General features: G+C 46.7%; 6 protein-coding genes across 6 annotated transcripts; 2 read left to right on the top strand and 4 right to left on the bottom strand.

Moving 5' to 3' along the window:
• The first annotated feature begins 28854 nt into the window (after positions 1-28854).
• LOC132383741 (uncharacterized) lies at positions 28855-66832 on the top strand. Its single transcript, XM_059954940.1, has 5 exons — positions 28855-29141; positions 29578-29625; positions 29841-30173; positions 60864-60875; positions 66517-66832. The coding sequence occupies exons 1-5, from the start codon at positions 28855-28857 to the stop codon at positions 66830-66832; spliced, it is 996 nt and encodes a 331-aa protein (XP_059810923.1).
• On the bottom strand, positions 31199-31971 carry LOC132383755 (histone H1-like). The gene has a single exon (XM_059954958.1). The coding sequence runs from the start codon at positions 31951-31953 to the stop codon at positions 31336-31338; it is 618 nt and encodes a 205-aa protein (XP_059810941.1). The 5' UTR covers positions 31954-31971; the 3' UTR covers positions 31199-31335.
• On the bottom strand, positions 48480-49424 carry LOC132383783 (late histone H2A.L3-like). Its single transcript, XM_059954988.1, has one exon. The coding sequence runs from the start codon at positions 49391-49393 to the stop codon at positions 49010-49012; it is 384 nt and encodes a 127-aa protein (XP_059810971.1). The 5' UTR covers positions 49394-49424; the 3' UTR covers positions 48480-49009.
• On the bottom strand, positions 50388-50762 carry LOC132383791 (histone H2B-like). Its single transcript, XM_059954998.1, has one exon. The coding sequence runs from the start codon at positions 50760-50762 to the stop codon at positions 50388-50390; it is 375 nt and encodes a 124-aa protein (XP_059810981.1).
• Positions 66833-67517: 685 nt separating the features above from the next.
• Positions 67518-67978, top strand: LOC132383759 (histone H3). The gene has a single exon (XM_059954962.1). The coding sequence runs from the start codon at positions 67518-67520 to the stop codon at positions 67926-67928; it is 411 nt and encodes a 136-aa protein (XP_059810945.1). The 3' UTR covers positions 67929-67978.
• A 1025-nt stretch (positions 67979-69003) lies between these two features.
• LOC132383635 (histone H1-like) lies at positions 69004-69621 on the bottom strand. Its single transcript, XM_059954831.1, has one exon. The coding sequence runs from the start codon at positions 69619-69621 to the stop codon at positions 69004-69006; it is 618 nt and encodes a 205-aa protein (XP_059810814.1).
• Between the last annotated feature and the right edge of the window lie 1558 nt (positions 69622-71179).

The raw sequence follows: 71179 nt of genomic DNA, 5'->3' as shown, positions 1-71179 counted from the left end.
TCCATTAAGCCCATTAACATTAAAAATTAAAGAATTCAGTAAATTAGTCATTATTTTTAATTATGTTACTCCATTATGTTACTCTCCATTGGAGAGTGGCTAATGTTGTCCCACTTTTCAAGAAGGGAGGGAAGGAGAAAACGGAGAACTATCGCCCTGTTAGCCTAACGTCAGTCGTGGGGAAGATGCTTGAGTCCATTATTAAGGACGAAATAGTGGCACATCTAGATGGCAGAAATAGGATTAGGCCGAGCCAGCATGGATTTACCAAGGGCAAATCATGCTTGACTAATCTGTTGGAGTTTTTTGAGGGTGTAACAAGGATGTTAGACGAGGGTAAGCCAGTAGATGTTGTGTACCTAGATTTTCAGAAGGCATTCGATAAGGTGCCACATAGGAGATTGGTGAGTAAAATCAGAGCTCATGGCATTGGGGGCAGGGTTTCAACATGGATAGAAAACTGGTTGGCAGATAGAAAGCAAAGGGTAGCAGTGAATGGGTGTTTCTCAGACTGGCTGGAGGTGACTAGTGGGGTACCACAGGGCTCTGTATTGGGACCACAGCTCTTTACGATTTATGTCAATGATTTAGATGAGGGCATTGAAAACTATATCAGCAAGTTTGCTGACGATACTAAACTGGGTGGCAGTGTGACATGCGAAGAGGACGTTAGGAGAATACAGGGAGACTTGGATAGGCTGAGTGAGTGGGCAGATACTTGGCAGATGTCATTCAATGTGAATAAATGTGAAGTTATCCACTTTGGAAGCAGGAACAAGAGGGCAGAGTATTGTCTGAACGGTGCAGAGTTAGGTAAGGGAGAAATGCAAAGAGACCTAGGAGTCCTAGTTCACCAGTCAATGAAGGTGAATGAGCAAGTGCAACAGGCAGTGAAGAGGGCAAATGGAATGTTGGCCTTTGTTACAAGGGGAATTGAATACAAGAGCAAGGATGTTCTTTTGCATTTGTACAGGGCCCTGGTGAGACCACACCTGGAATATTGTGTACAGTTTTGGTCTCCAGGTTTAAGGAAGGACATTCTGGCAATTGAGGAAGTGCAGCGTAGATTCACTAGGTTGATTCCTGGGATGGCAGGGCTGTCTTATGCAGAGAGATTGGAGAGATTGGGCTTGTACATGCTGGAATTGAGGAGATTGAGAGGGGATCTGATTGAAATGTTTAAGATAATTAAAGGATTTGATAGGATTGAGGCAGGAAATATGTTCCAGATGTTGGGAGAGTCCAGTACCAGAGGGCATGGATTGAGAATAAGAAGTCAGTTATTTAAAACAGAGTTGAGAAAGAGCTTCTTCTCCCAGAGAGTTGTGGAGGTGTGGAATGCACTGCCTCGGAAGACGGTGGAGGCCAATTCTCTGGATGCTTTCAAGAAGGAGCTGGATAGATATCTGATGGATAGGGGAATCAAGGGATATGGGGACAAGGCAGGGACTGGGTATTGATAGTGATTGATCAGCCATGATCTCAGAATGGCGGTGCAGACTGGAGGGGCCGAATGGTCTACTTCTGCACCTATTGTCAATTGTCAATTGTCCAATCTATAATAATACCTAATCTTTCAACTTTCATGGTATCTTGGGAAATCTTTTAAAGATTCTCCATGTTGCTATGTGTGTCCCCACCGATCATCCAGGCGGAAAGATAGAAGAAAAATAGAGTATTGTGGCGACCCATTTCCTAGCGTATCCGAACCGATTCACAATTAGATAGCCTACGGGGGTTTGCGAGCACAGAGCTTTGGAGCCTCTGCGCCATGGGAGGCCGGTTGACAGAGGCTTAAAAGTGAGGCTGAAGTTTTCGAATAAAGTTTCTTTCCTTCGACTGCAGTTACCGACTCCGTGTCGTAATTTTAGCGCTGCGTGTAGCACACCGCTACAATTGGTGACCCCGACGGTCCAAACGATTTTTGGACCAGAAATGACCGACGCCGCCTCTGTTCATGCGGTTTCGTTGAAACTGCCGGGTTTCTGGACACAGCGCCCGGACCTATGGTTCCAGCAAGCCGAAGCCCAATTCCACGTTCGCCAGATCACCTCAGAAGACACCCGCTACTACTACGTGGTGAGCTCCCTCGACCAGGACACAGCGGGCCAGGTCGCGGAGTTCGTACAGTCGCCCCCGGCAGACGGCAAGTACACGGAATTCAAAGCCCTGCTCCTCAGGACTTTCGGACTCTCACGGCGTGAGCGGGCTGCCCGTTTACTGCACCTGGATGGCTTGGGCGACAGACCGCCATCGGCTTTAATGAATGAGATGTTGTCTCTGGCCGACGGTCACACATGCCTCATGTTTGAGCAGGCATTCCTGGAGCAGCTGCCCGAGGACATACGCCTGCTGCTGTCCGACGCGGATTTCAGTGACCCCCGGGAGGTGGCAGCCCGGGCGGACTTGCTGTGGAACGCCAAAAAGGTGAGCGGGGCGTCCATCGCACAGATCTCCCAGCCACGCTCCCGGCAGCAAACCAGTCCAGGCCCAGCCGCAGAGCCCGCCAACCCCCGGCCCAAGGAACACTGGTGCTTTTACCACCAGCGGTGGGGCGCAGAAGCCCGCCGTTGTTGCCCGCCCTGCAAGTTCCCGGGAAACGCCAGGGCCAGCCGCCGCTGATGGCTACGGCGGCTGGCCATCGGGATAGCCTCCTGTATGTGTGGGATAGAAGGTCGGGACGCCGGTTTTTGGTCGATACTGGTGCTGAGATCAGCGTTTTACCTCCGACGAGTTACGACACCCGCAGCAGGGCACCGGGTCCCCCCCTGAGGGCCGTGAATGGCAGCACAGTAAGGACCTATGGCACCTGTCAGGTGCAGCTACAGTTCGGTTCCAGCCAGTTCACGTGGGACTTTACACTGGCCGCCGTAGCCCAACCGCTTCTGGGTGCGGATTTTTTGCGGGCTCACAGCCTACTGGTCGACCTGCCCAGGAAGAGACTGGTACACGCCGAGACCTTTCAGACGTTCTCCCTGGGTGCAGCCCAGTTGCCAGCCCCTCACCTCGGCTCCATCACGCTGTCCGACTACGACTTCACCAGGGTCCTGGCGGAGTTCCCATCGGTTCTGGCACCGCAGTTCACAGCGGCTATGCCCAGGCACGGCGTACAGCACCACATCCCGACCCAGGGACCACCCCTCCACGCCCGCGCTCGGCGGCTTCCCCCGGACAAGCTCCGACTGGCGAAGGAGGAGTTCCAGAGGATGGAGGAATTGGGGATCATCCGGCGGTCCGACAGCCCATGGGCCTCCCCCCTGCACATGGTGCCCAAAGCGACAGGGGACTGGAGACCGTGCGGCGACTACCGCAGGCTGAACGAGGCTACCACACCGGACCGCTACCCTGTGCCGCACATTCAGGACTTTGCAGCAAACCTGCACGGCGCACGGATCTTCTCCAAGGTAGATCTCGTCCGGGGATACCATCAAATCCCGATGCATCCTGACGACGTCCCCAAAACGGCTCTCATCACCCCTTTCGGCCTTTTCGAGTTCCTCCGCATGCCGTTCGGCCTAAAGAACGCCGCACAGATGTTCCAGCGGTTAATGAACGCGGTGGGACGGGACCTGGACTTAGCGTTCATCTATTTGGATGACATCCTCATAGCCAGCGGCAGTCGTCAGGAGCATCTGTCCCTCCTCCGTCAACTCTGCGCCCGACTGAGTGAGTACGGTCTTACAATCAACCCCGCCAAATGCCAGTTCGGACTCGATACCATTGACTTCCTGGGCCACAGGATTACTAAAGACGGGGCAACCCCTCTGCCCGCTAAGGTAGATGCGGTCCGCCACTTCCCCCGACCTACCGCGATCAAAGGCCTTCAGGAATTCGTAGGTATGGTCAATTTCTACCGCCGCTTCCTCCCTTCAGCTGCCCGGATCATGCGCCCCCTGTCGGGTCGGGTCCGAGCAAGGACATTACCTGGGACGAGGAGTCCGCCGCCGCTTTCGTTCATGCGGATCATGCGCCCCCTGTTCGCCCTGATGTCGGGTCCGAGCAAGGACATTACCTGGGACGTTCAAACGAAGGAAGCTTTGGCGGACGCCGCAATGATAGTACATCCCAGAATGGACACCCCTACCGCCCTCACAGTGGACGCATCAAACACGGCAGTCGGTGGGGTGCTGGAGCAGCTCATCGCAGGTCGCTGGCAACCCCTGGCGTTTTTCAGCAAACACCTGCGACCACCCGAGCTTAAGTACAGTGCTTTCGACCGGGAACTGTTGGCGCTCTACCTGGCGATCCGGCATTTCAGGTACTTCCTAGAAGGTCGGCCCTTCACCGCGTTCACGGACCACAAACCGCTTACCTTTGCGTTTACGAAAGCGTCCGACCCCTGGTCGTCCCGCCAGCAACGCCACCTGTCCTACATCTCTGAATACACGACGGATGTCCGGCACGTCTCGGGTAAGGACAATGTCGTGGCGGATGCGCTCTCTCGCCCTACCGTTCATGCCCTTTCCCAAGGGGTAGACTTTGAGGCACTGGCAGAGGCGCAGCAGGTGGATGAGGAGATTCCGAGTTACAGAACCGCAGTCTCCGGTTTGCAGCTCCAGGACCTCCCCGTGGGCCCAGGTGAGAGGACCCTACTCTGTGACGTCGCCACCGGCCAGCCCCGTCCAGTCGTCCCGACAGCATGGCAGCGCCGCGTTTTCGTCTCCATTCATAACTTGGCGCATCCCTCAACTGTCCGGATGGTTTCCAGCAGGTTCGTTTGGCACGGACTCCGCAAACAGGTCAGTGAATGGGCCAAAACGTGCATGCACTGCCAGACGGCCAAGGTGCAGCGGCACACCAAAGCCCCACCGCAGCAGTTCCATCTCGCCCACCGGCGTTTCGACCACATTCATGTGGATATCGTGGGCCCCCTGCCAGTGTCGCGCGGAGCGCGTTACCTCCTGACTATCGTGGACCGGTTCACAAGATGGCCAGAGGCGGTCCCGCTCACCGACACCAACTCCGAATCTTGCACCCGAGCCCTGATCGCCACCTGGATATCTCGCTTTGGTGTACCAGCCCACATTACCTCCGACAGAGGCGCCCAGTTCACCTCCAGCCTGTGGTCAGCTATGGCCAGCCTTTTGGGGACTCAGCTGCACCACACAACTTCCTACCACCCACAGTCGAATGGGCTAGTGGAGCGTTTCCACCGTCACCTGAAGTCGGCCCTCATGGCCCGCCTGCGAGGAGCCAACTGGGCGGATGAGCTTCCCTGGGTCCTACTCGGCATCCGCACAGCGCCCAAGGACGACCTGCATGCCTCGTCGGCCGAGTTGGTATACGACGCACCCCTGGTCGTCCCCGGGGAGTTCCTACCAGCCCCAAGGGGGCAAGAGGAAGAACCCGCAGCAGTCCTGGGCAGACTACGCGAGAAGCTCGGTAACCTGGCCCCCATACCCACTTCACAGCATGGGCGGCACCCGACCTGCGTATCCAAAGACCTACTGAACTGTAAGTTTGTGTTTGTACGAAGGGGTGGGCATCGGCCACCGCTGCAGCGGACATACGAGGGGCCGTTTATGGTGCTCCGGAACAACGGGTCCACGTTCGTGCTGGACGTTGGGGGGAAAGAGGAGGTTTTCACAGGGGACCGCCTCAAACCGGCCCATGTGGACCTGGCGCAACAGGCCGAGTTTCCGGCGCCTCGGCGCAGAGGCCGAACTCCCAAGCAGGTTCTGGCCCGGACTGTGGACATTGGGGGGTGTATCGCCGGTTCTGGGGGGGGGGGGGTTATGTGGCGACCCATTTCCTAGCGTATCCGAACCGACTCACAATTAGATAGCCTACGGGGGTTTGCGAGCACAGAGCTTTGGAGCCTCTGCGCCATGGGGGGCCGGTTGACAGAGGCTTAAAAGTGAGGCTGAAGTTTTCGAATAAAGTTTTTTTCCTTCGACTGCAGTTACCGACTCCGTGTCGTAATTTTAGCGCTGCGTGTAGCACACCGCTACAGTATCAAGAAAAATACCCCCCGACTAATGTTGTAAAAAAAAACACAACATTACCCCCCTCTGTTGCATGGGTCGTGGCAACGCTATGATTACACACGTGAATCCCGTAGTAATCGATCCAAAGCTCCCCAGCCCCCCCCCCCCCGCAACATAAGAATATATATATATATATATAAGAAGAAAAAGAATACTATTCTCAATTAGTATTTCTGAAATTTTGCTTTTCTCCCCTGTATCATCCTTAAATGTCCATCACTTCCATTCACTGTCTCTATCTTCATCTTTAATCCATTACGTTTGGAAATCTCTATGTGTAATTAGCGAATAGATGGAAGTTTTTGTGAGAACTCCTCCCCTTCTCGATAATCGGTAAAAAAATCTTTTTTTTCCCTCCTCCAAAAAAATTATCAGCGTTGCTGGGTGACGCATTATAAATTTATAACCCTTTTCCCATAAAACTTTTTTGGATGGGTTAAATTCCTTCTTTCTCTTCAGAAGATTATAACTTATATCAGGATAAAACAGAACTGCCTTCCCTGCTAACATCTTTTTGGCTCATTGGGCAGCCGCCTTCAGGATCTTTTCTTTATCTTGGTATCTTAAGCATTTTATCAAAATTGATCATGGATTTTGATCAGCTTGAGGGCTTTCAATCTCAATTAGAGTTTCTCCTTCCATTTGCAATTTTTCAGGGATTCATTTTTGAAAAAAAAATTATTGGATCTTCTCCTATAACTTCTTTAAGTTCAACAATTTTAATATTGTTTCGTCTACTAAAATGTTCAAGCTTATCAATTTTTTCCACAAATTGTTTTCTTTCTGATGTCCAGGCAGTAGTATCATCTTCCATTTTTTTCATTCTTTCAACCATGTCTTCCGTTGTAGTTTCCAAATCTATAATTCTCTTTTCCATTTTTTCCTTTTTGTCATTTTATCAAACATAATCTCCATATTTATCACTTTTTTTGATTACTTTTAATGTGTTTAATTTTTCTAATTTACGCATTATTTGCATCATTATTTCCAGAGAAACTTTCACCTCCATCTTCGTCTGATTTTTCCAGAGAATCTGCCTCTGCCTTAGATTCACTTTCACTTTTGGTTTCATTCGTAACTGGGATTTGTAGTTCTGGTTGCTCTCGTTTGCGCATGCTCCTTCCTTCACGTTTGCGCTGTTCTCGTTGGTCTTTTTCTTTAGGATTGATCGATGTTGCCGCAGTTTCCTGTTCTGTATTGCTGGAGGTGAAATGCACCTGAGCCCACGGTTCTTTGGCAGAAGTGGGCCATGATTCTGTTCCAACTTGCGTTGTCTTCACGGTAGTAGTTTTCTTCATCTTCTGTTTGTGAGGCGTAACTTGAAACAATCCGGAGTAGTTTATAAGTAACTTTTAGAAAGTATTGACTAACTTTTCTTCACTTAAACATTAATTTATTGATTTTTTACGGGAGAGCTGGGTTCCAGCGTCTCGATCCTACGTTATCACGTGACGTCCCCGCTGATCCTATCATTAAATGTCTTTTCTCCCTGGCCTCGGGCAGAACAACCTGACTTTTTCAGTCTGGTCCTGCATCTAAATCGTTATCCAAACATTGGATTCTGTCACTTTGATGCGATCTCGGGCCTGGTACCCACCTCCTTGATTTGGCCTGTACCTGACTTTGCCATTTCAGCCCGAGTTTAAATCAACCGTACTTTCGGTCTTCCTCACCTTGGTTCTGCCAAATCAAATTGCGTCCAAGTTGATAGGAAAGTTACAGGCTATTTGTTTACCAGAATAAGAGATTCACTGGTGTCACTTTAAACCAGAACCAATGGAGATAACTCTATTTAACTTCACTTAACTCACCACTGAACTGTTTCCCACAATCTATCACTTCACTTCCAAGTATTCTGCATCTCATGTTCTCTATTTATTTAATTATGACTATATTGTAGCGGTGTGCTACACGCAGCGCTGAAATAACGCCACGTAGTCTGTGAGCTACAGTTGCAAAAGAGGTTTATTCAAACTTGGCGGCCTCGCTTAAAAGCCTTCCTGTTCCTGCCCTCCCCGGGTGGGAATACTGTAGGGGGTGCGTATTCATAGTCTTGTCCCGCGTGCGGGCTTTCCCTCTTGCTGGTGAAGCAGGCTTGGCGCACTTTTTGGGACCGGCCTCAATGCCCGCGCTCGCCACTTTGTGAGCCAGTTCGAGTGCGCTGGGAAGTGGGTCGCCACATAACCCCCCCCCCCACAGAACCAGCGATACACCCCCCAATGTCCTCAGTCTGGGTCGGACTCTGTTTGGATGGTCTGCCTCTGCGCCGCAGTGCCTGAATCTCGACCGGCTGCGCCAAGTCCACATGGGCCGGTCTGAGTCGGTCCACTGTGAAAACCTCCTCTTTCCAGCACAAATGTGGACCTGTTGTTTCTGAACACCATCAACGTCCCCTCGTAAGGCCGCTGTAGTGGTGCCCAACGTCCGCCCCGTCGTACAAGAACAAACTTACAGTTTTGCATATCTTTGGGTATGCAGGTCGGGTTCTGTCCATGCTATGAAGTGGATATGGGGGCCAGCTTACCAAGCCTCTCGTGTAGTCTGCCCAGGACTGCTGTGGGTTCTTCCTCTTGCCCCCTTACGGCTAGTATGAACTCTCCTGGGACGACCAGGGGTCCGCCGTGCAACAACTCGGCCGACGAGGTATGCAGATCTTCTTTGGGCGCCGTGCGGATTCCGAGCAGGACCCAGGGAAGCTCGTCCACCCAGTTAGGCCCTTTGAGGCGGGCCATGAGAGCTGACTTCAGGTGATGGTGGAAACGCTCCACTAGTCCGTTCGACTGTGGGTGGTAGGCAGTTGTGTTTTGCAGCTGTGTCCCCAAAAGGCTGGTCGTAGCTGACCACAGGCTGGAGGTGAACTGGGCGCCTCTGTTGGAGGTAATGTGGACTGGTACACTAAACCGAGATACCCAGGTTGCAATCTGTGCTCGGGCGCAAGATTCGGAGGTGGTGTCGGTGAGTGGGACTGCCTCTGGTCATCTTGTGAACCGGTCCACGATAGTCAGGAGCTGCCACGCTCCTTGCGACACTGGCAGGGGCCCACGATAACCACATGAATGTGGTCGAAACGCCGGCGGGTGGGGTGGAACTGCTGCGGAAGGGCTTTGGTGTGCCGCTGCACCTTGGCTGTTTGTCACTGCATGCACGTTTTGGCCCAAACACTGACCTGCTTGCAGAGTCCGTGCCAAACGAACCTGTTGGCTACCATCCGGACGGTTGACCTAATGGAGGGGTGCACTATGTTGTGGATGGAGATGAAAACGCGCTCCAGAAATATCAGATAGAATTAAACAAGAATGGGAAAAAGAACTTCGATATAATATTTCAACAGATAAATGGGAAAAAATTTTACAAATGGTTAATTCCTCTTCTATATGTACTAAACATGCTTTAATACAATTTAAAATTGTACATAGAGCTTATATGTCTAAAGATAAGCTTGCTTGATTTTACTCTTATATTAACCCTCAATGTGACAGGTGTCATCTAGATGTGGCTTCATTGACCCACATGTTTTGGTCGTGTCCCACTTTACATAACTATTGGAAGGACATATTTGTTACCATTTCTTTAATTTGGAATATTGATTTACAACCTCATTTTATTACTGCAATTTTTGGTATACCAAACCGAGGATGATATTCAGTTTTCCCCCTCAATCAAACGAATGATTGCTTTTGTAACATTAATGGCCAGAAGGTCTATATTACAAAACTGGAAAGAAGTAAATCCTCCTACCACGTCTCAGTGGCTTTCTTAAACTATTTCATATCTAAGTTTGGAAAAAATTAGAAGCACTATTTTTGACTCATCAGTCAAATTTGAGGAAACTTGGGGACCGTTTATTCGGCATTTTCATATGAATTAATCTGACCTTTTCTAGACCTTCTTTCTGATTATTCTTGTTCAGGTATGGAGTTCCGGAGTTTTTTTTTGACACTATCACATACTTATAAACTGTTACTATTGCCCATGTTAGTTTAGTTTAGTGTTTTTTTTTATCAACATACATTTTCTTTCACTTATTTTCAATTTTTTTTTCTTTTTTGACGATTATTTTTGTTTTCTTTTCATATATAGTTATATAGACTCGATTGATTAAGGTACTTGTTTCTATTGATGTTTTAATAGGATATTATTATCTTATTATCAATGTAATTTCAAGTCTATTGTATTCATAACCTATTCATTATTATGTTATGTTTTATATATAAATATGAAACAATAAAAAGATTGAAAAAGAAAAGAAAGAAAACGCGCCGCCGCCAGGCTGCCGGGACGACGGGGCGGGGTTGGCCGCTGGTGACATCACAGAGTAGGGTCCTCTCACCTGGGCCTACGGGGAAGTCCTGGAACTGCAAACCAGAGACTGCGGTTCTGTAACTAGGGATCTCCTCGTCTGCCTGCTGCGCCTCCGCTAGCGCTTCATAGTCTACCCGCCGGGACAGGGCTTGGATGTTAGGGCGTCCGCAACAACATTGTTCTTTCCCGAGACATGCTGGACACCCGTCGTGTATTCAGAGATGTAGGACAGATGTTGCTGCTGGCGGGACGACCAGGGGTCGGACACCTTCATGAACGTAAAGGTAAGCGGCTTGTGGTCCTTGAACGCGGTAAAGGGCCTACCTTCTAAGAAGTACCTGAAATGCCAGATTGCCAGGTATAACGCCAACTGTTCCCGGTCGAAAGCACTGTATTTCAGCTCGGGTGGTCGTATGTGTTTGCTGAAAAACACCAGGGGTTGCCAGCGACCCTCGATGAGTTGTTCCAGCACTCCATCGACTGCCGTGTTAGGTGCGTCCACTGTGAGGGCGGTAGGGACGTCCATTCTGGGGTGCACTAGCATCACGGTGTTTGCCAAGGTTTCTTTGGTTTTAATGAAAGTGGCGGCGGACTCCTCATCCCAGGTCATGTCCTTGCCCTTACCGGACATCAGGGTGAACAGGGGGCGCATGATTCGGGCTGCTGAAGGGCGGAAACAGTGGTAGAAATTTACCATACCCACGAATTCCTGAAGGCCTTTGATTGTGTTGAGTCAGGGGAAATGATGGACCGCGTCTACCTTGGCGGGCAGAGGGGTTGCCCCTTCTTTAGTAATCCTGTGGCCCAGGAAGTTGATGATGTCGAGCCCGAACTGGCATTTGGCCAGATTTATTGTCAGGCGGTATTCACTCAGTCGGGCAGTAGGCTATCCTGATGGCTAGCTGCTATAGCCATCAGCGGCAGCAGGCCCTGGTGTTTCTTGGGAACTTGCAGGGCGGGCTTCAGCGCCCCACCACTGGTGGTAGAAGCACCATTGTTCGTTGGTCTCCTCACCCCTGCCTCTGGGGTTAGTGGGCTCTGCGGCCGGGCCTGGTCTGATCTGCTGCTGGGAGCATGGCCTGGTGATCTGTGCGTTGGACACCCCACTCTCTTTGGCTTTCCACAGCATGTCTGTGCAGGTCGCCACCTTCCAGGGGTCACTGAAATCTGCGTCTGACAGCTGTAGGTGTATGTCCTCGGGCAGCTGCTCCAGGAACGCCTGCTCAAGCAAGAGGCTGGGCTTGTGACCTCCGGCCAGGGACAGCATCTCATTCATCAAAGCTGATGGTGGCCTGTCCCCCAAACCATCCAGGTGCAGTAAGTGGGCAGCTCGCTCGCGCCGTGAGAGTCCAAAAGTCCTTTTGAGCAGGGCTTTGAATTCTGTGTATTTGCCGTCCTCCAGGGGCGACTGTATGAACTCCTCAACCTGGGCGGCTGTCTCCTGGTCGAGGGAGCTCACCAAGTAGTAGTAACAAGTGGCATCCGAGATTATGTGCCGAATGTGGAATTGGGCTTCTGCTTGCTGAAACCATAAGTGAGGTCGCAGCGTCCACAAGCTTGGCAGTTTTAACGAAAATGCATGAAGAGATGTGACGTCGTTCATCTCCGGTCCACATATAGTTTGGGCCGTCAGGGTCACCAATTGTAGCGGTGTTCTACACGCAGCGCTAAAATAACGACAAGTAGTCGGTGAACTACGGTTGCAAAAGAGGTTTATTCAAGCCGCACGGCCTCGCTTTAAAGCCTTCCTGTTCCCGCGCTCAGTCCCATCCCGTGCGCGGGCTTTTCCCCTTGTTGGTGAAGCAGGCTTGGTGCCCTCTTTGGGACCAGCCTCAATGCCGGTCCTCGCCACTTTGTGAGCCGGTTCGAGAGCGCTGGGAAGTGGGCCGCCACAGTATTATTATTTTCTCTCTTGTATTTACACAATTTATTGTCATTTGCCCATTGGTGATTTGGCCACCCTGTTGGGTGTAGTCTTTCTGTTGTGGTTCTTGGATTTACTGAGTAAGGCCATATGACATAGCAGCAGAATGAGGCTATTTGGCCCATCGAGTCCGCTCTGCCATTCAATCATGGCTGACCCTTTTCTCTCTGTGCAGCCCCACTCCCTGGCCTTCTCCTTGCAAACTTTGATGCCGTGTCCAGTCATGAGCCTATCAAGCTCTGCCTTAAATACACCCAAGGATGTGGCCTCCACAGCAGCCTGTGGTTATAAATTGCACTAATTCACCACCTCTGGCTAAAGAATTTCTCTGCATTTCTGTTTCAAATGGACAGCCCTCTATCCTGAGATTGTGTCGTCTTGTCCTAGACTCCCCCACCATAGGAAGCATCCTTTCCACATCTACTCAGTCTAGGCCTTTCAGCATTTGAAATGAGATTCCCCCCCCCCATCCTTCAAAATTCCAGCGAGTACAGACCCAGAGCTATCAAATGTTCCTCAAATGATAAACATTTCATTCCCAGAATCACCCTTGTGAACTTCTTCTGAACCCTTTCCAGTGCCAGAACATCTTTTCTTGGATGAGGAGCCCATAACGCTTCACAATCCTCAAGGTGAGGCCTCACCAATGCCTTATAAAGTCTCAGCATCACATCCCTGGTCTTGTATTCTAACCACTTGATGTGAATGCTAACATTGCTTTGGCATTCCTCACCTCCGACTCTACCTGCAAGTTATTTTTTGGCTGGTTTGCACGAAGACTCCAGGTCCCTTTGCATCTCAGATGTTTGGATTTTCTCCCTATTTGGAAAATAGTCTGTACATGTATTTTTACTACCAAAGTGCACGACCATGTATTTTCCAACATTGTATTTCCTTTGCCATTGTCTTGCCAATTCTCCTAATCAGTCAAAGTACTTCTAGAGCCTACCTGTTTCCTGAACAGTACCTGCCCTTCTTGTCATCTGCAAACTTGCAAGAAATCCATCTATTCCATCATTTAAATCATAGATATACAACATAAACAGAAGTGGTCCCAACACCGACCCCTGCGGAACACCACTACTCACGGGCAGCCAACAGGAAAGGATCCTTTTATTCCCACGTTGACTTGCTGCCTTCTACCAATCAGCCAATGTTCTAACCACGTCAGTAACTTTCCTGTAATACCATGGGCTATTAACTTGGTAAGCAGCCTCATGTGTGGCACCTTGTCAAAGGCCTTTTGAAAGTCCAAATATATGACATTCATTGCATCCCCTTTATTTATCCTGCGTGTAATCTCTTCAATGAATTCCAACAGGTTGATCAGGCAAGACTTCCCCTTAAGGAAACCATGCTGACTTTGCCCTTTCTTGTCCTGTCTTTCCAATGCTCCATAACCTCATCTTTAACAATTAACTCCAGCATCTTCCCAACCACTGAAGTCAGACTAACTGGTCTATAATTTCCTTTCTGCCGCCTTCCTCCTTTCTTAAAGAATGGAGTGGCATTTGCAATTTTCCAGTCCCCTAGCACCATGCCAGAGTTCAATACGTCGTGAAAGATCATTACTAATGGCACCGCAATCTCTACCGCTACCTCTGTCAGAATCCTAGGGTCCAGTTCATCTAGTCCAGGTGACTGATATACCCTCAGGTCTTTCAGCTTTTTGAGCATCTTTCCCTTATAATAATAACTGCACTCCCTTCTCTCCCCTCACACCCTTCAACATCTGGCACACGGCTAGTAACTTCCACTGATGCCAAATCCTCATTTAGTTCATCTGCCAGCTCCTTCCCCACCCCATTATTATTCCTCTGGCCTGAATTTCTAGCAATCCAGTTTCCAGTCTCATCTCTCCTTTATGTTTTACATACTTGAAAAATCTTCAATGATCCACTTTCATAATATTTGCTAGTTTGCTTGCATATTTAATCTTTATCCTCTTTAGGTTGCTCTCTGTAAGGTGTTAGAAGCTTCCCAATCCTCTGTATTCTGACTAGTTTTTTTTCTTTGTTTTATGCCCTCCCTTTTGGTTTTACATTAGCTTTGACTTCCTTGTCAGCCACAGTTGTACTGTTTTGCCATTTGAGTATTTATTTGTTTCTGGAATACGCTTATCCTGGACCTCCCTCATTTTTCTCAGAAACTCTCACCATTGCTGCTCAGCTGCCATCTCTGCCAGCATCTCCTTCCAATTTACTTTAGCCAACTCCTCTCTCATATCACTGTTACTACCTTTACTCCACTGAAACACTGCTATGTCAGACTGTGCTCTCTCTCTGTCCAATTTCAAGTTGGACTCAATGATACTGTGATCACTTCCTCCTAAGGGTTCTTTTACCTTAAGTTCCCTAATTGCCTGCTGTTCATTAAATAACACACAATCCAGTATAGCTGATTCCCTCGTAGGCTCAACGACAAATTGTTCTAAAAAGCCATCTCTTAGGCATTCAACAAACTCACTCTCTTGAGATCTATTTCCAACCTGATTCTCCCAATTGACCTGGTTGTTGAAATCTCCCAAGAAATCTCCAATAACATTGCCTTTTGACATGCCTTTTCTATTCCCTGTTGTAATCTGTGGTCCACATCCAAACAACTGTTGACGGCCTGTTTATAACTGCATCAACGCCCTTTTACACTTGCAGTTTTTTTTAACTCTCCTCACAATGATTCAACATCTTCTGATCCTATGGCACATCTTCCTACTGATTTGATACCATTCTTTACCAGCAGAGCCATGCCATCCCCATTGCCTACCTTCCCGTCCCTCCGATATGTCTAACTTGGGCATTTAGCTCTCAACTATAAATATTTTTCAGCCGTGATTCAATGATGATCACATTATACATGACAATCCGTAATAGGGCAATAAGATTATCCACCTTTTTTTTATATGCTGTGCATTGAGGTACAACACCAAGTATTGGATTTGCTACCCTTATTGATTCTGCATCCCTCTGCTGGCTGCAGTTATGTCCTATCATCTGCTCACTCTTCCTGACTGTGACTGCATGCTATCTTTTCTTTCTTTACAAACTGTACTATCTAAGTACTTTCACGCCAGTTCTCACGCCCCTGCCAAATCAGTTTATACCCTCCCCAACAGCTCTAACAAACCAGCAGTACACACACAAGAAAATAAATCCCGGGGTTACATATGATGACAGAAATGTATTTTGATATTACATTTACTTTCAGCTTTGAACTTTGTAGTAGAGAGCCGGTGTTGTACTGGTCTGTGTCCTCACTGGCCGGTGCTGTGCTCTGGCAGCTCAGTGTGCTTGGAATACACTGTCAGTGTTTTTACAGAAGTGTGTCCTCATTACACAATTGATCTTGTCCAACCAGGAGCTAGGAAAATTGACTGGAGACCAGAATGATTTTTTCAGACTGTTATTGGTCACAGGATCATTCTGGGATGGTCTGGACTATCTGACCCATCAAGTTTATACCAACTCCTGCTACAACATTTCCACAGTCCAATTCCCCTCTCTGTCCCCACAGCTCTGCTGGTTATTTCCCCTGAAGGACCTGTCTAATTCCTCTGTGAACACTGGTTGTTCCCGCCACCACTCTGGTGAGTCCCATATTTCCCAAAGCAAAGTCAAAAATATCTCCCTCCCTGGTGGACCATCTACATACTGTTTCAGGAAACCTTGCTGAACACACTTAACAAATAATGCCCCATCCAAGTCTCAGGTGGTAAGGGAGTCCCAGTCACTGGGGAGATTATTCACTCAGCAAAGCTACTCTGTTGTTTTTACATCAGCCCATAACCAGCCGACATATCTGTTCCTCTCTCTTACTGGCTGTTTGGAGCCCTACAGTACAATCCCATCACAGTGATTGCACTCTTCTTATTCCTGAGTTCTACCCGCATTGTCTCACTGGATGACCTTGAATTTGTGACATTCTGCCTGATCAGCAGTACAGCTCCCCAGCCTCATTCACCTCCCTCTGGACTGTCTGAATCTGAATCCTGGAATGTTTCGCTACCAGTCCTGCCCTTCTCTGTAATGGCTGAATCACTGTGCCATGTACTAATCCAGGCTCTAAGTACGTCTGCATTAACTGTTCCACACCCGGCACTGACACAAACACACTTCAGCCCCTCGGTGCCACTGTGCTCATTAACTATGCAGTGGTGTACTGGGCAAATGGCATCAACACGGGTTGAAGTCATTCTGACCCTCAGCTCTGTAATGACTCAACCTATAGCCGGGGAAGTGACGGCACCCCTCATGTTAGACTGTTTGCGGTAACTTTTTATTCTTTCTCTTATCTCTAATAGAAACGTAAAAAATAGGTGCAGGAGTAGGCCATTCGGCCCTTCAAGCCTGCACCGCCATTCAATATGATCATGGCTGATCATCCAACTCAGAACCCTGTACCTGCTTTCTCTCCATACCCCCGATCCCTTTAGCAACAAGGGCCATATCTAACTTCCTCTTAAGTATAGCCAATGAACTGGCCTCACTTGTTTCCTGTGGCAGAGAATTCCACAGATTCACCACTCTCTGTGTGAAGAAGTTTCCCCTCATCTCGGTCCTAAAAGGCTTCCCCTTTATCCTTAAACTGTGACCCCTCATTCTGGACTTCCCCAACATCAGAATCAATTTTCCTGCATCTAGCCTGTCCAATCCCTTTAGAATTTTATACGTTTCAATAAGTTCCCTCCTCAATCTTCTGAATTCCAGTGAGTATAAGCCTAGTCGATCCAGTCTTTCTTCATATGAAAGACCTGCCATCCCAGGAATCAATCTGGTGAACTTTCTCTTGCCTCTATGGCAAGAATGTCTTTCCTCAGATTAGGAGACTAAAACTGCACACAATATTCTAGGTGCAGTCTCACCAATGCCTTGTACAACTGCAGTAGAACCTCCCTGCTCCTGTACTCAAATCCTTTAGCTATGAATGCCAACATACCATTTGCCTTTTTCACCACCTGCTGTACCTGCATGCCCACCTTCAATGGCTGATGTATAATGACACCCAGATCTTGTTGCATCTCCCCTTTTCCTAATCAGCCACCGTTCAGATAATAATCTGTTTTCATGTTCTTACAACCAAAGTGGATAACCTCACATTTATCCACATTAAATTGCATCTGCCATGAATTTGCCCACTCAACTAACCTATCCAAGTCACCCTGCATCCTCTGAGCATCCTCCTCACAGCTAACACCGCCGTCCAGCTTTCCTCCCACTGTCCAAAGTCAAATCGGTTAGTTGGTTAATTGTTTGTTGCAAATTGCCACACGAATAGACTAGGGTTAAATTGGAGGCTGCTAAGTGGTGGTGCTCGAAGGCCTGTTCCATGCTTTATCTCTAAATAAAATATTCGTATAAACACTAAAACCTATTTTGTAAATTTTGTCCATCGCAGGTAAAGACCTTCCTCCCACTGAGCATATCTACACAAAATGCTATTGCAGGAAAGCAGCATTCATCAGGAACCCCCACCACCCAGGACAAGCTCTCCTCTCTTTGCTGCCATCAAGGAGTTGGTCAGAGAGCCTCAGGGACCACACCACCGCGTTCAGGAAAAGTTATCATCAGCCCCCTGAGCCAAAAGGGATAACTTCACTTGCCCCATCACTGAGTTCTTCCCACAATCTATGGACTCACCTTCAAGGACTCCATCCCATGCTCTCAATATTTATTGTTTGTTTGTTTATTTTTCTTTCTTTCTGTATTTACAGAGCTTGATGTCTTTTGCACATCAGTTGTTTTTCTGTCCTGTTGGGTGCAGTCTTTTAATGATTCTATTGTTTTTAGTTTTTACTGTGAATGTCCTTAGGGTTGTATATGGTGACATATGCATTGATAATAAACTTATCCTGAACTTTGAAAATACACCAACTTTGAGCATCATTGATTATTAACAAAATATCATAAAATCCCTTTGAGGAAGTAATTTTAAGAAGCTTTGATATTCTGATATTTTATAACCATATAACCATATAACAATCACAGCACGGAAACAGGCCATCTAGGCCCTCCTAGTCTGTGCCGAACCCTTAATCTCACCTAGTCCCACCTACCCGCACTCAGCCCATAACCCTCCACTCCTTTCCTGTCCATATACCTATCCAATTTTACCTTAAATGACACAACTGAACTGGCCTCTATTACCTCTACAGGACGCTCATTCCACACAGCTATCACTCTTTGAGTAAAGAAATACCCCCTCGTGTTTCCCTTAAACCTCTGCCCCCTAACTCTCAAATCATGTCCTCTAGTTTGAATCTCCCCTACTCTCAATGGAAAATGCCTGTTCACGTCAACTCTATCTATCCCTCTCAAAATTTTATATACCTCGATCAAATCCCCCCTCAACCTTCTACGCTCCAATGAATAGAGACCTAACTTGTTCAACCTTTCTCTGTAACTTAATTGCTGAAACCCAGGTAACATCCTAGTAAATCGTCTCTGCACTCTCTCTAATTTATTGATATCTTTCCTATAATTCAGTGACCAGAACTGCACACAATATTCCAAATTTGGCCTTACCAATGCCTTGTACAACTTTAGCATTACATCCCAACTTCTGTACTCAATGCTTTGATTTATAAAGGCCAGCATTCCAAAACCCTCTTCACCACCCTATCTATATGAGACTCCACTTTCAGGGAACTATGCACCGTTATTCCTAGATCTCTCTGTTCCTCTGCATTCCTCAATGCCCTACCATTTACTCTGTATGTTCTATTTGGATTATTCCTGCCAAAATGTAGAACCTCACACTTCTCAGCATTAAACTCCATCTGCCAACGTTCAGCCCATTCTTCTAACCGGCATAAATCTCCCTGCAAGCTTTGAAAATCCACCTCATTATCCACAACACCTCCTACCTTAGTATCATCGGCATACTTACTAATCCAATTTACCACCCCATCATCCAGATCATTTATGTATATTACAAACAACATTGGGCCCAAAACAGATCCCTGAGGCACCCCGCTAGTCACCGGCCTCCATCCCGATAAACAATTATCCACCACTACTCTCTGGCATCTCCCATCTAGCCACTGTTGAATCCATTTTATTACTCCAGCATTAATACCTAATGACTGAACCTTCTTAACTAACCTTCCATGTGGAACTTTGTCAAAGGCTTTGCTGAAGTCCATATAGACTACATCCACTGCCTTACCCTCGTCAACATTCCTCGTAACTTCTTCAAAAAATTCAATAAGGTTTGTCAAACATGACCTTCCACGCACAAATCCATGCTGGCTACTTCTAATCATATCCTGTCTATCCAGATAATTATAAATACTATCTCTAAGAATACTTTCCATTAATTTACCCACCACTGATGTCAAACTGACAGGTCTATAATTGCTAAGCTTCCTTCCAGAACCCTTTTTAAACAATGGAACCACATGAGCAATACGCCAATCCTCCGGCACAATCCCCGTTTCTAATGACATATTAAAGATCTCCGTCAGAGCTCCTGCTATTTCTACACAAACTTCCCTCAAGGTCCTGGGGAATATCCTGTCACGACCCGGAGATTTATCCACTTTTAAATTTCTTAAAAGCGCCAGTATCTCCACCTCTTTAATTGTCATAGGTTCCATAAATTCCTTACTTGTTTCCCACACCTTAGACAATTCAATATCCTTCTCCTTAGTGAATACCGAAGAGAAGAAATCATTCAAAATCTCTCCCATCTCCTTCGGTTCCACACATAGCTGACCACTCTGATTCTCTAACGGGCCAATTTTATCCCTCACTGTCCTCTTGCTTTTAATATAACTGTAGAAACCTTTCGGATTTACTTTCACCTTATTTGCCAAACCAACCTCGTATCTTCTTTTAGCTTTTCTAATCTCTTTCTTAAGATTCCTTTTACATTCTTTATATTCCTCGAGCAATTCCTTTACTCCATGCTGCCTATATCTATTGTAGACATCCCTCTTTTTCTGAACCAAATTTCTAATATCCCTTGAAAACCATGGTGCTCACAAACCTTTAACCTTTCACCCTAACAGGAACATAAAGATTCTGTACCCTCATAATTTCACCCTTAAATGACCTCCATTTCTCTATTACATCCTTCCCATAAAACAACATGACCCAATCCACTCTCTCTAAATCCCTTCGCATCCCCTCAAAGTTAGCCTTTCTCCAATCAAAAATCTCAACTCTAGGTCCAGTCCTGTCCTTCTCCATAATTATATTGAAGCTAATGCTATTGTGATCACTGGACCCGAAGTGCTCCCCAACACATACATCTGTCAGCTGACCTATCGCATTCCCTAACAGGAGATCCAACACTGCCCCATCTCTAGTCGGTCCTTCTTTTATCTGGAAATTATATACAAGATGTAATACAGCACACAGAAACTTGCTATTCAGCCCAGTCAGGCTGGAATTTATGAGTCACAAACCTTCTCAACTTTTCTCCGTTTAATTATCATTTCTAGCTATCTCTCTTTCAAATACTTAAGAGTTTCAAAGGACTTCAAAGACTTGCATACATTATTGTGATTGCCACATCACAAAAAATAAGTAATGCTAGTTCAGAGATCTAGATATATAGATAGTTTTAAAGTCTTTATTTAGGATATTTCCTGATCCTTCCCCACTCAAAAGTAGGCATAACAAGCCTATCGTCAGTACTTTTTGATTTAAAAAACTCATGATCCTTTCCCGATTGCTCCATTAAAGACCAAAAATTGTGTTAAGTTTCTTTCAGATCCATTTTAAAAAATTAAATGTAAATTTGAGGCCTACCTGATATTTATTTATCTGTGCACTTGTAGTGCTACTGAGACACTGTAATTTATCTATATGGACTTACTTTCTGTGTTGATCCACATCCGTCAACTCCACTACTGACCTTTCACTCTTCCCATCTCCTGTCCTGAAAGAGAACCCAATGATCCATGTAACTAAAATCCTCCGTCCTGCACCAGCTTGTGAGCCACACATATAACTGTACCACCTTTTTCTTTCTTTCCCGCTAGCAGGTGACACTGGGATTACCACCCTCCTCACCACAGAGTTTCTACTTACGTAATTTTTTCCCCAACTCCCTCAGTCTCTTTGCAGGACTTTGTCTCTTTTGTTAGAACCAATATGGACACGACCTGTGTCTGCTCACCCTGTCCTTTCAGAATGGCCTGTACTTGTTCAGTTACATCCTTGGCCCTCGTACCAGGGAGGTAATGCACCATCCTGCAGTCTCTCTCCTTGCCACAGGTACACCTGTCTGTGACCCCGGCTAAAGACTCCCCCCGTCACTGAGGCTCACCAAGAACACAGAACAGTACAGCACAGGAACAGGCCCTTCTTCCCATGATGTCTGTGCTGAACACGATGTCAAATGAAACTAAATCTCTTCTGCCTGTGTATAATTCATGTGCTTCAATTCTCTGAATATTCATGGCTTATCTAAAACCCTGTTAAATGTCATTATCATATCTACTTCCACCACCCCCTATGGCAACCCGTACTCGGCCCTCACCACTCGCTGTATGGAATCAGAAATCTTACCTGCCCTGAAATAGACTTTTAAATTCTCACCCTGGCATTTTAAAGCTGTGCCTTCTCATACTTGATATTTCTAACCTGAGGAAGTGATTTTGACTGTCTAGCTTGTTGGCACTTCTCATAGTTTTATAAACTTCTGTCAGGTCTCCCCTCAGCCTCCTTCACTGCAGGGAAAACAGTCCCAGTCAGTCTGATCTTTCCTTGTAACTCAAGCCCCCAGTCCAGCTAACATTCCTGTGAATCGTTTCTGCACCTTTCCAGCTTAATCACATCCTTCCTCTCATGGTGACCAGAACTGCACAGGGTACTCCTGGTGTGGTGTAATTATTGATTTGTACAACTGTGATGTGATGTCCCAACTCCTCTCAGAGCCTTTGCCAATGAAGGTAAGCATGTCGTGCACCTTCTTCACCACCTTGTCTACCTGTGTTGGCACATTCAGGGAACTATTTACCTGTGCCTCAGGTTTATCTTTTCATCAACACTCCTCAGGACCCTGCCATTCACTGGGTATGTCCTGACCTGCTTTAACTTCCCAAAATCCATCAATGTGCATTTGTCTGACAGTATAGCAACACTGCTCTGTTTCTCTGTACTATTGCCCCAGCAATAAATGTCAATGAACCATTCACCTCTGAACTTTGGTCATATATGGTTTTATGAACCCCTCACTGCACCCGTCTCTATTTTGTTGTGCAGGCAACACCTCAACACTCCAGTAGTTATGTCATCCCAGCCTGAAACAGACCTGTTATTCTGTCTCAGTATGATAAACAGTCTTCAGTCAATATTAACACACTTCCTTCCCAGTACTGAGCTCTGGTCTTGTGCACCAGCCTTTCATGTGAGACATTGGCAAATGGCTCCTGAAAATCCAAAATCACCACTTCTCCAACTTCCCCTGAAAAGTTTCAAATCTCTGGTATGTTTGTCAAACATGACTTAACATTCAGTAACCCAGGTTACAGAGACAAAAACCAGGTTCCAGATGGAAAGGGTGGTGAAGAGGCTTTTGGAACACTGGCCTTCAGTCAGGGCACCAAATATAGAAGCTGGGATGAAATGGTGCAGTTGTACAACACGTTGGTTTGGCCGCATTTCATAAATAGTGTTTAGTTTTAGTGATCATGCAGTATGACAGACACCATGGAGCTGGAAAGAGTGCAGAGGTGATTTACGGGCATGTTGCTGGATCTCGAAGGACTGATTTGTGGAAAGCGTTTTGGATAATTTTCCTTGGAAAATTGGAGAATGAGTGGCTATATTGCCGAGGTGTATTAAATAATAAGCGGCCTGGGTTGAGTCAAAGATAACAATATTTTTGTCAGGGTAGGGGAATCAAGAACTGAAGGGCATTGGTTTGAGATGAGATTTAATAGGAACCTGAAGGGCAACTTTTCCACACGCAGGCTGGTCAGTGTATGGAGTGAGCTGCCGGGGGGTGGTTGTGTCAGGTATATTTAAGAAAAGTACTTGGACAGGTAGATGGGAAGGAAAGGTTTTGAAGGATATGGGTTAAGGAGGAGGATAGCCTTGTTCATAATGTGGTGGTGAGGGGGTTACTGACCACAAGCTCAGATGGGAACTTTGGTCAGCGTGGACCATTTGAGCTGAAGGGCTCGTTTCTGTGCTGTGTGAATCTGACTGTAAACCCTGTTGACTAAGTTCAATCACATTAAACTTTTCTAAATGATGTTATTTCTTCACAGATTATAGACTCCAGTAGCTGAAGTGAAGTTAACTGGACTACAGTCACCTGCTTTTTATCTTCCACCCTTCTTCAACAATGGTTTTCAACTCCACTGGGACCTTTCCGTAACAGACTTCAGTGTCTCTACTTTCTCTCCAGACTTCAGTGCCGGTCGTTGGGACCTGGAAATGTTTGCTTTTAGTCCCATTAGTTTCACCCTTGTGATGATGATTGTTACACATTATGGGACAATGTTGAAATGTCACTGCTAGATATCTCTGGAATGTTTGCTGTGTCCCCACTGTGAACACTAATTAAAATTACTGAGTTAACCTATCTGCTTTTTCCTTGTTAGTTTTAGCTTTTGTCTTATCACTGGATCCTGGAAAAATCCCGATCCTCTTTTCTACTGCCAACCCTTGCCTCTTTTTATGCTCTTTGATTTAATGTTTCCCTTGAACTCCATTGACCACAGAATGTTCTTTGCTCTCTGTGAGTTGATGGGCAAGTCATGACAGTGCGTGAGGAAAGGTGAAGGGGGTAAAAGGCACCAGAATGGGGGAAAAGTCAGAAAAAAATAGTAGTTCAGTGAATGTGTGCAAACAGAGGGCAGTGATTTCTGAAATTTGGAGAAATCAATATCAGAATATGAGATGTTGCTCGTCCAACCTGTAGTTGGCCTCATCGTAGCAGCAGAGGAGGCCATGGACAGACTTGTTAGTGATGGCCCTCTGCCGCGTCAGGGTCGACCATGGATATTGTACCCTCGATGTGAAAGTCAATATCCAAGCCAGGGTAGTACGATACGTAAAGCAAGCTGTTGCCCATGCAGGGGCTCCTGCTCTCCATGCAGCTGATGAATCCAGATCAACAGCAGAGACCGGTAGGGTCAGGCACCAGTTGTATCACAGGATTGCCAGTCTGCATTGAACATCGGACTGACAGGGAATCCAGCTCTGGATTGTTCCTTGGGGTTTACTCCCGAAGCCTTCCCCATGAATGGGTCTAGGCACAAGCTGGTAGATGTTTCAGATCTGAATTTTCCTTCCACTAGATGAGCTGCCAGCCGTGGGTGAAAGCCCCATCTGCCCATAGCAGTTAGTTATATTATGCAAGTAAACCCATTTAGACCCTCCCCTGTCACTAAGAAAGAGTTTGTCGTGCTTCGTAGTTAAGCCATATGTAAAAGCCAGGTTGACAGAGGCAATTTGAAGCAGCAATTAATAGGAAGTGATAGCTTGTCCCCATTCCCGCCCCACCACTGGTTAAGACACCTGTAAGGCACCAATATGTCAGTACGTGAATGGCAAATGGAACTAAAATGCATTGCCACTGGCAGATTGTTGTTGTTGCAGCTCTCAGAGCAAAGGTACTCGATGTTGTGGTACATCAATCTGCTTCCGATTAAATCTCTCATGACAATCACAGCTCCATTCTCATCTCTCATTGATTTTTCCCCTTCTGTGCTTTATCCCATCGGGAGGAACACTTGAGGATCTTGAGACCACTCCTCCCCGTGTCTTCTTTCCCTCCCCTTTCACCATCATTGTCCCTACATGTAAGGTACCTATGAAAAGTATTCATGCTGCTTTAAAGTTTTCATGTTTTAATGTTTTACAACTTTGAATGACAGTGGATTGAATTTGGCATTTGTTTGACTGATCAAGAGAAAAAACTTTTGTGTCAAAGTGAAAACAGATCTCCACAAAGTGCTTTAAATTAATTACAGATATAAAGCACAAAATAATTGACTGTATAAATATTCACCCCCAAATCATCACTGGTACAGCCAAGTAGTTAAATGGAGGTCTCTGTGTGAGTCAAGGTGTTTCAATTAATTGTAGTAAATATACACGACTGTTGGTAGTCAGTATTCTGGGAGAAACTACACCATAAAAACAAATTAACTCTCTGAGCAGCTCTGCAAAAAGGTAATTGAAAAACACAATTCAGGCGATGGACACAAAAACATTTTTAAGTCACTGAATATCCCTTGGAGTACAGTTAAGTCACTCATCCTGAAATGGAAAGAATATGGCAGAGCTGTAATTCTGCCAGGATTAGGCCATCCTCAAAAACTGTGCAAGAAGGGGACGAGTGAGGGAGGCCACCAAGAGACCTATGATAACTCTCGAGAAATCACAATCTTCAGTGGCTGAGATGGGAGAGACTGTGTATACAAGAAATGTTGCCCAGATGCTTCACCTGTCAGAGCTCTTTGGGAGAGTGGCAAAGAGAAAGCCATTGTTGAAAAAAGCTCTCATGAAATCTCACCTGGAGTTTGCCAGAAGACTCCGAAGTCAACTGGAAGAAGGTTCTATAGTCTGATGAAACAAAATTGACCTTTTTGGCCATCAGATTAAACACTAAGCTTGGCGCAAGACAAACACCGCACAGCATCAAAAACACACCATCCCAGCATGGTGAGGCTGCATCTTGCTGTGGGGATGTTTCACTGCAGCAGGCTCAGAAAAGTAGAGGGTAAAATGAATGCAGCCAAATACAGTGAAATCTTTGAGGAAAACCTAATTCAGTCTGCAAGTGAACTGTGACTTAGGAGAAGATTCATTTTCCAGCAGGAGAATGACTGCAAGTATAAAACCAAAACTGCACAGGAATGACTTTAAACCAAAGTTAATGTCCTGGAGTGGCCAAGTCAGAGTCCAGACCTCAATCCAATTGAGAATTTAACTGTACTTGAAAAGATCTGTTCACTCATGAACCGCATGCAATCTGACAGAGCTTCAGCAGTTTTGTTAAAAAGAATGGGAACAATTTTCAGTGTCCAGATGTGCAAAGCGGATAGAGACCTGTCCACATAGAGTCAACGGTAATTACTGACAAAGGTGCGTCAACTTGACTTGAAGGAGGTGAATACCAATGCAATTAAATTATTTTGTGTTTTATATTTGCAATTAATTAGATCACTTTGTAAAGATCTGTTTTTCACTTTGAGACCAGAGAGTCCATTCTGCTGATCAGTGTGGGAAAATAAAGCCAAATTAAATCCACTGTGAATCAACGTTGCAGAACAATAAACATGAAAACCTCCAAAGGAGACTGAATACTTTTGATGGCACTGTATCCACCCCTTCACCAGCACGTTATGAACAAATCCACCCTGCTCCTTTCCATTTTGCCGATTCCGTGTGGAACATTAAACATGTAGGAATGTCAGATTCCCAGTCCAAGTCTCTGTAACCATGTCCCTGCAATAGCTGGTAGATCAAACATATTTGTCAGTACACAATATGGAACAGATGGCAACCTGCCCTTCAGTCCACAATATCTGCACCAATCATAACAGTGTTGAAACTTTATAAAGTACTGGTGAGGTCTCACTGGAGTATTGTGAGCATTTGTGGGCCCTTTATCTTAGGAAGGATGAGCTGAAACTGGATGTGTTTCAAAGGAGATTCTCAATATTGCCTCCAGGATGAAACAGCTTGGCATATGAAAAGTGTTTGATTGCTCTGGGCCTGTACTCATTGGAATTTAGGTCAATGAGGGCTGACCTAATTGAAACCTATCGAATGGTGAAAGGCCTTGATAAAGTGGATGTGCGGAGGATGGGAGTGTCTGAGACCAGAGGACGCAGCCTCAGAATAGAGCTTTGTAGAATGTGGAGATGAGGAATTTGTTTCACCAGAGAGTGGTGAATCTGTGGAATTTGGTGCCTCGAGCAGCTGTGGAGCCAAGACTTTATGTATATTTAAGGCAGAGGTTGGTAGATTCTTGATTGGTCAGATCATGAAGGTTTACAGGGAGAAGGCAGGAGATTGGGGCTTTGAGGGAAAATTGATTAGTCATGATGAAATGATGGAACAGATTTGATGGGCCTAATTCTTATCCTATATCTTAGAGTCTGTATCACCTCCTCAGAAACCTCAATCAGCTTTAACAAGTGTGATTTGCCTGCACAAAGCCATGCTGATTGTCCCTAAGCAGGCCGTGCCTTTCCAAATGAGCATAAACCCTGTACCTCAATATCCTCCCCAGTAGCTTCTCCACCACTGAAATGAGGCTGCCTTGCCTATAGATCCCTAGATTCTTGTTATTTCCTTTCTTGATCAAAGCTGCAACATTTGCTACACTCCAGTACTGAGGGACCTCATATGTTGCAAATCAGGACGCAGACAGACTGACATACTTTATTAATCCCGAAGGAAACTGGGTTTCGTTACAGTCGCACCAACAAAGAATAGTGTAGAAATATAGCAATATAAAACCATAAATAATAAAATAATAATAAGTAAATTATGCCGTGGAAATAAGTCCAGGACCAGCCTATTGGCTCAGGGTGTCTGACACTCCGAGGGACGAGTTGTAAAGTTTGATGGCCACAGGCAGGAATGGCTTCCTATGACGCTCAGTGTTGCATCTCGGTGGAACGATTCTCTGGCTGAATTCACTCCTGTGCCTAACCAGTACGTTTTGGAGTGGATGGGAGTCATTGTCCAAGATGGCATGCAACTTGGACAGCATCCTCTTTTCAGACACCACCTTCAGAGAGTCCAGCTCCACCCCCCACAACATCACTGGCCTTATAAATGAGTTTGTTGATTCTGTTGGTGTCTGCTACCCTCAGCCTGCTGCCCCAGTACACAACAGCAAACTGGATAGCACTGGCCACCACAGACTCGTGGAACATCCTCAGCATCCTCCGGTCGATGTTAAAGGACCTCAGTCTCCTCAGGGAATAGTGACGGCTCTGACCCTTCTTGTAGACAGCCTCAGTGTTCTTTGACCAGTCCAGTTTATTGTCAATTCGTATCCCCAGGTATTTGTAATCCTCCACCATGTCCACACTGACCCCTTGGATGGAAACAGGGGTCACCAGTGCCTTAGTTCTCCTCAGGTCTGGCACCAGCTCCTTAGTCTTTTTCACATTAAGCTGCAGATGATTCTGCTCGGACCATTTGACAAAGTTTCTATCTGTAGCCCTGTACTCCGCCTCATCTCCCTTGCTGATGCATCCAACTCTGGCAGAGTCATCAGAAAACTACTGAAGTTGGCAAGACTTTGTGCAGTAGTTGAAGTCCGAGGTGTAGGTGGTGAAGAGAAAGGGAGACAGGACAGTCCCCATTGCTGCTGACCACTCTGACTGGCACACAGTGGGGAAGTCTAGGATCAGAGGACACAGTTGGAGTGGATGTGGAGGGGATGTTTCCGACAGTAGGGGAGTCTAGAATCAGAGGACACAGATAGAGCTGGAGCGCTTTGTGTCGGATAGACTGTTGGAAATTAGCGAGTGTGGTAAAGTGAAGGCGGAGCTGGACGATGAGAGGCCGCTCTCGGCTCTGTCCGTCACTCTGACTCTGTCTCCTCCCCTCCCCGCCTCTGTCTCTCTGCGCGTTTCTCGGGCAGGTCGGGGCGCTGTGTATAAAAGGAGACAGCAGCAGTCGGTTTGTCACTGAGCAGCGACCTGAGTGAAGCAGCATCATGTCTGGCAGAGGGAAAGGAGGCAAAGGACTGGGCAAAGGCGGAGCCAAGCGGCACCGTAAAGTGCTCCGTGATAACATCCAGGGCATCACCAAACCGGCCATCCGCCGTCTGGCTCGCCGTGGCGGCGTCAAGCGGATCTCGGGTCTGATCTACGAGGAGACCCGCGGGGTGCTGAAGGTTTTCCTGGAGAATGTGATCCGGGATGCGGTCACCTACACTGAACACGCCAAGCGCAAGACGGTCACTGCCATGGATGTGGTGTACGCTCTGAAACGCCAGGGCCGGACTCTCTATGGCTTCGGCGGCTGAAAAACTCCCACTTCCTCCCGAGCACAACACAAAGGCTCTTCTAAGAGCCACCCACCGCCTCACAGAGAGAGCCGTGTCCACAACCTTTTAATTATTTTTATCGATAGATTAATCTGGTTCCATTTGAAATAGATTATTCATTCCGCTTGAAATATATATAGCTGCGATTGTGCCTTTCCAGGCGGTGATTACCGTCAATGCTGAATGCATTTATATCGATCTTAATCATTCTGTCTATCTCGGACAGAAATCAGTTCACTCGTTTTCAGAGTCGATTCCGTAATCATGCATTCAAATCTTAACTGAGGGAATTAGATATTAAATGAAACTGAAAATACATGATCCGTGATAGAATTAATTGTAAATAAGAAGTTATCAAGCACCTGAAATTGGCGGGCGGTTCGAAATTAATCGGGCGCCAATCACAGTGCATTCCGATTGGATGAAGTCCGACCGCCAGTTAATAATTTCCCATTTTGTCGAAAATTGTTATTCGCCGCCAGCCTGCATGAAATCAATCAACCAATCGCAACAACTAGATCCTTTAATAGACAGTTGGTGCTCAGCCAATCATAAGCGGTGGGACGGCCCTTCCCAGCGGTATAAAAGCCTGTGCTGGAGCCCGTTTCGTCTATCTTGTTCCTGTATTTCAGCCTGTGTCCTCACTCGTGAAGCAGAATGGCCCGCACCAAGCAGACAGCGCGCAAATCGACTGGCGGAAAAGCTCCTCGCAAACAGTTGGCGACCAAAGCGGCGCGGAAGAGCGCTCCTGCCACCGGCGGAGTGAAGAAGCCTCATCGCTACCGGCCCGGCACCGTGGCTCTGAGGGAGATCCGGCGCTACCAGAAATCCACCGAGCTGCTCATCCGCAAACTTCCCTTCCAGCGCCTGGTCCGGGAGATCGCTCAGGACTTCAAAACCGATCTGCGTTTCCAGAGCTCGGCCGTCATGGCCCTGCAGGAGGCAAGTGAGGCTTACCTGGTCGGGCTCTTTGAGGACACTAACCTGTGCGCCATCCACGCCAAGCGAGTCACCATTATGCCCAAGGACATCCAGTTGGCCCGCCGCATCCGCGGGGAGCGCGCCTAAGCCCAGCCTACACTCCGAACACCAGAAAAGGCTCTTTTAAGAGCCACTACCACGGCAAAGGAAAGGGCTGTATCTTGCTGATCATTATTGTAGTAGCGAACTGTCCTGCCGATCGATTTTGCACTAATTGACCCTGAACATCAGTTCTGTGCAGACAGGGTATTTCAGCGAGGGATAGGAAGTAATAGACAATGGACAGTAGGTGCAGGATTAGACCATTCGGCCCTTCGAGCCAGCACCGCAATTCACTGTGATCATGGTTCCCGGTACCCATCAGTACCCGGTTCCTAACCTCTCCCCATACCCCTTGACCCAGCTATCTATAAGAGCTCTATCTAACACTCGAATGCATCCAGAGATTAACGCGCTTCCCTCCCTGTCAGGGTCTCATCTGGCCCTTCACTTCTCCCACAAACCTGTCGTGCACAGCTGGTGCGGCTGTTACCGTTTTGTTTGCTTTGGACATGGGGATACGTTCGTACCCGCTGTGCTTGGAGTGCAGCATCCCCGACGCGAGGGGTAGAGTGAGGGATTTCGGGGGGCGGTGACTACCAGGAAATGGTGCTTTTTTTAAATTAGATTTCACGCTCTTGTACATTTTTGATATTGGTGTTTTGTTTAAATTAACAATGTCGTTTGGTAGCTGGGGCCTGCATGAAGGTCAGTCGGCAATGCCACCGGTTATTTTATCATATATCCTCCCGCTGCAGTCCGTCCCAGAGACGGATCCCTCTCTCAACACGCCCCCTCCCCTCTCGCGTAGGTTTCAGCAGTTCCCAATCAACTCAGCTGAATCTCCGCTGGTGTCAATGTCTCAGTCACTCTCTCCCAGATCGGAGAAGGAATTGGGCCTGAAACTGCCCACATCCCTTATCTCTCAATCTCAGCTCGGGCATCCACGTTTCATTTCAGACACCGCACCAAATGTCAGAGGTACCGGCAATCTCGGGTTCCATTGAGAAGTTCTCAATCGGACCCGGCGCAGGAATGACAACACTCCGAATCAGCTCTTTTCTGAGATGTGGGTGGCTCTGAGAAGAGCCGTTGGGTTCAGATACACACAAATGGTGGATTCTCAATTCACTTTTTGACTGCTGTCTTCTTGGGTTTCGCGGATTTCGACTTCGGCTTCATGGCCGCCTTCGTCTTCGGGGCTGCGGCTTTCTTGGGGCTCTTGGGCTTTGGCGCCGCTTTCTTAGCCGCTGGTTTCTTTGCTGCCGCTTTCTTAGCCGCTGGTTTCTTTGCTGCCGCTTTCTTAGCCGCTGGTTTCTTACCTCCCGCTTTTTTAGCCGCCGGTTTCTTGGCGCCAAGCTTCTTGCTGGAAGATTTCTTTGCCGCTGGCTTGTTCGCTTTCTTCACCACCTTCACGGCAGTTTTCCCTTTACCGGATTTAAAGGATCCCGAAATACCCGAGCCCTTGGCCTGAACCAAGGAGCCGCTTTCCACTTTCCTCTTGATGCTCATTTTGACCTGGTGGCGACGTTTCGCCACATCGACACCGCTGTCGGCCAGAGCCTTCATGATGGCCGCACCGGACATACCCTTCCTATCGTGACAACCCGCCACGATCTTATCGATCTGTTCGCCCAGCGAGGGACCGGTTGGTTTGCTCCGGACAGCCGCCTTCTTCTTGGGAGTCTTCTTTGCGGCGGCGGGTGCGGCTGGAGGAGCCGTTTCGGCGGGTGCTGTCTCAGTCATGTCGGCGACTCTGGTAAATCCTTCTCACAATCAGAACTGAATGAGAAGTGAAGCGAAAGGCGGCGGCACATAGCAATTTAAAGGCAGCGAGCGGACGGGGCGGAGACATCCTGCTGTCAGCTCCCGGCGGCTTCATTTTTCTGTGTTTCTCTCTCCTCAAAAACTCGCCGATTCCAATTCAAATCGGACGCTGCGGAGACTCGGACTAGACCCTGTCCGTCCCTGAGGCCGGAATGTTCGCTGGAAAGAAAGTTTAATCGGGATTAAAGGCAGCGATTTCTATTTCAACCCGTTTCATTACTGCATTGCCCGCGTTCTCTCTCACGATCGTTGACTTGTTCTCTGTTTTCTGGCTGAAATATTTAATCGAATTAAAAATTTGCGGTTAATTCCCTCTTCGGGACTGAGCCGGGGAGTGGGGCGCTTCCATAACAGAGAAATCTTTTCATTTTCTACAGGAGGCGCTGAGAAATCCTACGATGTGTTCAGACTCACAAACACAGTGACACTGGTCTAAGCCGCCCGCCCCTTTAACTCACTCTCTCTGACACAGCACACACTCAATGCTGACGGAAATCAGCAACTCAGGCAGCATCAATGGTGGGAATAAACAGCCGACTTTTCGGGCTGAGACCCTTCATCAAGACTCTGGTGGGAGATGCTGCCTGACTTGCTGGGTTCCCCCAGAATTTTGTCCGCGTTGTTCGCGATTCCCAGAATCTCTTGGCGTTATGCTGATACACTGTTCACATCTGCACCTTCATCGCATTGTACTGCCGTCAAAATAAAATGACAGATTCCTTGTCATATAACACGGTGATAAATGATTCTGATTCCAAGGAATAAAGGACAACGGACATTGTCTGACCAACCTCTCTGTGTAACTGAGAACCTCAGGTCCGGGAAACATCCTTGGAAATCTTTTCTACTCTCTCCCCAGTTTAACCACCTTTCCTATAACGGTGACAAGAGCTGTACACAATACAAGTGTGGCCTCCAGTCACTTACACAACTGTAACATAATATCGCAACTGATATACTCAGTGCCCGACTAATGAAACCAGCATGTTAAATCCCGTTCTTCACCACCCTGTCTACCAGTGACACCACTTTCAATGAACTGTGTGTGAGAGATTTACCACTAAATCTCTCCGGCCCATTACACTAACTAATGACCGACCATTTTGACTTTGCATCCCAAATCCTGTAACTCAGTTCCCTGACCAATGAAGACAAATAGGCCAAACGTGGTCTTCACCATCCTGACTACCTGTGTTGTCACTTTCAGTGAATGATATTCCTGTATTCCACGGACACTCTGTCTGCAATACTCTCCAGGGAACAAGAATTTACTGTGCAGGTTCTTCCCTGGTTGGACTTCTCAAAATGCAAGAGCTCACACTTGTCCATATCAACTTCCATCTGCCATTCTTTGGCCAACTTCCCCAGGTCATCTCGATCCCATTGTATTCTCAAAGAATCTTCACTGCCCACTCTACCAACAACAAAGCACTGCGTAACAAGTACTTGAATCCCCTAACTGAGGGGAATGGAGATGCTGGATGACCAAAAAGATTTAAAGAGAACGAGGATAACTGTTTGTAAAATCAGGGGAGTGGGATTGACATACAGGAGGAGTCTGATGGCAGATCAGCCTTTACATGGAATTGTGGGTGAGGGACTAAGAGAGAACACACTGGAGGCTTCATCCAGTGAGACAGTGTGAATAGAGCTCAGGATAAGAGAGGTGCATTCACTGATGGAGTTGTGCTACAGGCCTCCCAAATGCCAGCAGGAGGTAAAGAAACTGAAATGTAGCAGGGAATGAAAGATGTAAAAGCAACAGGGTCGTTTTTGAAGGCGACTAATTTCCCCAATGTTGACTGGGACTCCCTTAGACTCAGGGGCTTAGATATCACTGCATATTTTGGAAGAATACTGGGTTGTTTCTTAACGTAGAAGTGGATAGTCTAACCAGGGATAGTGGTCATAGAAGACATTGTATTGGGAAATGAGACTGGCCGTTGATAAAAGTTTTATTCAGGGAAAAGCAAATAAGCACAAGACTGGTAAATTCCTCCTCTCTCCATTTAAATGGACGTCCCTCTAGTCAGAGGTTGTGCCCTCTGTCCCTAGACTCCCCCTCTATAGAAAACATCCTCTTCAGATCCACTCTACCGTGGCCATTCAACATTCAACAGGTTTCAAAGCAATCCCTTCTCATCCTTATAAATTCCAGTCAGTTCAGGCCCAGCATAATCAAATGGTCTTCATATGATAACCCTTCAATCCGGGAATCATTCTCGTGAACTTCCTCAGAACCCTCTCCAATGTCAGAGTACCTTTCTTAGATAAGGGGCCCAGAATTGCTCACAGTACAAACGAACCTCAAGGAACCTCCTCTGCTACTCCTCTGTTCCTTTGCACATCAGATTTTCATTTTTTCTCTCCTCTTAAAGCAATTGTCTATCCTTTCATTTTTTTACCAATGTCCATGCCCATAAACTTCTCAACATGGTATTCCACCTGCGGATCTTTGCCTATTCTCACAATTTGTCTAAGCCCTTCTGTAGCCTCTCTGCTTCCCCGGCACTGTCTTCCCCCGACCTATTTTGAACTGAAAATGGCCCGAAGCCATCATTTCTGTCATCCAAATCATTGAAATATACTATAACATAAAATGCCATTAGTCATTGTGTCAACCAGAAAAGGCTCCCTTTATGCCACTCTTTGCTTCCTGCCAATCAGCCAAGTTGTAATCCATGCTCGTATCTTTCCTGTGTCATTGGCTCTTAATTTAAGCAGCCTCATGTGTGGCACCTTGTCAAAGGCCTTCTAAAAATCCAATTGCACAAGGCACACCCATCCAGTGATTCTCTTTGTCGATCCTGCTTATTTCTTCAAGCAATTTCAACACATTTGACAGGCAGGATAATCCCCTAATGTAGTGGTCACAAATCTTTTTAAGCCCAAGATCCCCTACCTCGGCCTGAGAGAAAGGCAAGATCAACTCCAAATTGATTAGTCACACACAGGCGCACCGGGGCAAAAAGACTGGAAGTAATACCCCACAACCCGGAAGTAGAAATAATGCATAAACACCAGGGGTGCCCACCCCTTTTTGCACCAGGGACCAGTTTAATATTGACAATAATTTTGACCGGCCGACGGGGGTGGTGGGGGGACGGGATGGGACGACGGGAATGAAGCAGGTTCGTTATGTCCAGTCTATCCCGCAATTTAGTTTTCGCGACTCTCAGCAGTAAGCTGCTGTCCCGCGCTGCTCACGTTTTTTCCTCTGATAAAACTCAGCGGGTTCATCTTTAAGTGCAGGGTGCTGGGACTCAAGGTACCGAAGCAGTTTTGAGGGCTTCATTGCCTCATTAGACAGCCTTCGGGCCCGAACTCCAGCCTCTGCCCCTCCCGCTGCCAGACACCCTGGCCAGGTGCATCTGGTCGCGGGTCGGGTGAGAGGACAAGTTCAGGGCCCGAGGTCCTCGTGCCGGGGACGCGGCAGTCACAGTTAGAACAGAGCGACCGACCGAGTGAGGAGACGACAGGCCCGCGCTCGCCCCCCTTGTAGGATAGGATCTATCGGCCGATAAAAATTTGTTTCAGAAGATCGCAGCGAGGGAGCCGTTCTGATACTTACGAAACCTTGAACCCAAATTAGGTTGTCTGCTAATATTTTAGCACCGGGTTGCCCACGAACAATTGGTGTGTTAAACAGGTTTAAAGGCGGCTCCCATCTGTCCGCGCTCCGGGCCAATAGCATCAACACTTTTCGCCGGCCGTGCTCCAGGCCAGTAGCGTCGGCAGTTCCCGCCAGCTGCACGAGGCGAACACTGACGTGAAGGTGTCACTGCGTTTAGGCGACCGATGACCTCATGTGAGTTCAAGTTCAAAAGTCAGTGTGACAGGGACTGAGGGAAGGTGCAGCTGACTCATATTGTTTCCTCGTGGCCCGGTGGTTGGGGACCACTGAAGTACACTGTGTCGTGCGGGGGAGATATGCGCGTGCGCACTGAGCAGAAAGAATGGAACTAAAACCACGCAACCCAGAAACAAACTCACAACAGTATTTGTGGATTTATTTTTCTTTTATTTTTGGGATGAACAGGGTAAGTCTCAAAGATCGACCAGTCGATCGCGATTGACGGGTTGGCGACCACTAATCTGGATGATGGGGTGGTAAATTGGATTAGTAAGTATGCAGGTGATACGACGATAGGTGGCGTTGTGGATAATGAAGTAGGTTTTCAAAACTTGCAGAGAGATTTAGGCCAGTTAGAAGAGTGGGCTGAAAGATGGCAGGTGGAGTTTAATGCTGATAAGTGTGAGGTGCTACATTTTGGTAGGACTAATCAAAATACGACATAGATGGTACATGGTAGTGCATTGAGGAATGCAGTAGAACAGAGTGGTCTAGGTATAATGGTGCATCGTTCCCTGAAGGTAGAATCTCATCTGGATAGAATGGTGATGAAAGCTTTTGATATGCTGGCCTTTATAAATCAGAGCATTGAGTATAGGAGTTGGGATGTAATGTTAAAACTGTACAAGGCATTGGTAAGGCCAGATTTGGAGTATCGGGTACTGTTCTGGACACCAAATTATAGACAATAGGTGCAGAAGTAGGCCATTCGGCCCTTCTAGCCAGCACCGCCATTCACGGTGATCATGGCTGATCATACACAATCAGTACCCCTTCCCTGCCCTCTCCCCGTATCGCTTGTCCCCGCTATCTATAAGAGCTCTAACTAACTCTCTATTCAATGCATCCAGAGACTTGGCCTCCACTGCCTTCTGGGGCAGAGCATTCCACATATCCACCACTCTCTGGGTGAAAAAGTTTTTCCGCATTTCTGTTCTAAATGGCCAACCCTTAATCTTAAACTGTGGCCTCTAGTTCTGGACTCACCCATCAGCGGGAACATTCTTCCTGCCTCCAGTCTATCCAATCCCTTAATAATCTTATATGTTTCAATCAGATCCCCTCTCATCCTTCTAAATTCCAGTTTATACAAGCTCAGTGTACCAATCTTTCAACATATGACAGTCCCGCCATTCCGGGAATTAGACTCGTGAAACTACGCTGCACTCCCTCAATAGCAAGAATCTCCTTCCTCAAATTTGTAGACCAAAACTGCACACAATACTTCAGGTGGGGTCTCACCAGGGCCCCGTACAGCTGCAGAAGGACCTCTTTACTCCTATACTCAATTCCTCATGTTATAAAAGCCAGCATGCCATTAGCTTTCTTCACTGCCTTCTGTACCTGCATGCTTGCTTTCATTGACTGATGTACAAGAACACCTAGATCTCGTTCTCGTAGAGAAGGGAGTGCAGTTATTATTATAAGGGAAAGGTGCTCAAAAAGCTGAAAGACCTGAGGGTATATAAGTCACCTGGACCAGATGAACTGGACCCTAGGATTCTGACAGAGGTAGCAGTAGAGATTGTGGATGCATTAGTAACGATCTTCCAAAACGTATTGGACTCTGGCATGGTGCTAGGGGACTGGAAGATTGCAAATGTCACTCCACTCTTTAAGGCAGGAGGAAGGCGGAAGAAAGGAAATTATATACCAGTTAGTCTGACCTCAGTGGTTGGGAAGATGCTGGAGTTAATTGTTAAGGATCAGGTTATGGAGTATTGGAAAGACAGGACAAGAAAGGACAAAGTCAGCATGGTTTCCTTAAGGGGAAGTCTTTCCTGATGAACCTGTTGGAATTCTTTGAAGAGATTACACGCAAGATAAATAAAGGGGATGCAACGGATGTCATATATTTGGACTTTCAAAAGGCCTTTGACAAGGTGCCACACATGAGGCTGCTTACCAAGTTAATAGCCCATGGTATTACAGGAAAGTTACTGGCGTGGTTAGAACATTGGCTGATTGGTAGAAGGCAGCAAGTGGGAATAAAAGGATCCTTTCCGGTTGGCTGCCAGTGAGTAGTGGTGTTCTGCAGGGATTGGTGTTGTGACCACTTCTGTTTATGCTGTATATCAATGATTTAAACGATGGAATAGATGGATTTGTTGCAAGTTTGCAGATGACAAGAAGGGCAGGTACTGTTCAGGAAACAGGTAGGCTGCAGAAGTACTTTGACAAATTCAGAGAATTGGCATGACAATGGCAAAGGAAATACAATGTTGGAAAATGCATGGTCGTGCACTTTGGTAGTAGAAATACACGTACAGACTATTTTCCAAATAGGGAGCAAACCCAAAAATCTGAGATACAAAGGGACCTGGAGTCTTTGTGCAGACCAACCTAAAGTTAACTTGCAGGTAGAGTCGGAGGTGAGGAAGACCAAAGCAATGTTAGCATTCACATCAAATGGTTAGAATACAAGAGCAGGGATGTGATGCTGAGACTTTATAAGGCATTGGTGAGGCCTCACCTTGAGTATTGTGATGAGCCTTGGCCTCCTCATCCAAGAAAAGATGTACTGGCATTGGAAAGGGTTCAGAAGAGGTTCACACGTGTGATTCTGGGAATGAAACTGTTATCATTCGAGGAACATTTGACAGCTCTGGGTCTGTACTCACTGGAATTTTGAAAGATTGGGGGAGGGAGAATCTCATTTTGAATGTTGAAAGGCCTAGACTAAGTATATGTGGAAAGGATGGGGTAAGAAGTGGAGGAGGGGCATTAACGCAAGTTGGAGAAGTCAATGTTCATGCCATCAGGTTGGAGGCTACCCAGCCGGTATATAAGGTGTTGTTCCTCCAACCTAAGAGCGGCTTCATCTTGACAGTAGAGAGTTGAGTATCTCTTACTATCTTTCCTTTCAGTTAGTCCGGACGAAGGGTCTCGGCCCAAAACGTCAACAGTGCTTCTCCTAATAGATGCTGCCTGCCCTGCTGTGTTCCACCAGCATTTTGTGTGTATTGATAGATTGTGCGAAGCAGTACTGTGGTGAGTTAAGTGAAGTTAAATGGAGTTATCGCCGCTGGTTCTGGTTTAAGGTAAGCTGGTTTTTCTGGTAGACAAATAGCCTGTAACTTCCCTTTCAACTTGGAGGCAATTTGATGTGGCAGAAGTGACGTGAGGCAGCGGGACCTTCACAGAAAGTGAGGAAGACCCGAAGTACGGTTGATTAAACTCCGGGCTGAAATGGAAAAGTCAGGTACAGGCCAAATCAAGGTGGCTGGGACCAGGCCCCAAATCGTATCAAAGCGACTGAACCCAGTGTTTGGACAACAATTTAGACGCGGGGCCAGATTGAAAAGGTCAGGTTGTTCTGCCTAAGGCCAGGGACAAGCCGGTTCAGTTTGCTGATCCACTCCGTACTGAACTAAGCATCTGTGCACAAACTCTCTTTCAGAATTTCAGTTCAAAACGCTACAGAATTTGCTTGTTTATTGTTTTCAGGATTTGTTTTTCTTTCTGCACATTGGGTGTTTGATGATCTTCTTATTTTATTAGTGGGTTCTTTCAGCTTTCTTTGATTTACAACAGCCTGTTTGAAACAAACCTCAAAGTTGTATAATGTATGCGTACTTTAATAATAAATTTACTTTGAACATTGATTCAAAAACATAACGCTTGAGGGATAAAATAAGGACAAAAAGATAACCAACTCAAAAGTGATTCTCTTTTAATTACAGGCCAGGATGTAGAAGAGCGGAAAATGACAAATATTCTTCACCTTTTTAAGAATTGTAATAGGGACAAGACGAGAAACTATACCCTGGTGACTCTTACATTAGTGGTAGGGATATTATAAATTGCTGACATTATTGGAAAAGATATTTAACGATAGGATCAGCTTGCATCTGAAAAAGCATAAACAATTTCAGAGTAGCCAATATCGCTTTACATGGGCAACGTCAACTCTTGCAAACTTGGCCGAATGTTTTAAGCGACAAATTCAATTGATAAGAGCTGGGTAGTGGGTATAGGACACAAGGACTTTGGTAAAGCTTTCAACAAGAGTCCCCATGGTGGGCTGATTCACAGCATGGAAGCACTTCGCTCAAAAGAAATTTGGTAGACTATATTCAAAATGTAATCAATCTGAGAACACAGAAGGTAATGGTTGAGGGGTGTGATTCTGACTGGACACCTGTAAACAGTGGGGCCCACAAGGAATTCTACTCTTTGTGAAATGATTTGGATGAAAATGAAGGAGGGCTGATTTGTTGGTCTGCAGAGACACAGAAATTGGTGTAGTTATGGATCGTGAAGAAAGTTGCCAAAGGATTCAGCAGAACATAGACCGGCTGGAAATGTGGGCAGAGGAATGAGAGATAAGTCGGTGTACTCTGGGAAGTCAAATGTCAGAGGATTTCTTTGGAATTCCTCTCCCCATCAGAGTGGCTGGAATTACAGTTACGGCAGTGACATGCTCCACCTCAGGATGTGGGAGTCACTCAGTGTCCCCGATAACTTCACATGAGGGAAGTGCACCGAGGTGCAGCTCCTGACCGACCGTGTGAAGGAAATGAAGATGGAGATGGACAGACCGAGAGTTTCCAGGATGCTGAGACCAGAGATTCAGTGAGTTGGTCACACCTGAGGTTAGGATGCAGACTGTTGTGTGACCATCACGACGGAAAGGGGAAGAGACAGACAGAGGAATGTCTCCCTGTGGCCGTGACCCTCAGCAACAAGTACACTCCTTTGGATACCCCTGGGATGACAAACCAGAGACAGCAGCCCGCCAGGTCGGTGGTACTGAGACCCCAGACCGATGCTCCGCGGGAGGAAAGGTCAAGCAGAGCAGTGATGACAGCAGACTCACAGTACAGGGGATGTGCAGGAGATTCTGTGGCAGCCACAGAGATGACATGATGGTGTGTCGCCTCCTGGGTGCTGGGGTCAGGTCCATCTCAGACGTGCAGGATTTCCTAAAGATAAACTTGCCAGTCGAGTCAGTGGTAAGGAAACCAAATGTCGGCATTCATTTAGAGAGGACTACAATACAAAAGCAAGGATGTAAGCATTGGTCCGATCACACTTGGAGTATTGAGAACTGTTCTGGGCCCCTTATCTAAAAAGCTACATGCTCGCATCGGAGAGGGTCCAGAGGAAGTTCCTGACAAAAAAGATCCTGCCAATAAAAGGGTTAATGCACAAGGATTGTTTGATAGCTCTGGGCCTGTACTCTCTGGACTTTAGAAGAATGAGGGAATCTCATTGAAACCGATCAAATATTGAAAGGCCTAGAATGGAGTGGGGAGGGTGTTTCCGATAGTGAGGCAGTTTAGGACCACAGGGCACAGCCTCACAATACTAGGACATACTGTTAGAACAAAGATAAGGAGCAATTTCCTTAGTAAAGAGCAGTGAATCTGTGTAGCCTATGTCAGGACGTTGCTCATTGACTAGAGCTCAACGTTTAACACTATCATTCCCACAGTCCTGATCAATAAGCTACGGAACCTGGTCCCTGTGCAAATGGATCCTCGACTTCCCAACCGGGAAACCAGTCTGTGCGGATTAGTGATAATTCACACAGATTGTGTGGAGATATGGAGATGGGCTAACCCCTATTGACATCGATGGATCTGGGGTTGAGAGGGCAAACAGCTTTAAATTCCTCGGCATCAACATACCCGAGGATCTCACGTGGGCAGTACGTTCCTGCTGTGTGCTGAAAAAGGCACAACAGCGCCTCTTTCACCTCCCAAATCCTAAGAACGTTCTACAGGGACATAATCGGGAACATCCCGACTGGCTGCATCACTGCCTGGTATGGGAGCAGTACCTCCCTTAATTGCAGCACAGCGCAGCGCATCTGCTGTTGTCACCTTCCCATGATTCAGGACATTGACAAAGACAGGTGTGAGTAAAGGGCCCGAGGGATCATTGTGGACCCCAGTCACCCCAAGCACAATCTATTCCAGCAGCAACCATCCAGGAAACGGTACCACAGCACAAAAGACAGCACCAACAGGCTTTTGGACAGCTCCTTCGACCATCAGACTGATTAACTCACGCTGATTTGAGGGGACCTCTCTGTTACACTGGCTGTTCTATTTATTATCAATTATTATAACTCACTGATTGCACATTGCATATTTAGATGGAGACATAACATAGATTTTTACACCTCATGTATTTGATGGATGACAGAAATATAGTCAATTCAAATTCAACTATCTCCTCTCCTCTGAAGGTCAACACTGCTCTGGTGCACCTCCAGGATGTGTGCTTAGCCAACTGCTCTACTCTCTCTAAACCCATGACAATGTGAAGAAATCTCACTCAAATGCAATCTATAAATATGCTGCAGACAACCATTGTTGGTAGAATCTCAGATGGAGATTATTGGACATACAGGAGCGAGATATACCAGCAAGTTGAGTGGTGTCGCAGCAACAATCTTGTGCTTAGTGTCAGTGAGACAAAACAGCTGATTGAGGGAAGAGTAAGACGAGGGAACATCAACCAATCCTCACAGGGGGATCAGAAGAGGGTTGTGTCCTGTGCAGTGAATTTAGAGAAATAAGACAGAAACTAAAAAGTAGTAAGCTCTGTATTACTCCCAGTGACACTGGTTAGTGGGGGGAGATATAGAGAGATACCAGTGATGAATGTGCGGCTCAGGAGCTGGTGCAGGGGGCAGAGTGCCAGTTTCATGCATCAATGGGACATCTTCTAGGGATGGGTAGGCAGAAACTGTTCACTCCCCAGGGTCTTTTAGGGAAGCAACAGTTTTCTCCGTACTAAAACTGCACGGGATAGTTTTGATGTGACAGGGTGGAGGTTGAAAGGGAATCTGAAGAGTGAGTTGATGGATGTGAATAAAATTATGTGAGGCATACAAAGGTTAGAGAAGCAGAGGCTGTTTCCAGTGGTGTGGCTGTCTGAAGCTAAAGGGAATAGTTGTAAGGTAAGAGAGTGTGTTTAAAGGGAATCTGAAGGGTAAATATTTGACACAGAGAAAAGCTGGTATCCCAAATGAGCTGCCAGAGGAGGTGGTGGAGACAAGGACACACAAAGTCTCTGTTGATGAACACTTCCCAGGAACCTGTCATTACTGTGTTCATCCTGCCCTGGTTTAACTTCCCGTTGTTGAGTCCATTGTTGTTTTCCATCTGTATAAATGATCTGGATGAGAATGTGGTAAACTGGATCAGAAAGTTTGTAGATGATAAGAAGATTAGGGGTATGAAGAACAGTAAAGTTGGCTAACAAATCTGGATGTGGGATGCGGACCAGCTGGAGAAATAAAGGTTACAAACTGGAACACACTGCCTGAGGGAGTGCTGCAGGCTGGTATTTAAGGACCATCTGGATGAACATTTGAATCACCAGGGCATGAGACAGACCAAGTGTTGAGTTAGTGGAGACAGATTTTCGATGGTCAGTACAGACATGCAGAAACCACTGACTGTGAAAGTTCAGGATGGCCTTACCTAAAGCACAGGGTGCCACAGGGCTCGGTATTGGGACCACAGCTGTTTACGATTTACATCAACGATTTGGATGAAGGCATTGAGAATAACATCGGCAAGTTTGCCGATGATACTAAGCTGGGTGGCAGTGTGACATGTGATGAGGATGTTAGGAGAATTCAGGGTGACTTAGATAGGCTGGGTGAGTGGGCAGATACTTGGCAGATGATGTTTAATGTGAATAAGTGTGAGGTTATCCACTTTGGGAGTAAGAACAGGAAGGCAGATTATTATCTGAACGGTGTACAGTTAGTCAAGGGAGAAATACAAAGAGATCTAGGAGTACTTGTTCATCAGTCACTGAAGGTGAATGAGCAAGTGCAGCAGGCAGTGAAGAAGGCTAAAGGAATGTTGGCCTTTAATACAAAAGGAATTGAGTACAAGAGCAAGGTAATCCTCTTGCATTTGTACAGAGCCCTGGTGAGACCACACCTGGAGTATTGTGTACAGTTTTGTTCTCCAGGGTTAAGGAAGGACATCCTGGCTGTAGGGGAAGTGCAGTTTAGATTCATGAGGTTAATACCTTGGATGTCTGGACTGTCTTACACAGAGAGGTTAGAGAGACTGGGCTTGTACATGCAGAAATTAAGGTGATTGAGAGGGGATCTGACTGAAACATATTAATAATTGATTATTAAGGGATTGGACAAGATAGAGGCAGGAAATATGTTCCAGATGCTGGGAGAGTCCAGTACCAGAGGGCATAGTTTGAGAACAAGGGGTAGGTCATTTAGGACAGAGTTAAGGAAAAACTTCTTCTCCCAGAGAGTTGTGGGGGGCTGGAATGCACAGCCTCGGAAGGTAGTGGAGGCCAAGTCTCTGGATCCTTTCAAGAAGGAGCTAGATAGGTATCTTATGGATAGTGGAATCAAGGGATATGGGGATAAGGCAGGAACCGGGTATTGATAGTAGTTGATCAGCCATGATTTCAAAATGGCGGTGTAGGCTCGAAGGGCTGAATGGTCTACTTCTGCACCTATTGTCTATTGACTTACCTAAAACACTCAAAACCCAGGACAACGGATTTTTGTTGGACAAAGGTATTAATAGTGAATCAAACACCTCAAAAGGCTACCGAAGTACCTGTGCATGTGTCTCTAATACTGTTACACAGTTCCCTGTATTTGGCATCACAGAGAGACAGGGTTGTGTGATCTACTTGCCTTATCAGCCAAAGAACTGCCTCTCATTGGAATTGTACAAAACTGTTTAAAGGGGATCTGAAGGGTCCATACTTCACACAGAGAATAGCTGCTATCCTAAATCAGCTGCCACATCCTGCCCTGGTTGAACCGCCCAGAATAGAGTCAGTGATTTATACAGAACTGAAACCGCCCCTTCGGTAAAACTCATCGAGGCCGACCAAGTTGTCGACCTGAACTCGTCCCAACCGCCTGCATTAGGCCCGTGTCCCTCTCAACCTTTCCTATCCATGTAACTGTGCAAATATGGTTTAAATATTGTACCTGAGGCAGAGAGCCGGTGCGGTGAGGCGCTGACAGACACTCACTGTTCCGTGGGCAGGAAGAGGAGAGGCCGATTCCCACAGTGGAGCCGAAACCCAAAGTAGAGACCGACTCCACTTTACCACAACCCCGTGCCCACCATCCCGGACCGTTCCCCAGGAAACGACGTCGGTGACGATGGGACCTCTGTGGCGTCTTCATCTCGTCATAATCGCCACACGGCATCATCACAACACGGTGTCACGTGATGGAAGGCGGGGCAGAGAGACCTGTCAATCAGTGGTACCACTAAGAAACTGCGAGCATTACAACAGAGTAGGTACAGAGGGGCATTTCCGGGAACAGTGACCCCACCCCCCCACCCACGGGAATTGAGTGTGTTATAGACAGTAATATTCACATTTTAATTTGACTCCTCCGTCTTATAAATATTTAGTATTTGTATTTTCTATACTTTTGTGTGGATAATCTTTTATAATTTGGGATAGAAAATCGTTGTAACAAGATCACTGAACTCTTCATGAAAACAGAACGTTACGGAAAAATATTGTCAAAGTCAACATTTTAATCCAAAGTAAGTTAATAGAAGCATAGAAAACCTACAGCACCAAACAGACCTTTCGGCCGAAAAATTTGTGCTGAACATGTCCCTACTTTAGGAATTTCTGGGCTTACCTATCCAAAAGTCTCTTAAAAGACCCTATCGTATCCGCCTCCACCACCGTTGCGGGCAGCCCATTCCACGCACTCACCACTCTCTGAGTAAAAAACTTACCCCTGACATCTCTGTAGCTGCTCCCCAGCACCTTAACCTGTGTCCTCTTGTTGCAGCCAGTTCAGCCCTGAGAAAAAGCCTCTCATCATCTTGTACACCTTGGGCCTAAAGGAAACGATGCTGACTTTGTCCTATTTTATCATGTGTCGCCAAGTAGCCCGAAAATACATCGAGTCCATCATCTTCCCCACCACTGAGGTCAGACTGACTGGCCGATGATTTCCTCTCGTCTGCTCTTCTCCCTCCTTCAAGAGTGGAATAATGTTTGCAATTTTCCTCTTCTCCAGGACCACGCCAGAATACAGGGATTATAGAAAGATTATTACTAAAACTGCCACTATCTCTTCAGTCACCTCTTTCATAGCACTGGTGTAGAAAATCCCATCCAGCTGATTTATCTACCTTCAGATCTTTCAGTTTCCCAAGCAGCTTTTCCACAGTAAAGGCCAATTCACTCATTTCTGCCCCCTGATTCTCCTGAATTTCCAGCAGCCTGCCAGTGTCTTCCACAGTGAAGACTGATGCACCATACGTATTCAGCTTCTCTGCCACTTCCCTGTACCCCATTACTACGTCTCCAGCATCATCTACTTTTGCCTCTTTTTTACACTTTGTATATCTGAAGAAACTTCTGGTATCCTTTTTAATACAAATGGCTAGCTAACCTTCGTATTTCATCTTTTCCCTCTCAATGACTTTTTTTTAGTCGGTTTCAAAGTTTTGTAAATCGTATAACTGAGTGTCAGGGAAGTCTCAGAGCAGCTACTGAACAATGTTCACTCAGCCGAAGGTGGTGGTTCACGTCAGTAGCAGTGGACAGGTAGAAAAGGGATGAGGTCCCACAGTGAATATAGAGAGTTAGGGAACAAGTTAAAGAGCAGGACCTGAAAGGTTATAATTTTTGTGTTACTCCCAATGCTCTGTGGTAGTTCGGGTGGGAACAGAAAGTTAGAGCAGATGACTGTGTGGCTGAGGAGCTGGTGCAGGGACCGGGTTTCAGGATTCCAGAACACTGGAACCTCTTCAGGTCTAGAGGTGACATTTACAAGGGGGAGGGTGGTTTGCACCTTCCCAGGAGGGGGGGGGGGGGGTCGGTATCATGTGGTTTCATTGTTGCTCCCTGGGAGGGTTGAAATGAGATTGACAGGGGGATGTGAACCAGAACACCAGTGAACACCAGTGAATGGAGAGATTGACGCCAAGTTTGATGCTTAATGCTGTAAGGATGGATTTTGAGGCAAATCCTCATCTGACATGAGTTTGTTTAAAGACAGCTGCACAGTGATTCAGGGCCAGTTTGTTCCTGTAAGGGGGAGGGTCCAGGATGGCAAGGTTCAGGAACCTTGGATGATGAGAGAGGAAGAAAATTTAGTCGAGGAAGAGTGAGAAGCTTATGTAAGGCTTAGGAAGCTGGAATCAAACAGGGGGTTTGAGGACGATATTTAAAACACAGAAGGGAACACAAGAACATTTGGAGAGTGAGAAACAGTGATGAAAAATCTCTGATGAGCAGGATTAAAGATAACCCCACTGCATTCTGTACATTCATTGTGGTGAAAAGGATACCCAGGGGCAACATAAAGCATGGGTACACAGGTAATGGCAGGAACATTAACATACAGAAGGATGTTGGGTCCGGGCAGATTGGTTCCCTGAAACTGGGAGCACAGGTTGACAGGGTGGTAAAGCCGGTGTACGGCATGTTTGCCTTCACCGGGCAAGGCATTGAGTTCAATCACCAGGACATCATGTCACAGTTTATAAAATGCTAGTTTGGCCACAGTGAGAGCACAGTGTTCAGTTCCGGTCACCTCATTCTAGGAAGCATGTGGAGGTTTCGGTGCAGGTGCAGAAGTTGTTAAGCAGGATGTCTGGAGGAGGAGTGAGGTGAGGAGAGGCTCGACATGCTGGAGCTTTTTCCTCTGGAGTGGCGTCAGCTCAGGAGAGATCTGACAGAAATTTATACAATTTTGCAGGACATACTTGGTGTAAACAGCCAGTAATATTTTTCACAGGAGGGAAATGTATTCTACTAAAAAACATGTATTTAAGATCAGAGGAAGAAAGTGAAGGGAACAGTGATGTGGACTTGGAATGCACTGTCAGGGGTATTGGCAGAGGCAGAGAGCACAGGGGTATTTAGGGAAGTCTCAGACAGACAGGAATTTGGAGAGAAGTGACTGGTACTACGGTGCTGAAGAACTCGATCCACCCACCCCACCCTTTTCTCCCTGGCACAAACCAAACTCAGAGCGACGCACCGCCTCACATAGGGAGCCTCTCGGCAGATCTGATCAAACTGACCCTCTCTTTCGCAAAATGTTCATTTATATTCAGAGGCCTGGGTGGACGAGAGTTTTTCAGTAAATACGGTCGGTTCCACAGGGTAAACGTACCTTTGTAGACAGTCAGAGACCTGTATAGTTGTGCCGCGGAGAGCATTCTGACAGGCGACATCTGTCTGGTGTGGAGGGGCTACGGCACAGCACCGAAAGAAGCTGCTGATAGTACCCAGGACATCTTTAGGGAGCGGTGCTCATAAAGGCAGCGTCCATTATTAAACACTTCCAACACCCAGGGCATGCCCTTTTCTCACTGTTACCGTCAGGTAGGAGATACAGAAGCCTGAAGGCACACTCTGCGATTCAGGAACAGCTTCTTCCCCTCTGCCATCCGATTCCTAAATGGACATTAAAACTATGGACACTACCTCACGTTTTAATATACAGTATATCCGTTTGTGCACATTTTTCAAAATAACAGTCAATATACGTAACTGATTTACTTGTTTATTTATTATGTTTTATTTTATTTGTTATTTTATTACTCTGTCTTTTAGATTATGTATGACATTGAACTGCTGCTGCTGCTGAGTTAACAAATTTCACGTCACATGCCGGTGATAATAAACTTGATTCTGAAATGTAAAACGCAAATGTTATTTTTCTGTGAGGCGATGGGAATCGCTCATGAAGCAACGAACAGGCGATGTTCCCGCCTTCTGCACACCGGAACGGTCCGGGGTAAAACCGTAATGTGGAACCCAGACAACGCGGTTCCAGGTGATGAAGAGCGGAGTCGTTCAGTGATCGGAGATTAAACTCTCCCTCCCGGGGCTGACTCCGGAAGTTCATTTCATGACTCTGCGCCTAGGGAACCCGCTGACTCTCTGCAAGGGGAGAGAGCTGCATTCAGTCGGGTGATAGGGGAAAACGATCAGGGACTGAAACGAACCGGTTTCTGTGCAGATTTATATCGGTTTATTCGCGTTAGAAACAGGTCGAGACACTGACGGATGCAGGATATCAAACGGACGGAAAGGACCCGCCGCTCAGCCCTTCCACAGACATTGTGAGTGGCTCTGAAAAGAGCCTTTGGGTAAATAGATTCAGCTTACGTCGCTTCACTTACTGGCAGCGCCGGTTTTCTTGGGCAACAGGACGGCCTGGATATTGGGTAACACACCGCCCTGAGCGATAGTCACCCCTCCCAGCAGCTTGTTCAGCTCCTCGTCGTTGCGGACGGCCAGCTGCAAGTGCCGGGGGATGATGCGGGTCTTCTTATTGTCCCGGGCCGCGTTGCCGGCCAATTCGAGGATTTCGGCCGTCAGATACTCGAGCACAGCAGCCAGATAGACCGGGGCTCCGGCACCCACCCGCTCAGCATAGTTGCCCTTTCTTAGGAGTCTGTGTACCCTGCCGACCGGAAATTGCAGTCCAGCCCGAGACGAGCGAGATTTGGCCTTGGACCGAGCTTTGCCAGCGCCGCCTTTTCCACGTCCAGACATTTCCACAGTCACAATTCTACTCCAACGAGAATGAACGAATGAGCACCCTGCCGCAACTCGCCTCTTTTATTCCCTCTTTGAGAATGCAAATTAATGTTTGTGATTGGTGTGATCCTGCTTATTCTCATTGGTGAAGACAAATGTCCCAATCGAAGAACTGCCTTAATCACCAATCAGCAGTCCGTAAAAGTAGAAGCGGGAACATAACCGTCTCCTCCCCAAAATGTACTGAAATCTGGAAAAAAGCCCGCCAAAAATAAATCTATTGTTCAAATTTGATTTCCAGTTAAATAATTGCAGATCGGTTACCCTCTGTTACTGAAACCGGGCACATTTGATTTAAGTGTAGTTGATATTGGAGTGTCTGGGAACTCAATTCTCTAATTTCTTCAACCCGTAACGGAACCGAATAAAACTGACCCTCAGCTTCTGCCCGCGGTCGGTCACTGTGTGAACGTTATCAGGTTATGGAAAACGGCTCTTCTCAAACTTTGACCAGCGTCTCGTCTGCAGTTTTATGAAGTTATAATATGAAAGAGCCATCACGAGGAAATCTGCAGATGCTGGAAATTCACACACAAAATGCTGGTGGAACCCAGCAGGCCAGGCAGCATCTATAAGCAGAAGCACTATCGACGCTTCTTCATATGAAAGAGCCATGGGGTCTTTCAGGCTCGAGTTGAAAACAGATTCAGGAGTTACCCAACCGGAACCAATAAACTCCTGAAGCCACAAATAAAACAACAACGGCAGCAATCCTCCGCTTGGCATGGATACCGAGTGGGACGAACTGATGGAAGGGGGGGGGGGGGGGGGTAACAATTCCTTCTCAGTTCAGTAGGATGTTGTTCCAACCGCGATTTAGCTCTTGTAAAAGTCACCAGACATAAAGTATGTGTAATTTATTACCGAAAAGCTAGTACAACTCTTCCATTGAAATTGTGAGTGGCTCTTAAAAGAGCCGTTGTGTTTTCGATCATCTCACTGGGGAGCTTCACTTGGAGCTGGTGTACTTGGTCACCGCCTTTGTCCCTTCGGACACGGCGTGCTTGGCCAGCTCTCCGGGCAACAGCAGGCGCACGGCGGTCTGGATCTCCCGGGAGCTGATGGTGGACCGCTTGTTGTAATGGGCCAGGCGGGAAGCCTCACCCGCGATGCGCTCGAAAATATCGTTCACGAATGAATTCATGATGCTCATGGCCTTGGAAGAGATGCCGGTGTCGGGATGAACCTGCTTCATCACTTTGTAGATGTAGATGGCGTAAGTCTCCTTCCTCGACCTCTTGCGCTTCTTGCCAGACTTGCTCGCCGGTTTGGACAGAGCTTTCTTGGCGCCCTTCTTGGGAGCGGGTTTCGGTGCATCAGGCATTTCCTCGTCGGTTTCAAACACAATAATAAGCAGAAGCTGTCCGGAGCGCGGATTAAATAGGCAGCGCCCAAAGTGGTATGTTAATGAGGATGGGAATGCTGAGCATTCCCATTGGCTGTTTGGAGAAACGAATCACCAATCGGAACGCTGGGGGATGGGAAGCGGCGCCAATGTGTGTCGGTTACCGCTGTCGTTTAATGCGGGAGGAAGTACAGAAGGGCAGAGACAGGCGGGGGTGCGGGCTGACATTGAAAAGGGAAACGCAAACTTCAAAAGCAGATTGAAAATAAAATCTGATGAAATATTGTAAAATTAAACACTAAGCCGGTTAGTTCATGACACAGGGCACGAGAACGAAAGAGAGATTTGGACATTTCAATGTAATGTTCAAATCGAGTTTATTTATGCACAGGTGAGAGGGACAACGTATTTGTAGCAGCATCACAGACACATTGCATCAACATTGACAAGAAACACTGAAATTAAATATTATACCATGTTACGTAATAACAAAATAACAAAGAGATTATGCAGGCAGTAGGAGTATCACCCTCTTGTGCTTCTTCATCTCGTCACTCTCGATTCAGAGTCACGCAACGCTGCCACTTTGATCTGGCCCATGCCTTCATTCACCAGGTCCAACACTTGCCTTTATTGGATCTTGCTCCTCCTTACACTAGTCATCTGGTTTGTGGGGCTGTGTGTCCCCTTGGACTCCTGGATTAGGTTTGAGGGTAGGGTTGGTGGATGTATATGTGGGCCTGGGAGAGATAAGGCTGTAGATTGTGTATGGTGAGATATGTGGCACTACGGTGGATGGGGTAGTGTAGTGGAGCCACACAGTGGCCGATGCCTTTCATTATCGTGGTTCAACACCTCTTGGCTTAGGGAACCGGGTGTGCAAAAGGACACATAATCAATAATACAACTGAGGGTCATTGGGTGTTTCGGGTCTTTAATCGTGAAACAATCTCACCGAGGCAATGCAGCCAGGGTGGATCAGGTGTTTATCCCAGGAAGCAAGGCGTGTAATTCTACAAGTTGTGGGTATTTTCCACCTTGTTACTTGGCTTTATTCTGACCATTTGAGGAACAGAATGTTCTGAGGCCTAGTAATCAGGCTTTACCTCCAAGTACGGTTAAACTTCCCTACTCCAAATTTACACCTGTCTTTATTTTGCATCTGTGTGCCTGGGATTGCATGGGTTAAATTAACAATGTTTACTGCATACAAACTAGTGATTAATATTGGGCAGATTGATCCATGATTCTAAAACGCAAAAATCTCTGAAATCCAGAATTTATTGTACTGACATTACGTCACAAATGGGGAATTTTACCCAGGATTAAATGGCTTATCTAATGAAGAGCATTTCACCTCACTAGGCCTCTATTCACTGGAAATTCGAAGGAAGAAGTGTTACTGAATTGAAACCTATCAAATAGTGTAAGGGCTTGAGTGAGTGGATGTGGAGAGGACTTTTCCTGTGGTAGGAGTGTCTGTAACCAGACCACACAGTTTCAAAATAGAGGGGCATCCTTTTAGAGTGGAGATGAGGAGGAATTTCATCAGCCAGAGAGTGGTGAATCGGTGGAATTTTTGGCCACATGCAGCTGTAGAGGCCAAATCACTGGATATAGGCAGAGATTGGGGCTAAGAGGAAAAATAGATCAATTATGATGAAATGGCAGAGCAGGCTCGATGGGCCAAATGGCCGAATTCTGTTCCTAAATCTGATGGTCTTATGGACTCACTTAGAAACTAAAATTTTCCCAGAGACTGTTGATCTCAGCTTTGACTCAACCCAGCACCTGAGGCTCCAGATTCCTTATATAAGGAATACAGAAGTTCTTTGTTCTCAGATTAAAGGAATCTGATCTCATTTCCATCCTGAATGCTTGTCACCTCAACCTGATCAACAGACACAAAATGCTGGCAGAAGTCAGCAGGCCGGGCAGCATCTATGGGAAAGGGTAACGAGTCGATGCTTTGGGCTGAGAACCATCACCAGGACGAGATCTGATGGAAGGGTCTCGGGCCGAAGTGTTGACTGTTTACTCTTTTCCATAAAGGCTGCCTGTCCTGCTGAGTTCCTCCAGCATTTTGTGTGTATTACTTTGTATTTCCAGCATCAGCGGATTCTCTGGTGTTTGTGATTTACGCCTCATTCTGAGGGTATTTTCCTCCGTTATGGAGATCTAATTCAGGGGAAAGATCCTCCTTGCCTACAGCCGGTCACATCCTGAAAGAATCTAACAGATTTCCTCGTTTTCTCATTAACTGCAGGAATACAGACCCAGCCCACTCACTCTCCTCTCACATAACCAATCCTCCATCCCTGGAACCAGCCCAGTCAGTGTGGGGAACAGTCACTGAACTCCCTCTATTGCAGGGATATCCTTCCCGAGGATGTGTGACCAAACCCGGACACTATATTCAAGGTGTGCTCTCACCAGGGCCCTATAGAATCCAGTGAGACATCTGTACCCCTCTTCTCCACTCCTCCTGGATCACAGGACAAAATACTGTTTGCCTCTCTCATCACTTGTTGTATCTGCATGTTAACTCAAGTGATTTGTTTACAAGGACACCCAGGTCCCTCTGAACATCCCGTGTGGAAATGACTCTTACAGTTTGTTCCTGGGAATGGGTGATCTCACATTTCCCCACATTCTGTTCCATCTGCCCAATCCTCAACCATTCACTCTCCTGTCGACATCCCCCAAACCTTCTCACTACTGACCCTGTCCCTCCTGCTCTGCCACAGCAACAGACCTAGTCACTAATTTATGCAGCACAGAAACAGGCCCTTCAGCCCAACACATCCATGCTGACCAAGTAGCCAAACAATACCATTGTCAGTTACCTGAATTTGGCCCATGTCCCTGTGAAACTTCCCTCTCCACTGTCCAAGAGATTTGGCAACTGTGCCCCTCTATACCATCACTGGAGGTAGTTTGTACCAGGTAAACAGCACATTCTGTGAATAAAACCTGCTCCTCATGGTCCCAGTTAAATCTTTCCTCTCGCACTTTATACCTGTAATCTCTAGCTTCCAACTCCATGACCCTGGAGATAACAGATTCACTATTGTCCGTATCAATGTCTGCCATTATTTTATCAGTCTCTCTAATATCACATACACTCTGATGAGAATGTTCCAGCCGATCAGTGAGAAGGGGATCTGAAGTGTAAATATTTCACACAGAGAATAACTAGTATCCCGAATAAGCTGGCAGAGGACTGGGGGCAGAAGCCAATAACGTCACTGTTCATGAAAACTTCCCAGGAGCCTGTCATTCACTGTGTACATCCTGCCCTGGTTTAACCTCCCAAAATAGAGTCTGTGATTTATACAGAACTGAAAGCATCCCTTTGGTACAACTCATCGATGCCAACCAAGTTATCGACCTGAACTCGTCCCATCTGCCTGCATTAGGACTGTATCCCTCACAACCTTTCCTATCCATGTTGAGTGCATGGAATGGGCTGACAGCGACCGTGGTGCAGGCAGAGATGGTAGGGTCTTTTAAGAGACTCCTAGATGGGTACATGGAGTTTAGGAAAATAGAGGGCTATGGAGAATCCTAGTTCGTTCTAAGATAAGGACATGTTTGCCACAACTTTGTGGGCCGAAGGGCCTGTATTGTGCTGTAGGTTTTCTATGTTTCTATGTTTTTAACTCCGTGGGGTCTGACCAAGGTCTTCACCTCACAGCTCTTGAACAAGTAAGTAACCGGTATGAAATAACAATATAACAGAGTCCATAAATGAGTGTAACTATCCCCTTTTGTTCAAGACACTGATGATTGAGAGGTGGTAACTGTTCTTGAACCTGGTGTTGTGAATCCTGAGGTACCTGTACCTTCTACCTGATGGTAGCAGTGAGAAAAGAGCATTGTCTTGGTGGTGAGGATCTTTGATGATGGACACTGCTTTCCTACGGCTGTGTTTCATGTTGATATGCTCAGTGGTTGTGAGTGATATACAGGGCCAAATCCACTACAGTTTGTAGGATTGGTGGTGGTGTTTGTTACCAGGCCGTAATGCAGCCAGGCACCACAAGTATATAGAAGTTTGGCAAAGTTTACGATGACATGCTGAATCTCAGAGAGCCCTGAGGAAGTAGAGGCATAGTTGGGATTTCTTCACAATAATATTGATATGATGGGCCTGGGACAGGTCCTCAAAGAGTGACACACAGAAATTCAGTTACTGACCCTGTCCACCACTAATCGTCCTTTGATTACAGGTCCATGGACCTCGGGTTTTCCCCTCCTGAAGCCACAATCAGTCCCTTGGTCTTATTGACATTGAGTTGTCATTATGGCACACAGCCAAGTTTTCAGTGTCCTTCCTGTATGCTGATCAATGCAGCCCTTTGGTACAGCCCACAACAGTGGTGTCATACGCAAACTTGTAAATGGTGTTGGCAGTGTACTTGGCCACACAGTCATACTGTAGGTGAAAAGTGAGTAGGTGGGGGAGGAGGGGCTAAGCTCACTTCCCGGTTGTGCTCCTGTGCTGATCGAGATTGTGGAGGAGATGTTTTTGCCAATCTGAACTGACTGGGGTCTGCACCTGGGGAAATCCAGGATCCAATAGCACACGGGGGTATTGAGGCCCAGTCTTGGAGTTTACTGATTAGATTTGAGGGTAGGACTGTATTCAATGTTGAGCTGTAATCAATAAACATCAATTCTGATGTTTGCATCTTTGCTGTCCAGATGTTCCAGTGTTGTGTAAAGAGCCAACGAGACACATCTGATTTTGCTTCGGTTGGTGAATTGGAGAGGATCCAAGTCACCATTCAGACAAGAGCTGATATGCTTCAACACCAGCCTCTCAACACACTTCATCATCGTGGATGTAACAGCCACTGGGCAATAGTCATTTAAACAAGTTCCCATGCTGCTGTTGGGCACCGATATGATTGAAGCTTTCTTCCAGCAGAAGGGTACCACACACTGCCAGATAGTGAGGCTGAAGATATGAAGGCATTGAGCTCATCTGGAAGGAAATGTCTGCTGTCCCCTTTGTCACAGGATTTACCTTTGCAGGAGGTTCTGTCGTTCAAACCCTGCCACAACTGTCAAGGATCCCTATTTTATTCCAGTCTAGTCTGGAATCTCCCCTTGCCCAAGAGGCTTTCTGGAGATCACACCTGCACCTCTTGTAACACTCCTGATCTCCAGACTTGAATGCCACTGATCTGGTGCTCAGCAGGTTCTGGATCTCAGTGCTTATCCAGAGCTTCTGATTTGGGAAAACCCTGAGTGATTTTGTGGGGACACACACCTCCACAGATGTTTTAATGAACTCTGTAATGACCCTGGCCTTATCGATCAGATAGTTAGTTGAGTTCAGGAACATGGCTCAGCCTGCTGACTCAAGGCAATCCTGTAACCATTCCTCTGCCTCGCATGACCAACACTGGATCTCTGGAGACTTGTTCCTTAGGCTCTGTCTGTATGCAGGTAGCAGGAGTACAGTCAAATGATGCAACTTAACTACAATAGGCATTCCTTATCCTGGTGTAGCAGTGGCCTAGTGTGTTGGGACCTCGGATGTAAAAGGTTACTACTTCAGATTAATTTTCTTTCAGGTGATTACAGGAAAATAAATACCATGGAATTGATGAAAAAAATGTAAACAGCAAAGACTGACAGACAAATAGTGCAAAAGAAGACAAATAGTGGAAAAATAAAAAAAATATATATATTTCTGTGAAATTCAGTTGTATAATACGTGAAAGTGACTCTGCAAGTTATGGAATCAGCTCAGAGAAGTTATTTACTCTGTTTCAAGAGCATGACCTGTGTAGGGTAATAACTCATTCTGAACCTGGTGCTGTGGGAACTGGGGCTCCTGGTTGTCCTTCCCGATGGCAGCTGTGCAAAGAGGGCATGAGATGGATGAAGGATGTTGTTGATGATGGATGCAGTTTGCTTGTAAATATCTTTTAATATCTTGTAAATATTTACACTTCCTGTAAATATACTGGATGATGGGGAGGGCTTTGCCTGTGATGGACTGGGATGTATCTAATATTTCTTGTAGACTTTTCCATTCCTGATCATTGTGTTTCCATATCAGGTTATGATGCAACAACAAGTCAGGATGCTCTCCACTGTGCATCTATAGAAGTGTGTCAAAGTTTTCAATATCATGCTGATTATAGGCAAAGTTCTAAGTTGTCACTGCCGTGCCTTCTTTATGATGGCACTTACTGCTAGTCCCAGGACAGATCCTCTGAAATGATAATGACAAGGAATTTAAAGTTACCAACTCTCTCCACCTCGAATTCCCTGATGATAAGAGACACATAGACCTGCACTTCCCTTCTCCTGCAGTCAATGATTAACTCTTTGGTTTTGTTGAGTTGAGTGAGTGATTATTGTTGAGGATCCATTCAACTAGATTTTCCATCTCCCTCCTGATGGCAAATTTGTCACCACCTTTGATTCATCCAACAACAGTGGTGTCATCTGCAAAGTTAAATGTGGCATTGGAGTTGTACTGAGCCACACAATCAGAGGTTTAGAGTGAGTAGAGTAGGGGCCAAGCACACAGCCTTGTGCTGCACCAGTGCTGATGGTAATTGTGGAGGAGATGCTGTTGAGTTTGAATGCGAATTCTTTCACCGTGATAGTGAAATAAGAATTACAACTGAGGAAGAATATTACATTAAAATAAGCAAAATGTAGGAATTGAAGTTATATACAATCTCTTATAAATGCGAAAATATGGGGTGAAAATTGCATTGTATTGTGACAAATGCATTTGATGTTATAGGTTTTCCAGGGATATGGTTGCAGGCAGATTGGGACTGGGAACTCAGTATTCCAGCATATGCAATGTTCCACACAAGTCTGCAAAAGTGAAATGAGGAGGGTGCCTTTGTTCATTGATAAGACTAATCAAACTGGCAGAGGAAAAGGAATTTGTGGAGTGGCCAGAGACTGCTTCCTACAGCATAATGTTACAGAACTTACCCAGGAACTGGACATTTCAAACGTGATGGTGTGGGATTAATAAGAGATCCTGTGGTCAAGGATACCTGAAGAAGAAGACAACAAAACATGGGAGGATTCCAGACAGAATTTGAGGGTGAACACCCATGTCCACAACCAATGTCCTCAACATAATTAAGGACAATTACATAGATGTGAAGGTGGGGTTGCCTGGGGTCGACAGGGTAAATAAGAACATAACAGCTCAACAGACGAACAGTAGTGGATGTTTAAACCACTGGTTCATAACACTCAGCAGACATTGATCCCAATTAGACAGAAGGACCCAGGAGAATGATGGACCAATGGTGTCAAGGGAAACATTAAATCAAAGCCTAGAGCACAGATTGTGATAAGGCTTAGAGATAGACTAACAGACTGAGAATAATTCAGAAACCAGTGGCAAGAGCCTCAATAACTACTTTAACAAATATGGAGACATGGGACACATCTCAATGAGATATTGGCCGACATTTCAACACTGTGCAATAACTTACTACACTCACCATCATGAGAAAAATATTGAATGAGACTAAAAGTTAACATCACCAGGTCACAATGACCTGCACTCGAGAGATTAACAGGGAAGTGGCTGGAGAGAATGTGCAGGTAGAGGTTGCTGTTTGCCAGAACACACTGTGTTCCAGGAAGGTCCCATTGGAGTGAAAAACCTCAACTGCTTCCATTGTTCAAGTTAGAATACAACAGAAGGTAATTGTTGTCCTGTTAATTTCACAAGTGTTGAGGGCAAGATGCTGGAGTCTGATCTATGAGGAACTTACAAGTCATTTAGAGAAGTGAAATGTCATCAAACCGAGTGAACAATGTTCAGATTTGCAGCGACACACTGCATGAAAATGGAACTTTCAGTCCATCTGGTCCAGGCTGAGGAACGCTCTCTTCCAGGAGGCACCCATATCCAACTGAACAAATTGGTTCAGATCACTGCTCCACGATGTTTACTCTGCCCTGCGCTGAACTTTGGGCTCTCTGTCTGTTTGCATGTTTTTTTCTCTCTGCACGTTGAGTGTTTGACGGTCCTCTTTTTTTTTTGTTTTGTTCCTTTTATGTTCCTTTGTTTCATGGCTGCCTGTTAGGAGAGGAATCTCAAGGTTGTATAATGTCAGCATAATTTTAGTAATAAATGTGCTTTAAACTTTTGAACATTGACCACTGACTGGGAATTCCAGGGAGCACAATATTCGATGCGGCAGAATTTGTTAGCCATGTCTAAAAGGGGTTCTTTAAGCAGTATGTGTGTGGTCCAACTATTTGGGAGGTCTGTCCTGTTCTGCGAAGTGAGCCAGGTGACTGACTTTTCAGTGCCTGAGCCAGCTGAAGTTACAACAAGACTAGGGTAAAGTTACTGCTCAGGCATGGATAGTTTACAGGTAGTGTGCAGTCAACCTGGGCAAGAAAGGGCTTCGAAGAGCAGAGCTTCCCTTTGCACAGCCGGGGATGGACCCATTTCACATTCCATGACAAGATAATGATTCAGGTGACAGAGTACCGTGTAACAGTTGCTTTACTATTTCTGGATTATTATTGGCATTTAATGTGCAGATTGTTTTGGCTATTTATACTGTATTATCGTAGTTTCAATGTGAATTAAACAGACAGATAAGGAATTTGAACATAAACAAGTTCCATTTCAAACAGGAGAAAATGTGCAGATGCTGGAAATCCAAAGCAACACACACAAAATGCTGGTGGAACTCAGCAGGCCAGGCAGCATCTATGATAAAGAGTAAAGATTCAATGTGCATTTGAGCCGAGGCCCTTAATCATGATTTGAAAAAAGAAGAGAAGTCCAATTATGAAGGTGCGGGAGGGAAGGAAGAAGTGAAAGATGGTAGGTGATGTGTGAAACTGGGAGAGGGGAGGGGCTAAGGAAATAGATTGGTGATAGAGATGAAGCGCTAGAGAAGGGGAATCTGATAGCAGAGAAGAGAAGACCATGGAAGAAAAGGAAGAAGGAGGGGATGAACAGGTAAGGAAATTAAGTAGGAGAAGGAAAAGGAATGTGGAATGGTGAAGGAGAGCAGGGGGCAATTAGTGGAAGTGCAAGAAATTGATGTTCATGCCATCAGGTTGGAGGCTACCCTTTTGGAATATAAGGCGTTGCTCCTCCAACCTGTTTGTGGACTCATTGTGGCAGGAGAGGTGGTGATGGACTGACATATTGGAAAGGGAACAGGAAGTGGAATTGAAATAATAGCCACGGGGAGATGCCACTTTTCCTGGCAGACGGAGCGAAGATGCTTGACGAAGTGTCCTCCAATCTGCATGAGGTTGCTGTGATATACAGGAGGCCACACCGGGACCACTGGATACAGTTGACATCCCCATCAGACTTGCAGGTGAATTTTTGCCTCACTTGGAAGGACTGTTTAGGGCCCTGAATGGTAGTGAGGGAGGAGGGGTAGGGGTGGGTATGACACTTCGCAAGTGTAAGTACCAGGAGGGGGATCAGTCGGGAGGGTTGAGTGGGCAAGGGAGTCACATAGGGAGCAATCGCTGCGGGAAGTGGAGAGTGGGGGTGGGCGAGGAGATTACCATTTGGTCATTACCAGTCTCTGAATAAACAACTCTGTAAAAAGTGATATTTCTTTGTTCAAGCTTGAGAACAGTTTGGTTCAGAGGCCATGTTGTTCTCCTTGTGCACAGGTAACTAAGGTTTGATTGAAGAACGAGTGCGAGTTTTCAGATTCCAGCTGCTGGGTGATGGTGGAAACATGAAGTTTCCTCTGAGAAACTGAACCCTTGGCTTTGTTTTACAGGAGAAAGGAATTCAGCCCCTGTAGCCAATCAGTCCTCAAACAGAATTCCTCCTGTGTGGAGTAGTCCATCACCTTTGTCCACTGTCGGAAGGCTGCAACAGTAAAGAAGGAGCATTAGGTGGGTTTGAATCAGCTGAGGAAATAGAGGGAAACTGTGGCTGCCTGGGGCTGGGCTAGGTCCCATGAATCGATGGGAAAAGAGGATGCCTCATGCTGGATTGAGTCCCATTGGTCATCATGCATATGCCTTGGGGTGGATTTGACCCCATGATGCACGAAAGAAAGGGAATTCTGAAGTACGAGTGAGTGCCTTGATTGTGTGTCTGAATGGTCACGTGAGAGTCTCTTACTCGACATCTAAGGCGACTCGGTGGCTTGTTTATTCGTACATTGTGGAGCAGAAAGAATTAAGTATGTTGAGAAGGGGGTGGAATGGAAGAAGGGAGTGCTTGCAGAAGTATAGATAAAGGAGAGAGGAAACTTTCAGGTTTGTGTGTGTTTTATTGTGTTTCACTGTGGTGTTCACCTGCAGAGAAATGCGAAAATAATTGGTTGCTCCTCACAGTACGAGCAGAGAAGATGAAAAAAAAGTTAGAGAAAAAGAGTCGGAAAGAAGAGGAAAATGTAATCGAGCCTAACTCAATGTTTAAGAGACTACTAGACAGGAATATGGAGGAACTTAAGATGGGGGGTTATATGGGAGGCAGGTTCTGACGGTCGGCACAACATTGTGGGCTGAAGGGCCTGTAATGTGCTGTACTATTCCATGTTTAACAGGACACAACTCGTACAAATGTCTGAGTAGGAAGTAGTAGGAACCTGTTTTACCCCTGCCCCCCACAGGTACGGTTACAACAAAGCTCACCCCAGTAGTGTCTCCTGAGTTCTTGAAGAGGCTGGTGTAAATCTCTCAAAAGCTCGATGGGAGAATGAGCAATATGGAGACTTTTATGCACTTTGAACTAAAATATCATGTTATACTGAAGTGTTTCCTTCACACTCCAGAGTGACATATGATACACCGCATTGCACAAAAAGCAGATGGGCACCTTAATAAATTTGTAAAGTAGATAAACAAAGTATTTCAGAAATACACTGATTTACTCAATCGTAATGAATGTTATTGCAAATGATGATTAAATGAGTCCAGGTTAAAGGAAATGTAGTTTGTTACTTGTGTTAGATGAAAAGAGGTAAGTAAAATTCTGAGTGGTTTACAATAATTTCAGATGAAATCAAATGCTTCAAGCTGTTAAGGGAGTGGATAATATTTGTGTGAGGACTGGAGACTCCCTGGACTGCGCTACCATTGTCTCATTAATATTGACTGTTGTATAAATATATTGTGACAGCTGCCCTGTATGATTTGAATGTTATTTTAACTTGTATTCTGTTTTATATTTAATAAAATGACAGTGACCACATTGTTGCTCATCATTACTATATTAAAGCTGTTTACAATTTCATTCTAAATTTTGTTTGAACGTTACCTGCTTTAAATGCATTTGACTTGTCACCCATTTGTGACTGGTATTTATTTTGTTCTGAACATTGTATAGTGTTATTTAGAGGGGGAAAAAAAACAGCTGTTCTAATTTATGGATTTTGCAGTTCTTTGATTCACTTCAAGAAACATGGGGAGAAGGCGGAGGACAGTTACTGGTAAAAGGTGGGGCGTCAGTGAGAGGTGCACCTTGTTTATGGACAGTCTCGCCACTGAGTTCAAAGATGCCCTCAGCGCCAAAGCAACTTTGATAACAGTCAGTTTCACCCTCAGCCACCACAAACACCACAGACTATGAAGTTTACTTTAAATAATCCTTTCCCAAACAGTACTGTAGAATTTGTACAATTGTAATTCTGCCCGCTGTAAAATGCCTCCTGATGTAAGCCGATGTCTCAATTTTCGGCCTTGATGGCTTTTTCGCCTGATATGATACTGGAAACAATGTTAGTGGATACGTGGTTTGTGCACCTCATGTCAAAGATGAGGCGGTACAGTTCCTGTTCCACACAAAGAACATGACCCTTACTTATGAACGCATGTTGGTACTAAACGCTCGAGTTGTTGAGTGTGTTGTAGGGGGCCCATACATACGGATGGTGGGTTAACAGTGAAGTCTGAACCCCTCAATTGTACTGAGTGATTCTGTTATAATGAACTCCCCCCCACCCCCGCCCCCGCCCCCGATTAGCTTCATTCCTTGCTGGAATGCTCTACTGTCCCGGGGTCACAACAGTCCGAACTATATTCCACCTTGCCAATGCCGAATGAACTGATTTAGCTTAAACACAAATTCTTTGTCCACTTTAAATTTGTCTTCTTAATTCAAAATTATTCTGCTCACACCATTTGATAAAGTTTCTCACCGTAGCCCTGTACTCTGCCTCATCTCCCTTGCTGATGCATCCAACTATGGCAGAGTCATCAGAAAACTTCTGAAGTTGGCAAGACTTTGTGCAGTAGTTGAAGTCCGAGGTGTAGGTGGTGAAGAGAAAGGGAGACAGGACAGTCCCCTGTGGAGCCCCAGTGCTGCTGACCACTCTGTCTGACACACATTGTTGGAAGCGCACGTACTGTGGTCTGCCAGTCAGGCAATCAATAATCCATGACACCAGGGAAGCATCGACCTGCATCACTGTCAGCTTCTCACTGAACAGAGCAGGGCGGATGGTGTTGAACGCACTGGAGAAGTCAAAAAACATGACCCTCACAGTGCTCGCCGGCTTGTCCAGGTGGGCGTAGACATTGTTGAGCAGTTAGACGATGGCATCCTCAACTCCTAGTCGGGGCTGGTAGGCGAACGGGAGGGGGTCTAAGTTTGGCCTAACCAGAGGCCGCAGCTGCTCTAGAACGTCCCTCCAGGGTCTTCATGATGTGGGAGGTCAATGCCACCTGTCTGTTGTCACTGGGGCGCGGCATCTGCGGTACAGGGACGAGGCAGGATGTCTTCCAAAGCACAGGAACCCTCTGGAGACTCAGGCTCAGCTTGAAGACATGGTGAAGTACTCCACATAGCTGGGGGGCACAGGCTTTGAGCACCCTGGGGCTGACACCATCCGGGCCTGCAGCCTTGCTTGGGTGGACACGTTTCAGCTGTCTTCTGACCTATTCAGCTGTGAAGCACACCATGGTGGTTTCAGGTGGTGGAGGGGTGTAGTCATGGGAGCAGGGTGGGGGGCTGTGAGGAGGAGTAGGAGGGGAGAGTGGAGTATGTGTTGGTTGGGGGCAGACAACAGATGAATCATTTTGTGTGTGTTGTTTGAATTTCCAGCATCTGCAGATTTCCTCGTGCTTCCTCCTACACCTGTCTTTAGCCTCCCTGATCTTGGCTTTCAGGTCCCTCTGTATTGTCCTCAGCTCCTCCCTAATTCCATCTCTAAATGCCCTCTTTTTAGCATTCAGGATGTCCTTAATGTCCTTTGTTACCCATGACTTGTTATTTGAATAATGAAGGACAGTTCTTGCTGGAACATTGCAGTCCACACAGAAGTTGATGTAACCAGTGATGCACTCTGTGAGCCCATCAATGTCATCTCCATGTGGCTCACAGAGTGCCTGCCTGTCTGTCACCTCAAAACAACTCTGGAGTGTCTCAGATCCGTGGTCCCCAACCACCGGGCCGCAAAACACGTGCTGCTGGGCTGCGAAGAACCGATATGATTTGGTGATATGAAACGATATGAGTCAGCTGCACCTTTCCTCATTCCCTGTCACGCCACTGTTGAACTTGAACGCACGCAAGGTCATCAGTCGGTATGAGTAAAAAACAAACGTAGCTTGAGAGTTTCTTTGGAAGAGGTGGTGGGGGACATAAAAGGCCCAATGATGACGACAACGCAGAGACGGCTGAGGCCAAGACTACAAAAAAAAGAAAGCTTCCTTCAACTGAAAATACGACGAGTCGCACATAAAATATGGGTTTATTGCGACCGGTGACTCGTATGCTCCAAGCCCCTGTGTGTGATATGTGGAGACATGCTGTCTAATGAGGCAATGAAGCCCTCAAAACTGCTTCGGCATCTCGAGTCCCAGCTCCCTGCACTTAAAGACAAACCCTTTGAGTTTTTTGAGTGGAAAAAACGTCAGCAAGCGGGACAGAAGCAAGTGCTGAGAGCCACCACCTCCACAAATGCTGCTGCTCTGAGAACGTCATAGTTAGTGGCTAGCCGTATTGCTGAGGCTAAGAAGCCTTTCACTGTTGGGGAAGAAGTGATTCTGCCTGCTGCCAAGGACCTGTGCTGTGAACAGTTGAGAGAAGCTGCTGCTAACAAGATGGCACAGGTTTCTCTTCCAGCTACCACAGTTTCAAGGAGAATCGATGACAAAGCGGAGGACATCGAAGCACAGATGTTAGAACGGCTTAACGAGTCACCATGGTATGCTATCCAGGTCGACGAGTCTACCAATGCGACAACAAGGTAACACTGCTGGTTTATGTGCGATATATATTTCAAGACGATGTGCACGAGGATACGTTGTGCGCAATGCCACCGGCAACTAACACAACTGGGGCAGAACTGTTCAAGTCTTTGAATGACTACATGTTAGGCAAACCGGACTGGTCATTCTGTGTTGGAATATGCACAGATGGGGCTGCAGCTATGACTGGATGGCTGTCTGGTTTCACTACCCGAGTCAAAGAGGTTGCTCCTGATTGACATTCTGCAAACTTTGTCATAAACAGGGAGATGCTGGCTAGCCGAAAAATGTCACCTGATCTTAACAGCGTATTTAGTGACGTTGTTGAAGTTATCAATCACATCAAAGTAAAAGCCCTTAACTCACGTCTGTTTGAGCAGCTTTGTGAAGAAATGGATGCAGAGCACAAACGCCTTCTCTTTCACACTGAAGTCAGGTGACTATCAAGATGGAGAGCCCTGGCCAAGGTTTTTGAGTTAAGAGAGCAGCTACAGAGATTTCTTTCAGGAAAAACATCACCACTGGCAGCACACTTGACGAGGGGTGGATAGCAAAACTCGCTTATCTGTGTGACGTCTTCAACCTGCTCAATGAACTCAATTTGTCACTTCAGGGCAGAATGACAACTATCCAGGTCAGCGCGGGAAGATTTGTAAATCCGTAAATCTGAAGATCTTCCTCCTGCACCAGTTCCTCAGCAGCAATTGTTTTCTCACCACACCAGCACAAGGTTGGGTCCACAATTCCGTAATGGCAATCCTGGAAGTCCTGCTTTTTAACCTATTTCCCGAAAATCACTGTGTAGGACCTGATACCTGCTCGGTTAAACCCTTCCGTGTAGCATGAAGAAAGCTCCCGTAAACATATTGGCACCCCTCCTTGGACCCGTCTCACCTTTCCCTCGGGACCTCAATGATCCTCGTACCTAAAGCCGTCACCCACCTCACACCAGCTCCTCAGCCACCACTTTACCTGGGCTTTAGAAGGCACCAAAGCGAGGTCTATATATCCTTATATCTGCCTATGTATCCTGTTCCTTTTTGTGACCGGACTTTAATTTCCCTCGCGACCCAGGGGAACAATTGTTCTGATGAATTAACCCTCTCATCACTGGATGTGACTGCACCCTCGCCCACCAACTGCTGTGTGTGAGGACGCTCGAACTGGTCATGGGGCCGGGGAGGGACAGACCGAGGTAGTCGGGGATTTGCGGAATGGAAAAGCACTTCCTATAATTTAAAGCAGGAGAATCAGCGAATTTCCAGAAATCCTCCAGACTTTACGTGGTGTGTGTCAGTTTTTTTTTCCGCTAAAGCGCTTTCTGTCGGATAAACCGTTGGAAATTGGCGGGTGTGGGAAAGTGAAGGCGGAGCTGGACGATGAGAGGCCGCTCTCGGTCCTGTCCGTCACTCTGACTGTGTCTCCTCCCCTCCCCGCCTCTGTCTCTCTGCGCCTTTCTCGGGCAGGTCGGGGCGCTGTGTATAAAAGGAGACATCAGCAGTCGGTTTGTCACTGAGCAGCGACCTGAGTGAAGCAGCATCATGTCTGGCAGAGGGAAAGGAGGCAAAGGACTGGGCAAAGGCGGAGCCAAGCGGCACCGTAAAGTGCTCCGAGATAACATCCAGGGCATCACCAAACCGGCCATCCGGCGTCTGGCTCGCCGTGGCGGCGTCAAGCGGATCTCGGGTCTGATCTACGAGGAGACCCGCGGGGTGCTGAAGGTTTTCCTGGAGAATGTGATCCGGGATGCGGTCACCTACACTGAACACGCCAAGCGCAAGACGGTCACTGCCATGGATGTGGTGTACGCTCTGAAACGCCAGGGCCGCACTCTCTATGGCTTCGGCGGCTGAAATACTCCCACTTCCTCCCGAGCACAACACAAAGGCTCTTCTAAGAGCCACCCACCGCCTCACAGACGGAGCCGTGTCCACAACCTTTTAATTATTTTTATCGATATATTTGGCTGAGCTACTTTTGAAACAGATTAATCATTCCGCTTGAAATATATATAGCTGCGATTGTGCCTTTCCAGGCGGTGATTACCGTGAATGCTGGATGCATTTATATCGATCTTAATCATTCTGTCCATCTCGGACAGAAATCAGTTAAGTCGTTCAGAGAGTCGATTCCGTAATCATGCATTCAAATCTTAACTGAGGGAATTAGATATTAAATGAAACTGAAAGTACATGATCCGTGATAGAATTAATTGTAAATAATAAGTTATCAGGCTGGGTGCTCTGAAATTGGCGGGCGGTTCGAAAATAATCGGGCGCCAATCACAGTGCATTCCGATTGGATGAAGTCCGACCGCCAATTAACAGTTTCCCATTTTGTCGTAAATTTTTATTCGCCGCCAGCCTGCATGAAATCAATAAACCAATCGCAGCAAGGAGATCCTTTAACAGACAGTTGGTGCACAGCCAATCATAAGCGGTGGGACGGCCCTTCCCAGCGGTATAAAAGCCTGTGCTGGAACCCGTTTCGTCTATCTTGTTCCCGTATTTCAGCCTGTGTCCTCACTCCTGAAGCAGAATGGCCCGCACCAAGCAGACAGCGCGCAAATCGACTGGCGGAAAAGCTCCTCGCAAACAGTTGGCGACCAAAGCGGCGCGGAAGAGCGCTCCTGCCACCGGCGGAGTGAAGAAGCCTCATCGCTACCGGCCCGGCACCGTGGCTCTGAGGGAGATCCGGCGCTACCAGAAATCCACCGAGCTGCTCATCCGCAAACTTCCCTTCCAGCGCCTGGTCCGGGAGATCGCTCAGGACTTCAAAACCGATCTGCGTTTCCAGAGCTCGGCCGTCATGGCCCTGCAGGAGGCAAGTGAGGCTTACCTGGTCGGGCTCTTTGAGGACACTAACCTGTGCGCCATCCACGCCAAGCGAGTCACCATTATGCCCAAGGACATCCAGTTGGCCCGCCGCATCCGCGGGGAGCGCGCCTAAGCCCAGCCTACACTCCGAACACCAGAAAAGGCTCTTTTAAGAGCCACTACCACGGCAAAGGAAAGGGCTGTAGCTTGCTGATCATTATCGTAGTAGCGAACTGTCCTGCCGATCGATTTTGCACTAATTGACCCCGAACATCAGTTCTGTGCAGATCCGGTAATTCGGCGAGGGATAGGAAGTAATAGACAATGGACAGTTGGTGCAGGGTTAGACCATTCGGCCCTTCTAGCCAGCACTGCCATTCACTGTGTTCGTGGTTGATCATATACAATCAGTACCCGGTTCCTGCCCTCTCCCTATATCCCTTGACCCCGCTGTCTATAAGAGCTCTATCTAACTCTCTTGAATGCATCCAGAGATTAACGCGCTTCCCTCCCTGTCAGGGCCTCATCTGGCCCTTAACTTCTCTCACAAACCTGTCGTGTGCAGCTGGTGCGGCTGTTACCGTTTTGTTTGCTTTGGACATGGGGATACGTTCGTGCCCGCTGTGCTTGGAGTGAAGCATGCCGACGCGAGGGGTAACAGTGGGGGAATTCGGGGGGCGGTGACCGCCAGGAAATAGTGATTTTTAAGATTAGATTTCGCTCTTGTACATTTTTGATATTGGTGTTTTGTGTAAATTAACAATGTCGTTTTGTAGCTGGGGCCTGCATGAAGGTCAGTCGGCAATGCCACCGGGTAGTTTATCATATAGCCTCCCGCTGCAGTCCGTCCCAGAGACGGATCCCTCTCTCAACACGCCCCCTCCCCTCTCGCGTAGGTTTCAGCAGTTCCCAATCAACTCAGCTGGATCTCCGCTTGTGTCAATGTCGGTCACTCTCTCCCAGATCGGAGAAGGAATTGGGCCTGAAACTGCCCACATCCCTTATCTCTCAATCTCAGCTCGGGCATCCGTGTCTCATTTCAGACACCGCACCAAATGTCAGAGGTACCGGCAATCTCGGGTTCCACTGAGTTCTCAATCGGACCCGGCGCGGGAATCACAACACTCCGAATCAGCTCTTTTCTGAGATGTGGGTGGCTCTGAGAAGAGCCGTTGGGTTCAGATAGTTACATATGGTGGATTCTCAATTCACTTTTTGACGGCTGTCTTCTTGGGTTTCGCGGATTTCGACTTCGGCTTCTTGGCCGCCTTCGTCTTCGGGGCTGCGGCTTTCTTGGGGCTCTTGGGCTTCGGCGCCGATTTCTTAGCCGCGGGTTTCTTACCTCCCGCTTTCTTAGCCGCTGGTTTCTTACCTCCCGCCTTTTTAGTCGCTGGTTTCTTACCTCCCGCCTTTTTAGTCGCTGGTTTCTTGGCGCCAAGCTTCTTGCTGGGAGATTTCTTTGCCGCTGGCTTGTTCGCTTTCTTCACCACCTTCACGGCAGTTTTCCCTTTACCGGATTTAAAGGATCCCGAAATACCCGAGCCCTTGGCCTGAACCAAGGAGCCGCTTTCCACTTTCCTCTTGATGCTCATTTTGACCTGGTGGCGACGTTTCGCCACATCGACACCGCTGTCGGCCAGAGCCTTCATGATAGCCGCACCGGACATACCCTTCCTATCGTGACAACCCGCCACGATCTTATCGATCTGTTCGCCCAGCGAGGGACCGGTTGGTTTACTCCGGACAGCCGCCGCCTTCTTGGGAGTCTTCTTTGCGGCGGCGGGTGCGGCTGGAGGAGCCGTTTCGGCGGGTGCTGTCTCAGTCATGTCGGCGACTCTGGTAAATCCTTCTCACAATCAGAACTGAATGAGAAATGAAGCGAAAGGCGGCGGCACAGAGCCATTTAAAGGCAGCGAGCGGACGGGGCGGAGACATCCTGCTGTCAGCTCCCGGCGGCTTCATTTTTCTGTGTTTCTCTCTCCTCAAAAACTCGCCGATTCCAATTCAAATCGGACGCTGCGGAGACTCGGACTAGTCCCTGAGGCCGGAATGTTCGATGGAAAGAAAGTTTAATCGGGATTAAAGGCAGCGCTTTCTATTTTAACCCGTTTCATTACTGCATTGCCCGCGTTCTCTCTCCCTATCATTGACCTGTTCTCTGTTTTATGGCTGAAATATTTAATCGAATTAAAACTTTGCGGTTAATTCCCTCTTCGGGAATGATCTGGGGAGTGGGGCGCTTCCGTACCAGAAAAATATTTTCATTTTCTACAGGAGGCGCTGAGAAATCCTACGATGTGTTAGGACTCACAAACACAGTGACACTGGTCTAAGCCGCCCGCTCCTTTAACTCACTCTCTCTGACACAATACACACTCAATGCTGACGGAAATCAGCAACTCAGGCAGCATCAATGGTGGGAATAAACAGCCGACATTTCGGGCTGAGACCCTTCCTCAGGACTCTGGTGGGAGATGCTGCCGGACTTGCTGGGTTCCTCCAGCATTTTGTCCGCGTTGTTCGCGATTCCCAGAATCTCTTGGCGTTCTGCTGACACAATGTTCACATCTGCACCTTCATCGCATTGTACTGCCGTCAAAATAAAATGACAGATTCCTTGTCATATAACACGGTGATAAATGATACTGATTCCAAGGTATAAAGGACAACGGACATTGTCTGACCAACCTCTCTGACTGAGAACCTCAGGTCCGGGAAACATCCTTGGAATTTTTTTCTACTCTCTCCCCAGTTTAACCACCTTTCCTATAACGGTGACAAGAGCTGTACACAATACAAGTGTGGCCTCCAGTCACTTACACAACTGTAACACAATGTCCCAACTGATATACTCAGTCCCCTGACTAATGAAGATCAGCATGTTAAACCCCGTTCTTCACCACCCTGTCTGCCAGTGACACCACTTTCAATGAACTGTGTGTGAGAGATTTACCCCTAAATCTCTCTGGCCCATTACACTCCCTAATGACTGACCATTCACAGTGTAAGTTCTGCACTGGTATCACTTTGCAGTGTGCACTGTCTCACATTTATCTGTATTGAAATGCATTTGCCACGCTGTGGCCCTCTTCACTAAATGTTCAAGATTGCCAGGTTAAATAAGAAATACAGAATAAACTAAACAGTGTAAAAGAGGCTCAGGGAGGGATGTGATTCTGAAGGTGAGAATGGGAAACCTGATCCATTCTCGCCTCTTTTACTCTTTAAATATCTGAAAGAAATCCTTATTCCCCTTTATACTATTGGTCAGTCACATTAATAATTCATCTGTTCTCTCCATATTGCTATTTAGTTACCTTCTGTTCTTTTTAAGTCCATTAATCCTTTAGCTTCCCACTAACTTTTCTGATATTCTCTGCTCTC

Source organism: Hypanus sabinus, chromosome 31 (assembly GCF_030144855.1).
Source record: "Hypanus sabinus isolate sHypSab1 chromosome 31, sHypSab1.hap1, whole genome shotgun sequence".
Taxonomy (NCBI): domain Eukaryota; kingdom Metazoa; phylum Chordata; class Chondrichthyes; order Myliobatiformes; family Dasyatidae; genus Hypanus; species Hypanus sabinus.
This window is presented reverse-complemented; position numbering and strand designations above follow the sequence as displayed.

Bases quoted from the DNA above. Each gene is read 5' to 3' on its own strand.
- LOC132383741 (XM_059954940.1), top strand. From the start codon at position 28,855: ATGTCTGGCAGAGGGAAAGGAGGCAAAGGACTGGGCAAAGGCGGAGCC. The intron at 29,142-29,577 runs GACTCTCTATGG...GTTCGAAATTAA, and splicing joins GCTCTGAAACGCCAGGGCCG to TCGGGCGCCAATCACAGTGC. The intron at 29,626-29,840 runs GTTAATAATTTC...TCACTCGTGAAG, and splicing joins TGGATGAAGTCCGACCGCCA to CAGAATGGCCCGCACCAAGC.
- LOC132383755 (XM_059954958.1), bottom strand. From the start codon at position 31,953: ATGACTGAGACAGCACCCGCCGAAACGGCTCCTCCAGCCGCACCCGCC.
- LOC132383783 (XM_059954988.1), bottom strand. From the start codon at position 49,393: ATGTCTGGACGTGGAAAAGGCGGCGCTGGCAAAGCTCGGTCCAAGGCC.
- LOC132383791 (XM_059954998.1), bottom strand. From the start codon at position 50,762: ATGCCTGATGCACCGAAACCCGCTCCCAAGAAGGGCGCCAAGAAAGCT.
- LOC132383759 (XM_059954962.1), top strand. From the start codon at position 67,518: ATGGCCCGCACCAAGCAGACAGCGCGCAAATCGACTGGCGGAAAAGCT.
- LOC132383635 (XM_059954831.1), bottom strand. From the start codon at position 69,621: ATGACTGAGACAGCACCCGCCGAAACGGCTCCTCCAGCCGCACCCGCC.